Source organism: Ischnura elegans, chromosome 3 (assembly GCF_921293095.1).
Source record: "Ischnura elegans chromosome 3, ioIscEleg1.1, whole genome shotgun sequence".
NCBI classification, from domain to species: domain Eukaryota; kingdom Metazoa; phylum Arthropoda; class Insecta; order Odonata; family Coenagrionidae; genus Ischnura; species Ischnura elegans.
Window position 1 is genome coordinate 116999672 of NC_060248.1, and position 70387 is coordinate 117070058.

At 39.6% G+C, this 70387-nt stretch overlaps 1 protein-coding gene and 1 non-coding gene across 3 annotated transcripts; both read left to right on the forward strand.

Moving 5' to 3' along the window:
• Positions 1-4043: 4043 nt before the first annotated feature.
• Trnas-uga lies at positions 4044-4125 on the forward strand. Its single transcript has one exon. It is a non-coding gene; the product is annotated as a tRNA-Ser (tRNA).
• Positions 4126-23275: 19150 nt separating this feature from the next.
• On the forward strand, positions 23276-50566 carry LOC124155103 (glucose dehydrogenase [FAD, quinone]-like). 2 transcript variants are annotated; one of them, XM_046528841.1, is made up of 3 exons: positions 23276-24078; positions 42813-43342; positions 48343-50566. In XM_046528841.1, the coding sequence occupies exons 2-3, from the start codon at positions 42929-42931 to the stop codon at positions 49825-49827; spliced, it is 1899 nt and encodes a 632-aa protein (XP_046384797.1). In that variant the 5' UTR covers positions 23276-24078; positions 42813-42928; the 3' UTR covers positions 49828-50566. The 2 variants fall into 2 exon arrangements, with proteins under 2 accessions (XP_046384797.1, XP_046384798.1); XM_046528842.1 differs by lacking the exon at positions 23276-24078 and having other exon boundaries at positions 42655-43342.
• The last annotated feature ends 19821 nt before the right edge of the window (positions 50567-70387 follow it).

Genomic DNA, 70387 nt, shown 5'->3' on the forward strand with positions numbered 1-70387 from the left:
TAATAATGAGCATTCTATTAATGTGGATGTAAAACTAGAGCACGGAGACTTAAAACAAGGACATTGGCTAGAGCACTAATTTCATTTTAATTTAAAGTAACTCGACTACAGTAACAGTAAACAAAGAATAATTTATGATTTAATATGGAATGCTTGGTGCGATCGATATCATTGCTAAATGATAGTAACATCACTGAAAGGGAAGAATAGGAGGGATGAGAGATGGACAAGTATGATGACAGGAAATTGGAATAATCTCACGAGGATTAAGCAAGGCTAAAAAATTCCTCACAAATTTTATTTATTTATTTCCAACTTCCCCGTAAACAGCACTTCAAGGCCTTTACAACGGAGGATAAACAATGCACAACACAAACACCCATGCTCTGGATAGGGACCACTTACCCAGGTGGGATTCGAACCCACGGCATATGATTTGTCAGGCGAGGACTGTACCCTACCGCCACCCAGGCCGGCAAGTGACATTACGCCACCAAATGGTGGGCAAAAAGGGAAATTCAACGTAGAAAGTCCTCAAAAGGGTGGAAGGCTACACGGGGTTTCCACCGGGTCAGGTTCTCCAACTCCATCTCGGCCGACGTTTCGATGAGCGAGTTGTCCATCGTCTTCAGGGCATCATATGGATGTACCCTTCCTGTTCATGCCCTAAAGACGATGGACAACTCGCTCATCGAAACGTCGGCCGAGATGGAGTTGGAGAACCTGACCCAGTGGAAATCCCGTGTAGCCTTCCACAATTCAATCCGCCGGGAAAGCCTACGATCATTCTTCCTCAAAAGGGAATACCTATTCATGTGAAGGAATACCAATGGTAAGGATGATTGCAAGAAAGATCTCTCAAAAAATAAGATTTCTTATTTCCATGATATTGTTACCATTCATGAAGTGATGGGTGGAACACAATTCATTTTTAACTAGATAAATATATTTAGCACATTAGCTAGCCGCATTTTAGGAGAAGTATTGGAGCAATATTCTGCCCACAGGAGTACTTAGATATTTTCGCAATATCTCTTAATCTCCACTTATCTATGATTGACAGATGACAATGAAACCGTTCAAGTTTAAATTTCTGGAGCGCATACAGGTCTAGCGTGTAGTGCCCTCTACCGAAGTGTAATGCACTATAATATTGTTGAAGCCCCACGACCACAATACAGATACTATTTTAGCCAATATATTGATTGATAACTCACAGTTCCATGATTGTAAATAAGTGCGAACAGCAACAAACTCTAAAATCAAGTTCTGACAGAAAAATAATTTTTTCGGACCCTATTCCTCGTTACTGTCAATGAATATACCATTTACGGTCTCGTTTAGAACCATTACGAAATTAAATCAACACCACGAAACGACCACAAAATAATAATCTATCTAATATGTAAAAAAGGGTGGTTTCCTATTATTTTTTATTTCCTAAATAGAAAGATTACTACTCCTAGAGTACGCCTTTCACGCTTTTAGATTTTAAAATGACGATACCTATTATTCGCGATTAAATGAAAAGTGAAAAGTATGAATGCCGGGAAAAAGCCCGTGTGACGTCGTTCTGGTTCCCGCTGCCGCAAAGTGAGGTGACCTTGGGGCGAGGACATATGCGCCGCCAGGCGCAGGCTGCTGATGCAGGCTGCTAGCAGGTAGCGCTTGGCTTAATTATGGATTAATAATACCTTATCAAACGAAGGGAACTTTCCGACCATGGCCAGTTTTAATAGGTGATTATTAAGATATGTTTCCCTGAGCTCTATGCCTCATGCATTGGTAATCTCAGACGATGTAAAACTCCCTCCTACTCGTATAGAAACTAGGTCCCTGTGACGTCACGTGGAGTGGCATTGCATGGCCGCCGATCTGGCCTTTTTCAAATGAGGTTAAAATTGACCATTGCCATTTGTCTAAACTGGGATTTCAAAAACCAAATAATTTGTATATTATGAATACACTAATGGTGGGTAACTCGCAATCAATGCCTTTCGTTTTCTTTGATGAAGGAAACTACCCTATTCTCGTGTCACAGTTTCTTGTAACCACGATCCTCCGAAACGGCTGCACCGATTCCGATGAAATTGTGTGTGTATATTCAGTAGGTCTGAGAATAGGATGTAAACTATTTTTCATTATTTCACAGGGCCCATGAGGCCCCTACTTGGGCCCTAAATCATTTCCATAAGAAATACATGTACAGTTGGTTATTAATGCCTGCAGTCCTTTTTTCTTTCGCATATTTGAAATAGCGATAATGATCACATTAGTTGAAAAATATACCATTGAAAATAAAATAAAATGCACATTGTTATTCTTGCAATCAATTTTCATTTTCCACGTGATTTACGGTAAAATTTGAAAAACAATGCATAAAAATGCTGAAATTTTAGCGTATTTGGCTTACTTTCCCCCTGACGAACGTCAGTATTGTTAATGTAGTTTGACATCTCTTCCATTGATACAGTTTAAAATACGAACGAAGCTTTAAATTATCCACCTGAGTTTTTGAATTTACTGGATTTGCCAGACATATCATCGCACCGTTTCCAACAACGTTGGGTATCCAGTTAAATATGCTTTGTAACTTGAACCCACCACGGCTGTGCAATGGCACGCGATTAGTCATTAAAATAATGATGAAAAACCTCGTCGAATATTTTGAATGGAAATTTCTACGGAAATCATGTTTACCTGCCACGAATCCCTATTATTCCGACGGATGTGTCAATTTTTATTCAAATGGATTCATTTTCCAATTATTTTAGTATTCGCAATAACAGTAAATAAGTCTCAAGGCCAAACGATGTCTGTTTGCGGCTTAGATTTCGGTACACTATCACAAAAAAGGCGACACAGTAGCTAAACTTGCGAGCAACCTTATAACTTATCTTTAACAATTATTTTAAGATATGTCAAGAATATAAAATAAATGATCCAATAGTTAAGTATTTGCGAGGAATACCGATTAAACAAGAACAATTCAAAACCTAACGAAATAAATATTGGCGCCGCGCCGGTTTGAATAAATGACCGCGCTTCTGAAGAAGAATCTTTGCATTTCAACCAGTTACAGTTTCCCCACCAGATGGCAGTGGCATACGAGCCCTTTCTTGAAAATAGCCGAGAACAGCGCCAAGCGGAGATAAGGCCAAACGCTAAAAGATTCCTACAGCGGGAACAAAATTACTGACAATTACCGATGCATGTTTAAGTAACTATTATGGCAGACACCATTCTAAATCAATCAAAACAATCGACATTTAACTTTCTAAATTTCTATAACCATCATGAAATATTAATATATTTTCCGTTACCCACGGAAATGTCTGTAATTAATCATTTACATTCAGTTGTTCTCAAGGCTCCGGTATATCACTCACTTAGAAAGATATCAATAACTTAGCGGGGTAAGACACACGTACTGGACCATTTAAGGCCAAAAATTTTTATTAATAGCAAGGTCAATAATTTTCAAAGATTAACTAAGATGGAGCACAATTATTTTTTTCCACATGACCAATTCGGTCATCTACCCACGACAATAATGCCTAAAAATCGATCCAGTAGATATTTTCTCAGAAGATAATTAGAATAAATAGAATGATTCTCCATCCTTAGCTTTATCCATGTTGCAATGGGCGCATCGAGTTGATTCACCACCCTGACGTGGGATGATAGGTGCTCCTTACCTAAAAATGAAAAGAAAATTTATTAAATGAGGCGATAAATGAGATTAATAGATGTAAGGTTATTTATATGAGGCCAATTTCAACATATATAATAAAAAGAACGCGTTTTTCGAAAATGAAACATTAAAATGCCTGTGGAACGCTAAAATTCGAACGCAACGAGTCGCTCGCCCGGTCCTGCTTAAGATGCCATTATTGATTTCGAGGGACACGCTATGCACCCATTGCATATGAAAGGATTGCTAGGTGATTACCTATGGTTATATAGTAAACCACACACGACCATATTTACTAACATCAATCTACACAATTTATATACCACAATTTTCACCACCTCCTGCATCAGCTGTGGTGTCCGAGTGGTTAAGGAGTTGGACTTGAAATCCAATGGGCATTGCCCGCGCAGGTTCGAATCCTGTCCGCAGCGAATTTTTTTATTCCGTGAATTAGTTTCTTTAGTAGTAATTTGTCATTGACTGTATCGTTCATCTTTACAGGGGTCGATCTTTCATTTTTCTCTTGTGTTTATCGAAAATTTTGCTGGTTTCCGACGATTATATTTCAAGTTGACCCTAGTCGCTGAAAATATTCCGCTGACGTTCTAAAATTAAAAAAAAAAACTTATGAGAAATACGCAAAAGAAATGCCAAGTAATTCTCGTATTTATTTCACTACTCAAGGAAAATAAATACAACACTGCATATTAGTAATTTGGTAAGAGTTCTGGACAATCTCATTAATCTCTGGGACTTGAATAGATTTAAATTTAAATTGTAAACGATAAGAAATGATTAACTAACTGACAGCCGAAGTCTGCGATCAAACAAATTCTTGAACACGCGTATTAAAAACGAAATACATCATTAAGAAATCATAAAATATAATAAAATTTTATGACCACATATAGTTACATACCGCAAATCCATGGAGAGGACACATTTTGACAAAAAAACACATGATAAAATTAAAAATTAGGAATTTGTTTTGAACTTCGCGGTCACATTTGTATCCCATTGCTCGGAGGTAAACTGCGTGCATCCTTTACGTAAAGCAGGGGTGGCCGAGTGAGTCTCATTCAGTGCTCCGGTGGAAAGGAAGAAATTTTGAAACTCAGGTCAACCAGATCAGACCATGGGAGAAGGTCCTGCAAGGCGCTTGAAAATTTAATGCAGCTTATCATACAAATGACGGCAATTCTGCGCTGTCAGGGGCCGAAATATCGGTTACATAATTAATTTGATACAATACGACAGAATATATACAGAAAGGTTTGCTTCAGGTACGAAAATATAAACCAGTTTGTTTCTGAAAAGATATTAACTACATAGGAAAAATAATCAATAAAATAATGCCTATTTTACGGAAGCAAAAGTTTCCCGGTAGTAGTCCACTGCAAAATAAATGACAAAGTTCATTTACTTTCCTGCCACTTAAATAAAAATTCCGAGAGGAGTAACTGACGTTCCTCTCCGTAATTAGTAAAATTGCCCCTTATAAATTCGCCACTAATATTGCAGATCTTTCCTTTTCGCTGCAATATTAGCACTTTTGTAGTTTTTGACAATACTAAGGGAATTCTGGAGGAAACCGTTATCAAGTCTCAACAGTTAAAGGTCTCTCTCTTTAAGGATCGGTGAAATTCCATTCAAGGTTACAAAATTTATAGTTTTTTTTTGAGACAAAGAATTTCGCTTAATGTCATGTGTGCTGAGTGGACCATCGAAGGAGGGGAAAATAAACCGAGTTAGCATCGAAAAAAATTTTAAAAACCTCTAATCATCCTCTGTAACGCATAGCCGCATATCGAAAAAGGGTAAGAATCAGTACCTAAGATTTTCTCTTCGTTCATGGAGCTTCCCTCTTAAATTAGACCATTCTTTACAGATTCCTTTCTAAGAAATTTACTTTATTTATAATACAAAAATATATAGAAATATTCCTGGAAATATGCACTCCCTTTTAATGTCAGGGTATCTCCCGGAGGGTGGCTAATCCTAAAGAGGTCCAAAGAGGTCCTATTTACGCCCATGGTAACAGACAAGTATGTGTACCTATGTACCACTGTGGTCATGTGCATTAAAACGAGTCCACGAACGAAACTCAATGACGACCTAATTCTGTTTATCCCGCATTTTACAAAACTGGGTGAGAACGTTACTCTGTCGCTCTCTTTCTGTGCACTATACAACATTGAAACTTACTGCAACAATCTCTCTCTAACAAGTATTAAAAATTTAATAGTAATACAATAACACGCTTTAGGGTTATGAGTTCAAAAACGTTGGTGTTTCGCTGTTACACATTGTTAAGGAAAGATGTTAGTATTTCGTTATAGCCGTGGGGGGAGCTTTTTTTTAATGCGTTTCCTGTAAATTAAATTTTTTTGAAAAAAAAAACAAAGGGCACATGTAAAGAAAAAAATTTGATGTTACTAGTTTATTCGACGTCCGTTTTCTTGATTTAGCAATTAGTATCCAAATTGGAGCGTACATTTTTTCTGCGCAGACAGTAAACGTGACTTCATGCACGCGGTGCTCCACTAATAGGTGCTCTGTGCTGCGTGGGTATGGAGAGTGTGGGCGTACGAGAGTGAAAGCACTACGGGTGCCCATCCCCTAATTGCTCCACACATTTGCACCCTTGAAGGCGATGAACAACTACGTCCACGCTCCGAGAGAAAGGTCCCCTCGCTTCTCTACCCCTTCATATTCCTTAAAATTCCTGTGTTACACTTGAATCAATAATACTCTCATATCAATGATCTCAGTATTTATCTCTGTTTTTTTACGGGTCAGTTGGCTTGTGGACAACAGTTTGAACAACAGACGCTGGTAAGACAGCCAGCGAAACTGTGGTCCACAAGCCAACTGACGCGGATGAAAGCCCGAGAAAAATGCAGAGATCAAACCAACACCACGGAAACTTTCAGTTTAGTATTCTTATATGAATGTTTAATCCATAATTCAGAAATACAGTCTTGTGATAAAGGTCCTCCTTAAAACTGAATAAATTGTCACTCGGTCATCGCTTTCCTCGCATCGGTGCCCACTTCAAGATTCCTGAATGGTTGATAAATATCTAAATCTATTCCTTGCACGACTGAATTACTATTTCAATCATATTTAAATTGCAGGAAGTCCTCCCACGCCAATATAACGATGGTTTATTATAGATCACGCCTTTATTAATAAGGTTAAATCCATATAAATGATATAGGTGACACAAAAGCAGAATGATGCCGACGTATTCTCGAGCTTACCTAAGGATAAGGCATGCCTCAGAACTTAGCGACGATTTAACGACAATTTTCGCCTCGCACCATTCTCACGTTTAAACAAGCAATAGGCCACGAAAACACTCCGGTTTAGTAGGTGTGAACCATTCTCTTAAGGATCTTGATTAGTGAGAAATGATCAATATCTCAACGAGCGTCCCAACAAAACAATGACACAATAATTTCCGGGTAAGCGCCCCCGAACTTCTCCCAAACGAATCTTTTCTTCCGGCCGGAGATTTTTTCCTCGCCGGCTACTAGGCTCGGATGTTTTGGGAACACCTGCATGCAGAGCCATCCAGAGAAACTCAGCATAAAAAAGTTGAACAAAAGCATAAGGTACGTGGAAAGGGGTATACAACGAGGTAGGTACCCTCATTTTACGGCGGCATAACAGCCGCACACGAAAATCGGAAATAAAAGACGGGCCACTCCGAACTTTCACCGTCCACTCACTTGCCATATGCTCCAACCACCTCGATCAGGTGGTAACTCATTCCAATTCCATAATGCCCTCATTCACGCCATTGATTGGGGAAGGCTATTAAAATGACAACAGCAAAAATTTTAAATAGGATAAAATATGACCAGAGATCTAAATGTAAAAGTAGAGCAATACTTATAGAAAAATAATTGATGCATACCTCTGGCGAGAACAAGAACGAAAAAAAAACTGTTTGAACTACCGAATGGCTACTGCCCATCATAAGTCAAATGATGTGCACGATGCCCTAATATCACCGTCAATTAAGAAGGAAAGTAGGGCCTTAAAAATTCAACGTTTTTCTAGTACATTTCGTGTTGTAAGTTCCTATCACTTTCTCTCCCTTATGCTAATTTTTAATTGATATATTATTGCGTTTATGGCAAAGTTTGAATGAACGAATGAAAGCTCATTTATAAAAAAATATACATTCGCATTTTGACCGTCAACTTATTTACTAAAGTGCATACTGAATCACTGATACTGAAATTAATCAGAAAAGAATGTCACGATTCACAAAATGACACCGATTAACCAAACATGGGAGGCTTTCGCGCGCGCATCTCGTTCGAAACAGGTGATACTACTACACGCAACTCAGCATGTAATACACGATACGTAAGTCTAAGAGGTCACTTGAGTATTTCAGTTTCACATCATCACAATGATGCACCAACTTTGTATTTAAATGGAACAAAGGTTCATTGATTCATAATTTATGGAAGGCAATATAAGTCTCACCTCATTAAAATGCAATTATTAAAGGCGAACAGAGAAAAGGCTAGTAAGACATCTGAAGAAGGATTTTTTCGGAATCACAATATTTCTCGTCGCGATTCAATAAAATACTGTTTTTGCTACTTCATACGCAGGAATGATGTCAGGAGGAGAATTGCTTCAGCAAAGGAGGAGTCCATGAATAGAAAATAGGTAATGAGATGAGTGAGTCATGGATAAGTGTGCATAAAAGGAAAGTGGGGACTCTGATCTCGAGTGTAGCACTTAAATGGGCTGACACGAGAACGTTAAGGAAAAAAGACAGGAGGTTTAAAGACGTGGTTGTGGAGGAGAATAGACGGCTTAGACGTAGCGTGTATTGAAGAATTAACATTTCGATATTTAACTTACAAGGCAAAAATAAATATTTAAGAAGAGAATAATTTTAATGGATAGAATGAAAGGGAATTGACCTTCTAATGAATTGAAAAGGGAAGTGAACATTTTGAAGGTGAGACAGGCCGGGATAATACGCAAAATGCTCCGTGTAAACCTACATTAACCAACAATAATTATACTACCTATGAAAACAATACGAGAGCAAACGTCATAATCAAATAACATCCACATCGTAAGTAATGACAATGACTGAGGAGAGGTAACAGCCATCCGAGTGATACGTGAGGTAAGCCTCGGAGCCGAAGTGGCGGTCACCTCCCTAATGCCAGAAAAGTTTCACAAGCGAATCGAGAAAGTGGAGACCGAGCAAAGGTCAACAGGGATCTATTGGAACCTCTTCCGGAAAAGGGTGCGCGACGCGGAAAATAATGAGATTATTCAGCAACACCATGAAATGAGAAACATGAAGACGCTGAATCGTTATCTTGATGGTGTGCAAATTTAATCAAACTTCGCGAACGTGTTTATTTTTTGATATCCCGAGATAAAAACGAAGAAATAACACATCAACAAGTTAGTTTTACAGATATTCAATACAGCACACATCTTTTTAGGGAGATTGAAAACCTCCAAGCAGCTAGAAAATATATATTAACTTTGCAATATACAAAATATGGAAATAACATATTCAAAGTAGTAGTACCTAAGTATTTAATCAGATACCACGTAATTAAAGTAAAATTACAACAAAAAAACGCAACTAAGGTAAAAATTAAAGGATCGTTGACTGAAGAATAATATTATTCAAAATTAAAGAAAATTTTGTCGAGTCGGAATACGGATAAATTTTCAAATATATTCAACGAATAACAATTTTAATTTTATTATAACGGTGCATGGGTATTAATATTGTATATATCCTCATACATTGGGTATTTAAATCGTTTACTTTATTGTAAATTGAGTATTGGAATTGGGTACTGTAAATAAAAATTGGAAATAGTAGCTAAAAATTACACATTTTAAGGATTTCACCTGCTTATAAGTCCTTAACGACTTAGCGTTGAACTACAGATTCCTTTTACTTTATGTGTATGAATATTTCGTAAGTGTGTGCTAATGAAGACGTATAGTTAAGAAAAAATATTTTGCATTCAATTTCATAGATAATGATGATAAAAATGATATTAATTGCACAATTCATTAATAATGAACCCACAGTTCTAATAATGATGAATAAATGATACTTCAAGTATGATTATAAATTATGCTAGGAAAGATCCGATTAATTGCATCGATGAAGCAATTTTTAAAAATAAATAAGGCTTTGACGCTTTTCCTAGGGAACTGATGCGTTGAGTCTCTCGCGGTTTACTAACTGAGTCAGGCTCTGCATTTTCGCCGACGTTTTAATGGAATACTTTTCCACTTCCTAAGGGCAGATTGATGTCGGGAACTCAGGGACGGGCTTACATACTTGCAGGTCATTGGAGCCTGAACCCATCAGAAGCCCGAGCAAGATTTACGGCTTTATATACTTTTTAAATCATTTTTACAGGAGCCACGGACCAGTAGCAAGTCAAATCATGTTTATGGAAAACACATAAGTAAGACTAATTCTATCATGACTTACACGTCTAAGGCATCAATGAGCCCTACATTTTAATTATCCCTCCTTCAATGTATTTATGCGTGCACTTCTTAGCATTCGCCCTAGGAGACCAGCAACTACTGTTATCCAGCGACAACCTTAATCCAAGGTTGATGCCAGATAAATCATCCAATTATAACAGAATACTTGATATTTTATTAATTTTGGAGTGATACATAAGAATCCTCTTTCAAATACTGGACTGGAACCAGAATTCCTAATATAAGCACCATGAGATATAACCAATTCAGCCATCAAGGCTAACTAGTATTAAACACTTCCACCACATCGTACCGTATGTCATACAAAATATCTTTGACTATGAAGACGAATGGTTTCGACTACAAACACCAGCAGCTGCTAAGTGTTTATCGATATGAGGAAACGATAACGTGGAATTTCGGTATACTTTTTTTTTAATTGGAATTTAAGTATCCTGATGGGAATATAATGAAAAGTTATACATTTTTAGGAAATATAATGAAAATTTATACATTTTCAGGAAATATAATGACAATTTATACATTTTCAATCTAAAAATATGGATGTCAATCCGAAATGCAGGAAGACGGCAGCGTACAGAGATTAGGACTCCGCATACCAAAGATATGGTCTTGCTTAAAAGTAGACGATGTGGACACCTGAAAATGGCGTGGAAATTGATAGTGATGGCAGTAAATATAATTCAGGATTGCAAACTCCATATTCGTTAAATTTTTAAACGTTTTATATGACGTTTCATAGATAGGATTTAGAAATGAAAGTGAACATTTCAGCGCAAGCGCAACATTGAAAGCATAAAAAATAAAGCGTAGAAACAAAATATACCGAGGATAGAACGTAATTAAATCGTGAAACGTATCATTACTTCGTTACATTCGTTAGGACTCTACAACAGACTTTCTCAAAATCTTCTTTGAGAGACTAACGGTTGAAAATATGCGGAAAAGGCTGTATGGGAGACGGACTGCGCTGGAGAAGAAAGGCAAGCACCAAAGTGAGTCACTGACGGAATCCGTGTGGCGTGTCCCACTTAATAACTAACGTTTGAAGACCGTAGAACTTTTCGTGAGCGGACTCACGTAGGAAGCAGATATATATTTCGCCCACGCGGAACCAACACGAACGAAAAAAAAAACTAACTGGCGAGAGGGCACTAACAGTCCTCCAAAATGGTTTCATGAGCAATAAATTACCACACTAACATCATATTCCACGATACTAAGCGCCGCGGCGCCACGGCGCGCCGTTTGGATATTGCATTCAGCCGAGCACAGAGAACGAATATACAATAGAAGTAAAGTTTTACTCCTAAAGCAACTGCTTTTAATGTCTCCGACGGTTTCATCTAGTTCATGATGGAATAACCAAACTTTGTGATACCCTGAAACGTGAAACGTTATTTTAAACTCGCACAAGGCGTTTCAACACATCGTAGAATATTCATGAACATGTATGTAAAGAATAAAATTTTAGCGGATGTTACAAAGTTTGATTTGAGGTATACATAAAAAATTACTAAACTCAATATTTACTGATCGTGTACAAATAATATTTATCAAATCATTCCGCATAATAAATAAATAAAAGAACTTTTTAGTAGCGATACCTTTCAGAAGGGAATTTAACGATCAGGTAATAAAAAGCATTCGGCCACTCCCAGCATTTTAAACATTTGATAGCAATTCAGTACACTTGCAATCAACCATTAAATCACCACGAGATTAATCACTAATACATCACTGATTTTTAATAATAAACGGCCTTTTTCATATTTGAGATGATGGAAAATAAATAATTATTTTTAATTATAAATCGCAGGCAATTTCATTTTTTCGGACACAAGGTGCATTTACAATTAATTAGTGCAATCAATGCAATTAATGTGAGGTTAAATTTCCTTAGGGCAGGGTTTCTACGATGGGTTTTTAATAAATGGTTGCGTCATCCGAAGAGTTACTAATTGAGGGTTTCGTCATCTGAAGATTTTTCACACGCATGTCGTTATCCTCATCTTATATGGACCGAAATTTTCACGGCTTCTACAACAGCGACTCACCACCGTGGAAACAATTGGGCATTGTCACTATGGAAAGTGATTTACCCTTGAATATCGTGGGAATTCATCGCAAAAGCTTGTCTTCCTTAGCTGAGGATTCTCAGGCCTAGATACGGAAAAAGAGAAAAATTCGCATTTACGCCATGGTCTGCGATTTTTTTTGCGCAGTTCTGACAGGAGCATAAACCCAAAACTTACGTCATCCTACGGGAAGCGTATGCGAGTTGAGCACTTAAATTTGATTTGTGTCTTCCTCCTTCTAATTCAGCATCCCGCAATCTTTTATTTCATGACTCTGACACTACTTTAATTCATAGGATACCCTTGGCAAGAAATAAATACTACATTTTTTCCTTGTTTCTATATTTACTAGGTCTCGTTCAACTAAACAACGATTGAAGTTATTCAAAGCGCAACTAAACCGAAGAAAGCAAAATTATTTAAGAAACTGTCAGTCCACAAAATGTGGCTGTGGAAAGTACGAAGTTGGCCTACTATTAATGTCGAGAATAACTTCGACGAAGTTGTCGACAGGCAGAAATTTAATAAAAGAGATGAGTTTTTTCCATAGTTTCATCCTGTGTGCTGGTTATGGCAGCAACAACCACTCCTTACCTTACCTATGTGGCCACTCAAACCTCAGGAGGTTTTTGGCCTCACCAACAACATGTCGCCATCTATCTCTATCCGCCATCCATTCTGCATCTGCTCTCATCTTCCCCAAGTCCCTTTTCACTTGGTCCTGCCATCTTAGTCGGGGTCGCCCAAGCGGACGTTTTCCTCGGGGTTGAGTTTCAGATACCATTCTTAGCATGGACTCATCTTTTCTCCTCTTTACATGACCGGCCCATCTTAATCTCCTGCTTTTTATTTGCGCTATTATATCCGGATCTGTATATAATTCTCTGAGCTCTTTGTTGGTTCCGATCCTCCATACTTCATCTTCATTAATAGGACCATATATTGTTCTGAGGATCTTATTTTCAAAAACTATCAATTTCCTCTCCTGGTGTTTTGTTAAAGTCCAGGTTTCGGATCCGTAGAGTATTACTGGTTGTATTATTGTCTTGTACAGTTTTGATTTAGTTTTTCTTGACAGAAGTTTACATTTTAGCAATGATTTAAGAGCCCAATAACAGTTGTTCCCGAGAAGTAACCTTGCATTTATCTCTACCTCCTCTTTATTTTCCTGTTCTATGGTTACTCCTAAGTATTTAAAATTTGTTGTCCTTTCAAAGGTATAATTTTGGACTTTTAAAGCCTCTGCTTCTATATTTTCTGCGTGTCGACCAACAATTAAGTATTTTGTTTTTTCTTCGCTAATTTCTAATCCTACTTTTTTGGTTTCTTTTATCAGAGACTCTGCAAGAGTTTTTAACCCATTTGCATCCTCCGCCAATAAGGTCACGTCATCTGCAAAAGCTAGCAGATTTATCTTTTTGCCGACTTCTATCCCCGGTTGTTGCTCCTTTACGGCTTTAAGTGCATTTTCTAATGACAGGTTAAAAAGCAATGGTGAGAGTGCATCTCCTTGTCGTACCCCCGTGACTACATCAAAACCTTCTGAAAATTCATTATTTATCTGTACTTTGCAACTTGAGTTTTCTGTACATATCTGAGCCAGTTTGACTAGTTTGTTTGGGATTCCCATTCTCCTGAGATATTTCCACATTTGGTTTCTGTTGATACTGTCGTACGCCTTCTTAAAATCAATAAAGAGGAGGTGCGCATCTCTATTGAACTCCCAATACTTTGATAAGATTTGTGGCAACAACCACTCATTAAAAGTAATCGAATCAAGACAAAATCTCTTCATCAAACCATGTACTTTCGTCGTTAACCGCCATAATATCTCGCAGCAACAGGAGGACGACGTTGCGGACCCCTTAGACGAATCGCACCAGAATCCTCACAATGATACAAATTTTTAAGTGTATTCACCACTTGATGACATATTTATGATATGCTTTTGGCATCCTTCTGTGCATCGTTCTTCCGTTTTACTATAACCTTATTCAACAATGGCAACCGCTAGGCTCATTTTTAGATGAGTACTTTAGGAATTAAATAACCAAAGGATGAAAATTTTTACGGAGAACAGATCCATTTTGGATTAAAACAATCCGGCTAATCTGCCTTCTGCAGGCCAAAACATATCCTAAAAAATACTTAATCGACTCAATACCAAGTTAAAGCATTAAAATATTGATATCAAAAGAAGCTTGGGAAAATATTTTGAATCGCACAGCCACTGATAATATATGGCATGAAATAATAAACATTTCATATTTTGGTATAAAATATTCAGAGGGCAGACGCGTTTTTGGATGCGACAGGATGTTCTTTCGTGTGGGTTACATGAAAAGATCCACGGCTTCTTTCACCCTCAATCTTAAGACGACACACCATCCCCACTCAACCGGTCTTTATTGGTGACGCAAAACTCGCTTAAAACTTATGCTGTCGTAGCGAAGTTTTAGGGCACATAAAGTAGACTCTTATTACGACTTTTTCAAATTTGCCTACACCGCAAATTTGAAAAAGTCCTCTTGGAATTTTCGAAGATTTTTTTTTCACACGATAGATACAATCTAATGTTGACGAAGGTCTACTATATAATATACATCGTCAACATTGGATGAATAGGAGGAGCTACTCTGTTCCGAGCGACACAGAGAACACCATAATAGAACTCCACTACATTTCCAGGTCCGACAGCAGTGAAAAATTAAAAGAGATATTTTTCCGAACGGATAGATATGGGAATTCGTTTTTCCCCTAACAATAAAGGGCTAAAACAAATGCTGAGCGGCACTTCTTAAGAGCACTTCCTGTTTATTTGTTATCGGCTAGTGCCCTAATAACCCCCGCCACACACCTATTAAGGTATTGCAGTATAGTATGCAGGTGAAAATATAGGCACCTTGAAAATTTCAGGATTATAAAGTCAGTTATTAGCGAACCACCACGAAAGAGGTTATATCCACCGGAAAAGAGGAAATAAGACTGGTCGAGAGGGGATTACTTTTCTCGTTAAGTAATCGGTGGGAGTTTTCGGGAGTTCTGAATTCTATTTCCGGGGGAGTCCCCTTATTCTTTTCATTCTTTTTTTCCCACGAAATGTGCTCCGTATATTTTTGGGTACGTGTACACATACATACATTAAAGGGACCTGGGAAGACGAAGTTTCGCTCGAAGTGGTTTGCCAACGGTGCCAAAAAGAAAGAAGCACCTCTCGTCCCCCCTCTCCCCCCCTGCAGAACTTTCTCCCGTTTTGCGAAATTTCCCCGTCCTTGGGATGGACGGCCCGTGACTCGCCAAACGTTAACTCTTCGCTCCACATTCGGACGAAGACGGCATTTATGCAAGCGAGAAGGATATGGGGTCGTCGGAAGGAGTGCCCGTAACGGCCTTCAGGGGAGGACGAAAGAAAATTAAAACTGATGGAAGAGGGAGAAACCACAGTGAGCAGAAGGGATTAGATGGATGCATCCGCCCGTCCAAAAAGCAACGGCTTCTATTGTTTTAAACAAATGAAAGCGTAACCTAGGTTATTACACATTAAATTTATTCGCAACCGTCTTCGGTTTATTACACCATCCCCAGGTACATTCAAGAATTTCAAAGCACTGCAGGAACAAGTGACTTTGTACGCAATCACGCGCACGGGTGCAAAGTTAACTACACCAACGGATGAAGTTCCGTGAAAAAATAGGCTGTAATTGTTCGGTAAAACCCATCCCGAAGTTCGCTCTGAGAAAATGGCTTGTTGGTGTAACTGGCTAACGCACCTGACCAGCAATCGGGAGATCCGGGTTCGAATCTAAGTTAAATATTCAAATCGAAGAAATATTTTTTCATGGCGAGCTTCATCCGTATGTGTAGTTAACATTCAAGAATAATTATCACTAATATAAAAGCACAAAAGCTGATCGTGACGATTGATTGAAATATATTTCCATCGTCTTGAAAAAGGAAGTGGAGAGTTTGACTCCATTGGAAGGGAGAGAAAGATTCATCGGGTCACTTCACCGGGAAAACATCAGATTCTTCTTAAATAAGGCTGAAGATGATGAAATAAGTACAAACCGGTCGCAAAAAATATGTGAAATAAATAAGCTTTCACTTTTATACACCGAAATTTTTAAGCAAATTCCACAAAGATTTGCCTGATACAATCAATCCGATCTAGGGTTCAATATTATTTTCCTCTGTCTTTCAATCTCCTATACATTCGCAGACCTCAACGTAGCTTACCTCTAGCGAATCACCCCACGTTTCTCAACTACACAAGAATGAATATTACATAGCCGGCCACTAGGATACATTGTCATCCGGCCTGCATTAAATGATCCAAAAAAGTCGCCACTAGTGTCGCTGACGTCAGAGAGATCTAAATTTCACGGGGAACTAAACTATAATTAGTGCTCCAAACTGAAATTTGCATTCTTAAGTTTTCCTGGATATCACACAATTACTTATAACACTTCCTTTTTACACAGCGCGACCCGGGTTTCAATGAATTATCATCATCTTCAGGCGAAAATTATGATTTGTTTATCTTATAAATAAATAATAATATAAACAAATCATAATTTGCGTCTGGAGATCATGATAATTCATTGAAACCCGGCTCGCGCTGTGTAAAAAAGAAGTGGAATAAGTAATTGTGAGATATCCAGGAAAACTTATGATGGAATACCACAAAGTTAATCAAGAGTTAGTGTATTTCCATTCGTAATGATATGATCTATGAAATTCAGAACATTTTGTTGCTACTCATCGCGATAGCAAATACTTAACTGCATATACTGAGAAAAATCGCTGCAGTGTGGAAGTTTTTGGAATCCGAATGTGCTAACACGAATGGAGCTTCAACGGAACGAAATTGAGCCTTCTTAATGTCCTTAACTTGTACGCAAGACAGCAAATCACATTAAGCTCCTGAAACTAGTATTAAACTAGGGAAACAAAATCTTGAAGAGGTGAAAGAGTTTTGCTACCTAAGAAGACGGGGAGATATCCTCCACGCATTGGAGATGGATGCAGGGCGTACCCAGGATCAAAAATAGGGGGGGGGGGCAAGTCATGGTTGTTCAAGTTGTAGGTAAGATTTAAGCATGGAAAAGGTGAATGAAAACAACATTTTAAGGAAACTGTAACAGCTCTTTATTGGCTTTTAAATTTATTAAATAAAATATATAAAAATATTATTTTCCTAAAAGACATTTAGGATTTTTACTTCTAGGGGGGCAGCTGCCCCCTCCTGCCCCTCGCTGGGTACGCCCATGGATGGATGGAGGAAAAGAAAGCCCTTCACGGCCGCTAATAAAGTGCTGCGTAAGACATGCAACGATTCACGGGAGTCCTTGGGAGGGGGAGTGGTGTGGGGGGGTTGGATTATTTCACAGCTGCCGAATATGCATCACGATTCCTCCTTCCCCATCGCGACGAGGTCGCCTTTCACCCAAACCCTTTCTTCGCTCACTTCCTTCCTCGTCCACCAGGAGACGCCACCAGCGTTCACTTTCTACGAAGGCACGCAAGACTCCTCTCCTCTTTTTCTCCCCTCAAACCACTTCCCCATGCACTCGCTCCCCAGGCATGAAAAAATATCCCGACGAAAATGAGGTGCTTGCCTGAAACGTAAACATTTCCGCGGGTAGTGACTTTGAGGATGATTTTTTTCTCCGCGGAATGTAGAGAAGGTAAGTGGGCAAAGACCGACCTCCGACCAAAGAATATTCCATCCGTCGACGAAACCATCGCGACGGTAATTATGGTCGTTATCAATGCAATACTCGCTTTCAATTTCGATGGCTGGAAAAGACTGCTTTATTTTACGTTGTCAACGTCGATTGTTGATGATTTTCGACTGCAAAGCACGTCGACAGTTGGTGATTGTCATATATCGAATGGCATCAACTACTGATGACTGCGGATTTTTGCTCGTCCTCAATTGTAGGAGATTTCCGATTTAAATTGGCTTTTCAGACAGGTGATGTATTGATTTTCAATGGTTGACCGATTGCCGAACCGATTTTTCCTCTTAACGCAACGTTTATACGCGGATAGAAGTAATAGGTGCTCTAATACTCTGATTACTACGAAAAATAACATCAGTCAACAACCGGAAATTAATAGAAAATCAAAAAACTCAACGACCTTGGAGAATTAACGGCTATTGACAATGGACGATTTTAAAAAATCGAGAAATATCGACAAAGATCAACCAACTTTCAGATGTCGGCTATCGACAAGTTAATCTATTGATTTATTTCAGAAATTGAAATTTAAAAGTTTACTCTTTAAATGAAAGTCAAATATCGTCCACCAAGTAAGCCTACCCTAAAATTGTCATCCTTTCTATTGATTAGGGGAAGGGCGCAGAACGGAGGTAATCAAGAAAAGTCTTTAAACTTGCATTTGTCTCCAATGAACACATAAAGTACTGCTAACCACTGATATCCCTGGCTTTATATATTGGGAATGCAATGCATCAGTGGGAAATTTCTCCCAGGATCCAAAGATCTGTGGAGAATGGATCAGCTTCCACCGCGTTCACGCAATTTTTTCCGGCCAAAAAATGGAAACTCCTGTACCATGGTACACAGAGTCAAGTGCATCCAAAGAAAAGTAACCACATTCTCAAAAGAAACAGAGAGTTAGTGACTGACTTTTTACTTCCATACTGAGTTTTTTTTTCAAAAAACATGAAGTACCAAGGGTAAGGCAAGTTTTAGAGTGGTACAAAGATGATACCGAGTTATTCGGAGATGAGAAACAATTTGCCGCGGACCGAATCTTTCATATATTACGTAGGGAATGACTCTATCTTTAAAACATACTGCGGCAAAATTGCGAAATAAAGAAACTATTTCAGACATTAAATATATGATATCGGGCAATCCATTTTCTCAAGAGAAAAGTCGATCAATAAATTTTTAGCAAATGAACTTTATGGATTAAATATAATTTTTCAACCTCGATGTGATCGACAACATAGACGTAAAAGCCACAAAAGCAGCTACTAAACCGAGTAAAGCTAAATTAAGCGATTGTGATAGTATTGCCATTTTATGGTTGATTGGGAATTCACACCCAAATGCGTCATTTTTGAGGGCAAAAATATACATAATGCCTCAGGCTGTACCCTAAATTGCTCGATCATCATCCAGCCCATACAAAATTTAACTCTGTCATTAATTTAAAAAAATTACATCGATTTAAGCACAAATTTAAAGCAATTAATTCCTGAAGAATGAACCCGTGAGCAAACATTCACACGAAAGAGGATACTGTACTTAGCAGGCCGGAAATTGATTCTGAATCATTAGAACAACATGAGAACAAGGACGAGCAATTTCTCCCGACGTTCAACCAATGCCCTCGTAAATAACCCCTTGCTTCGCGTTGTCCTCTTCGGCCTACTTTGGCGCACCTTTCAACCGTCGGTGCGTCGGTGTCTCTCGCAGTCAACGTAGAAACACGGCGGTAAGCCCATCGTCGACCGAAGTGTATGTCGTCAAACAGGAGAGATGTATGCTAAGAGTGTGAGCCCGCCCGCGTCCACACACACCGACTCGAAATAAGAAGGTCGAGGAGGAGTTGTTGAGGAATAGGAGAAGGGGGTGGGGTTGAGGCGGCGTCGACAGGGAGCACTTTCACTGCGCCTAGTGAAAGGTGCCGTGGTGTGGGGAGCCGGGGAGGAGAGAGGGGAGGAGAGAGGGGAGGCCGAAGCAGCAGATGGATGGAGGAGGGAAGTGAAGAGGATAATAAGAATGCATCACCCCCTCCAAGGTCCAAGCACCGCACCAACCACCAAGACCAACCCCTCCTCTTAGTCACTCACACCACCGCCACTTCGCCACATTTCAGCTCATGGAGCGAGTTTTAACTCCGACAGGTGGACAGCGCCAACATGATGTGCGCTTTAGGAACTGTATTGCAGGAACCCATTACCGAAGCCAGTGGAAGACATACTTGGTTCGTTACGGCTACTTTCGTTCTTTCTCACACTTTACTACAATGGAAGCACACTAAAAAAGACCATTATGAATGATAAAATATTAATTATAAAATAAACAGCGCTATTGGTTGCAACGATAGATTATTTTTAGTATGTTCCTAAATATATTTTTAAAGAAAGGGGAGATTTAAAACCAAAATACCTTCCACTCGAGCCTACTGAGCCACATTTTGTAATGCATAGAAATCAGTGCATAAATAAAACATTTCTTTCCGCAAGATAAAATTCTCTGCAAAGAATTTTCGCTAAATCTTCTTCGTGATATTCTGACAGGTTTCTCATGTTTCATCCTCTCTACAGCTTGATGAAGCGTAACTTCTCCAAATTGTCAGTAACTTCCTTATTTCTTTGTACTCGCCTCTTCCATCACATTAAATTGAATGCCGCAAATGAATACCACAAGATTAGAATCATTTTCCAAAAGTTTACCAATGAAAATACATTCGATTGATACTTTCTATGAAAATACTACCTAACGTAGCAAACAGGATCTCAATGCAAGCAAAGATAAAAAAAGATTGCACTTGTTCTTAAACATCACACCAAGGTAGCATGTATACGTTTTCGGTGGACATAAATAAATTAAATATGGTTTACTGATGTGATCTTTGCAATTGTATGCGAAACTCTGTGGGAAGATACTCATGGCAACAATACAAAGAAGTAAAAAAAGATGCGAAACACCATCAACTATACAATTATTCACCACTATTACTTTGCTATCTTAAAATAATGTTCTTAATGTTTCAGAAGAAAATTATTTATCGTACAACATTGGAGATGGCATTCAAATATATCCACAAAGTTTCCCATGACACGGAAATGAAAAATTCACCGTAGTTTCCCTCCAAGGTTAAATGAACGAGCACAGTTCATTTACATGGCCCTTTGGAAAAGAGCTGTAACTCCATATTCTCGACAAAGATGATATAAATAACACGCATCATCCAAAAAATGAGAGGTTACTGACCAACACCAAAATGTAGTCCCACCTCGTTAAGAAAACGGTCCAACGAGATATCTGTCACAAAGTGCCGCCCCCTTAAACGGAGGGTCAGAGGGCCATAAATAACTCGCAGGACCGCCCACAATTCCCGAATCCCACAGCTAACGAGCAGCCGAAGTCCATCAGCCGCGGCGGACCCCTGCGGCGGAAGATGAGGAGGGTACGAGGGCCTAAAATAGATGCGTTGACGGCAGTTGAGTCTCGATAAGCCCTCATGGGAGGAGCACTTAAGAGATGTGGATATGGGAGGGGAGCAAACGGGAGTCGAGGACGAACGGAGGTCGTCTGGAAAACAGGCCGATGGATTAGACCTAGGCCATTCGAGGGAATAGAAAAGGGTAAAAAGTCAACGGATCTTATTTATACGAGATTTTAAAAAGTAGCTGTTTTTTATCAAGCTGACAACCCGAGTTGGAAATCAAATGTGGTAAAAAAAATAAGCAAACACTAGACGTAAATGATCATAAATTTCACTTTATTCCAAATTACTGTGAATGTATGCAGGTCTCCACTACAATAATTTAAAGACTAAGGAAGGAACTATGATTAGATTGTGAGAGAAATGAAGCTTCAATAAGCGTAACGTAATTCATAGAAAAAGGTGAAATAAGTGAGATCACTATAGAACCAAAAGTGACAAAATCTGCAATTTGTACTTGAACATTTTAGAAACATTATCTTCAGAGAATATAAGCCCATAGGGAACTCATCGCTTTTCTAACGGACTATGCGATTCGGCCAGTGATGTAGGTGAAAAATTGGAAAAAATTTAAGATCCAGCCTTTTTTAATCCACCATTGTTTATCACCATATTATAGTTTTCAGAAATACGTAAATGTGACCCCATCGGCATCTTACAAATTCTCACGAATATAAGCTCAGATCTGAGAATACGGTGATCGTTTAAGACAAGCCTAGCAATGGAAGAAAATTGCCGCAATAATAATAATGATAATAATCAATAAAATGAACAAGTTGTGTCAAATCGCAGATGCAACACACCCTCGACATGTAAGAAAAGATAATGTTAACTGTAATTCCTTACAATACAATGGAAAAGGAGAATAGGACGGCAGCTGATTTCAATTCTACGAAAAATTCAAAGCAGTTACCTACCTTCAGCTATCCAGCGACAAAGATTGTTGGATACTTTTAGAAAACCTCCATTGACTTTTTAAGGTAAACACTTTGTGGGAAGCATGTCACTTTATTTTGAGGAGGAACCGAAATAAAAAGGAAAGGAAAATGTGCTAAAATGAATCAACACACTTTAATGAATTGGATGAAAAAACTTAGAGTACCTAATTCTTCGAAGCTGTTCAACTATTCTTCGATATTTACGACTATAAGGATATTTGACAGTGTATTTTTACAGTTGCCACTTTCCTGCCATGTAATCACCAAGAAATGGTTTTTAAACTGAAAAGAAAAGCAAATTAGTACATACCGAGACATAAGGATCCCAGGAAGGTTTTCGTACTAAACTAATAAAGAAGAGCTTAAGCGTATACACACTATAATTTACAAATGGGATTAGGAAAACAGCCAAATAGAATAGTCACGCCTTAGTTATTGTTTACCCCGAGAAATTTAGAAAGCCGAAAGCAGCGCGCACGGTGAGAAATTCAGTGCGGGAACTCTTTACTTGGTCTCCCAAACCACAGTACATACAATCACCGACCACTCCGTACAAAAGAAAGGAGGGGAGAAAGAAAGGGAAAGGTGAGCGGGGAGGTTTGATTTTTGGTGCGGAAGGAGTGGAGTGGGGTGGGGTGGAAGAGTTGTGTAAGTGGCCGCCCCCGAGGGAGGGTGGGGGGAGAGAACGTTTTGGGGGAGGGGGTGGTGGCACCGGGTGGGGGCGCCACCTCCCCTCCTCCGTCCTGCCCACCCAACCTCCCACCGCCGCCACTTCCATCGCCATACACGCATTCTCTCGTCGACGGGGTACCGCGCCGGGAGCCACAACATCCCCGCACTAGAATCTCGTGAGTGCCAGCAGGAAAAGAGGATTAAACTTCACAGGGAAGAGCGTTCTAATCACCATTACTCGGGCGTTGAAGTTTCCGCATCTAAAGCCTGAACTGGGAGGGGTGCATTGTTACACCACCCAGCACCGAACGTTCAAGTCTCCAATCATCGGGCGTTGACGTCTCCAGGCCAATTACCAGTACCAGGGAGGTACCACATAGACAAGTGACATAGGAAGACAGTGCGTTTATACTTGCGCTCATTGGAGTTTTCGGGCGATTACGTCGTCCTCAGATAGAAAGCCGTCTAAGAGCACGGTGCCTGGGCCTTATGCACAATACCGGGTGCAGTAAGGAAGAGGAGCCACAGCCAAGTGGACCGGAGCAAAGAATCCCAAAGTTTATACCTGCTCCACGTGCAAGAGTATTCATAAAATCAAAAGATTCTCAGTTGCAAGATAGTGGAAAGACTGGTTACAAAAGAGGCTGTTGAGAATCATTTCCTTCGGTAGCGGATAAGGTGCTGGGTACTGAGCCACCAGAGGTGGACAAGGATAAGAAAGGAGTGGCCCGAGGCGCTGGGGTCTGCGAATTTAAAGAAAATAAAAATCCGCACGCCGTGAGCGAGTGAGTGGGTGGTAGAGGTGTGAGGGGAAAGCTGACTGCCGAGATACGCTGCGGCGGCGTCAAGAGCAGACAGCATTGTTGCCTGGTGCAGGCGGAAGAGCGGCGGCTGGCCTCTGGAGCCGAGGAGGAAGCTGAGTACGGGGCGAGGATTTCCCGGTGACGGCGAGGTATGTATGCACCGGTCGTAGAAACGCGTTTATGACCGACCCGCTAGAGAAAGTGCACAAACACAACCCCTTGCATTTCGCAGTTTACTCCTTTCCACCGCGGCTTTCTCACGATTTTGTCGACACTTCATTGTTTCATTCGATGAGCCAACCTAACGAAGGAGAATTCCACAAAACAATAGCCATTTGAACACATGAAGTGAATTTTTTCATTAAAAATGAGAGGAAAATTTTTTATATGCTTCACTTTCATTTTATACCTGCAAACTGAGCGAGGTGAGATAAACTCAAAAAGAATCCTACTTGCACTGGTACGATACAAATACGCCATTTTATTTATTCTAGCAAAAACTAGGCGAAGGTTATTAATTTTTCTGTCGCATAATTTAAACAGCAACTTCAGGAGAAATTAAACACCACATAGCCTTTTGCCACTATTTACTGGTAAAGACTAATTATCTAAAACGAAAAAGAGCCTAAATTACTAGGTAACTAACAAACGTAGGTTATCGGGAAGTTTAAAATTTCTTAACTGCAATAGAGAGAAGTTAAACCTGTACAGAAAAAGATACCATTGATAATGATGGAAATACAAACATCTGATCACAAATAAATATCCGAGTATGCCGACACACCCTGTAAGAATCACGTAAAAACTCCACGAAAAGAGTACGATGCCATCATATAAATGCCCGATTTCAATAGATACAAGGCAATTCATAAGGCTTAAGATGTAATTATAATTTTACAGTTACCACTCTCATTCATTTTATAAAATTACACATGTTATTTTCATTGGGTCAATAGAAATTGAAGGAATAGGATATTACAAAATTTTATCTATAGAATTACAGCAGCTCACCGGCAAGTAAAATTGAGAATGGACGAACTACTTGCACTTACCTACTATACCTACGGAAGAGATGATATATATGATACGATGGCGTCGCAGATAATGACGATGATTTAGAAGAAGATAGAAACAACATCAATATGCATAATTTGTGTGTTCTAGAGACCATGAATCTGATCTAGAGGTGTTAACCGACCGAAGATATCTCGACGTCTTCCTCAAAATTTATAATTACGATGCGGAGTGGGCACTTCATTTCATAGCCGGCAAGAGCCCGTAACACGGAAAAACAGTCGTAGGGAGACCGGAAGCTTGCGATTAGCTCAGTGGGAGCGGGGCGGGATACGGCATGAAAGCGGCGCTCGGTGTGGACTCCGTTTGCAGCGGAGAGGGTGATGCTCACATGGGGAGGAGAGCCTTTCTCCGGTTCCACTCCGCACCCCATCTCCCGAGGCGGCGCTCTCCCGTGACATTTGCGGAAGTGAGCGCAGGCGAAGGCGAGGCGGGGAAACAAGGAGAACGATGATGCGCGGGGGGCTTGATATGCGGACGAGGCTTGATCGATGGACGACATTATCGACGCCGTTCCATCTACATTCTACCACGAGAGGCGGGTACGAAAAGCAGCCTTATTTCGAAAGGTATCGATGTCGATGACATGCATCGATGACTCGAACACCAAATCGATTCTAAGTCATTGCCGATAAAATTCATGAAATTTTAGGTGATTTTTATCTCATGATAACATATTTTTGTAATGAAACCTTCTTACTGCTACAGTTGGTCAGTATTTTCTGTACAACAAGGAGGAAATTCACCATGGTAAAGTAATTAGGCTAAGCCGGGATACAAACCCGAACCTCCAAATTGCCGGCCAGGAAGACTACCAGTTACACCTAAAAGCAATCTTCTCTCAACAAGAATCTCAGAATAATTAGAGTAAAGAAGATGCTAATGTCTCAAGTCCACGTTGTGGCACAGGATACGGAGTTCGCGTTTAATAATAAGCACAACAAAAACCCTACTTTGTCGCTTTCCGGGACGGAAGTTTTTCAAAACACTGCATGAACCAAGTAACTTTTCGTACGCTTTGCCAAGCCAAAGGTTTTTTCATGGCGAATTTCATCTTTGGTGTACATAACTTTGCACTCATGCACGTGACTGCGTACAAAGTTACTAGTTTCATGCAGTTCTTCAGCATATTATGAATTAATAAATTATCTTCACACCAAAATTTCGAGACCTATCAAAACCACCATTCGGGATTCAAAAATATGAAAAAATGGGGTTTATACAGAAAAATTCTTCTTCCTCTCCATCTTAATTTGAATTTTTGATAATATTCATAAGCCATAATGGGAAAATATATATACGCACAAAATTCGTGAAAATAACTAAGATAAAATGCGATAGAGAGAAATAAATTTAAAATCCCTTGAACTAACGTGATTTCTTTATCGCCATCAAAGCTATTTTCAAGGTTTTGGTCTTGATAATGACCGAGATTTTACCGTGAGCTGGGTTGGTTACAGGAATCGTGGTAGCCTAAAGGGTAGAGCGCTTAGCTGGTGATCGGAGGGCCTGGGTTCAAAACCGGTGGAGCCTTCGGACACCCCCAAATAAAATCCTCGAGGTGGGACATAGCAAAGGGAAAGAAATGGTCCCGAACGTGTGAATTTCACACGCCTGTATCTTAGTCTCGTATGAACTCTATCCTTACCTATTTAAACCAACCTTCGGGTTGCTAAACAACGAGTTAATAAGACTGATTAAATACTATAAGAGAGGATTGCAAGCTTTTTTTTCACCGGAGACACAAAATTCTTTGAAAATATATACCATCAATTATCGTCGGTTTTCGACGGCTGTCGGCTAGAAAGCGTCATGAAGGATTTTTATAAAGAATCATTCAGTGATAATACCTTTTAACAGGTTGTGCTTGAAACACCACTCAATCACCATCATTTTAAACATGAAGGTTGGTTCGGATAGGTGAGGGTAGGGAAGACGCCGGAGTAGACAATGAAAGTACACATTACGGGCATTTAGGGTTTGGGGACAGATCCTTTCCAGGGACAGCCTGCGTTTCATATAAATATCTCCATTCAAACGTTCACATCAAAAATATATTTTCAGCATTCTTAGTTCTTAGTTCCGCATAATTGTAAAATGAAAGGAAAATTTTGATGCCTTGTACAGGTAGATCTAATTCTTCATTTTTCCGCAATGCCCCTAAGATAAAGCCAAAAGGCAACACATTCTTTCATACCAATAAATAGGTCATCAAACATTGAGTCAATATCGAAAATATATTGTCGCATTACAGGCGGGAATCAACCACTGAACCCCAATATACAGTCGACAATCAGGAAGACAATGCACATCAATGTCATTGACATTGACCTCTACGAACTGAGCTCTTTAAAAAGGAATGGAATTAGTAAATCCAATGATGAAGCAAGTAATTACAACCAGTTTATAGAAGCGAAAAAATAATTGAGGACAAGGTAAATTGAAACTCATTTGAGCATTAGTTTCTCGGGTATCATATTCGGTAAAAAACTAGCGTATTGTACTACATACTTGAAATTGTACTAGATACTTCATACCAAATATACACTTATGAATCAGCTAACCTTCAATATTTTCACATTTGTGATTTAAAATACAAGGACGCAGGTACTTTCTAAATAGCCTCCTTGACATATTACAATAAACAATTATCATATTCACATTAACTATGAGGGCTTATCCCTTCCGCTCAACCAGTTAATTTCGCTAACTCATCGACTGTTTTGTAACTTACTCCACCATAGGAAAATCCCAACGGTAAATACATAAAACGAAAATTTCGTCCCGAAAAAGACAAAATATGAGAGTAAGTGATGCGTTCCCGAGTGTTCACCGTCATCACATCGTTGGCGTTCAACACAATCGATGACGGTTACGACTCATCGAACCATTGAAAAAGCATACCAGTACACTTTCCTTCCATAAGCACGTCGTGCACAAATTTCTGAACTCGCGACTATCGATGGTGCGTTCTCGTGCTGGATAGGATGACGCATCCGTTTCGCTCAGTGAAGTGTGGTGCGCCGACGTGAGAATGGTACGCCGCAAACGGTCCGCTGATGAGCGATGAAGGCAATCGCACGCCGCACTTTCAAGGGTAAGGGTACGCACGAGCTCAAATCACGGTCCTTCGGCACGCCGAGGCCCTTCTCTACTCCCTCTTCCCATGAACTCGAGCGCGAGGGCAAGAATCTTTCATTTTCTCAAAGGAACAAACGGTGAAGCCTAGAAAACCAACGATCACAATGATGAGTATTGACGTAAATATTCGCTCTTTCAAGTTATACGAATCGACACAGATACTCAAACTGAGGTCATGAAAATTGACAATGAAAATAATGGATTTTCACGTCAGTTTTTTTTTTCAAAAATTATAAAAAGTGACGTTTGAATTAAGCACTTACATGTTTCGACCATAGAGCTACAATTATTGCAAATTATTCAAAATCGAATCGAAAATTATTGCAATAGACAAAGTCGGAAAAATAAATTTATTTACATTTCCTCATTATTAAACGTAATACTTATAGCACGAGCTAATTTTGTCCCGGAGATGATGGGTTAATTAAAAACAAGTAGTCGGTGCTAGGAAAGATATCCCATTTATTCCTTCTTTCATACTTTCCATGAAAACACATGAAGATATCAATATCTTGCTAGAGCAAGAGATACGACGTTAATTTTACAGAGAGTATAATATCTCTAAACTCACATGAGTCTGGGGGTATCATTCAAAGTGTCACCATAACAAACAAATGAAAAATTACCTAATTCAGGTTCAAAACACTTGGGTAAAAATGGAAAAGAGGATAAGATGGATGAGAGTATGACGTAGAAGATGGGTACAGAGAATGGGCTGGTTATAGGTAGGCATCTTTACTCAGATGGTTTAAGAGACTTCATCCTTCCTTTCAGCCACGATTACCACAAAGATGAATCTGAAAATTTACGTTAGGCAAGAAAGCATTACCTACCGCTCGATTACCACAAATATATCCCCTTTCCACGCCAGTATGACTACGAGTTTATTGCCCCTGATTGGTTTCCGTCGTCAAATCTCCACACATTCGTTTACCTTTCCTCTCCAGCGAGTCGAGATTCGAAAAATCGTTCCCCGTGGAAATTTTGGAGAGCAAACAAGGACTCTGAGCATGAACGAGAAAAAATGCTAGCCCTCCGCTTCATTTCTTCTTCACGAAATCGATGGTCGGCTTTCTACACCGATCGGCGATCACTGACTCGATACAAATCTCCGTCAATCACTGAGTTCCCAATAACATTTGTGACGGTGGCTTCAGAGAATGACTGGAAAAACACTTTTCTTTAAAAATAATTCGAGTGAGAAAATACCGCTTGTCCTGGAGGAAGGAATTTTCGTTCCCTTACACTACAGCACGATTTTCACAAAGACACGGCAAAAATAGACCCACTGTTAATGACGTGTTTCCAGCGCTAAGTATTTTAAAATGTTCTTCATTCAACGTCTACCACATTCATCGAAATTATATGCTTAGTATCATTGGAAATGGTCCGAAGAGAGTTTATTTTATTTTAGAATTCACTTCAATCACACTAAAATATCATTTCACCTTCAATTTCCCAAGGGTTTTTTTTCTATCTTCAACAGTTAATCATCATTTTCGCATATAAAATTCATCCAAAACATATCTTCAGGTCTACCAATCCAAACTATTTTAGTCATGTATTTACAAACCCCCATGTTCATGAGAATGACTTTGTCGTAAATATATTTACGTCTATTATAAAAAATGACAGAAATTACGTATATCTCCATGACAGTCGCTAAAATTTAAGATAGTTAAGTATACGTCCTAAATTACCAAGAAACCCGTAAAAAGACTTCACTTCATGTTAACTATCGGTATCTTAATTATATGCTGCATTTATTAATCGCACTTCGTATTTCCGCCCCTCAAATAATTTATCTGAAGTCAATGAGACACATCTAATTTCATTAATAATGATGAATGAACATTACATTTCATTCAGCATTTATTTGCAGAAATACTAATACGGTATTCTAATTATGAAATATCCCTTGAGGATACAGAGAATCCCGTAGGATACAAGAACAATCCCAAGGGGATATGATGTTTCTCTCAGGGGACATGGGAATGAACGGATTCGATGGTTAACGACAACACACTCCACCCCATTACAACCGGCAGCGGCGTATAATAACAAAGAAACTTTTCTTTCCTCCACTTTAGCTGAATGACGATTGATACAACAACTTATACTCATTTTCACTTCATGATCGACAGAATAGACACAAAGATTTTTTCAATAGAACCAAATTCCTTCAGAATTGGGAAAAAACCTATTTTTGAAATCAAATTATCGCCCAAATCTTGTGCTTCTCCAATATGATCTCCTGCTCTCCATGCGGACAGGCAGCGGAGACGACCCTAACAGTCACAATGAAGACTTGCATAGAAGCATGCGCGAATAAAATTTATTGAAGGAGAAAGAGAGAACATCCCCCTCCCAGAAACAATTGCACCACGCAGAATGGATACGGATACGCTTTGACGAGGGAAGGTCAAGGCGCGATCTTGGAAATCATGGGCAAAATCGTCGCCGAGGCAACCTTCGAATAGGCCAAGGAATGGCGCTGCCAGGCTCATCATATCGGTCACGGCGAAGGCTAGCACGAGCGGCAGACGGGAGGGCGCGGACGCAAGGGACCGTGGAAATATCCTCCCACTACGGATGGGCGAGCACAAGTGTGGAGAAATGCGGAAGCGACGGAGATATAGGCCGGAGCGATTCAGTCTCGCGGACGGAGACAAGCCGAGGATATCACAATTTCGCAAAAGTTCAAACTGCTACCGAGCAAAAATGTCATTTTCGCAACGACATCGGCACTACGAGTCAAATGAGTTTCCAAATAAATAAATTGGTACCACAATCGCTTACACTTAAAATTTAACTCGTCCTCTCGTGGCAAAATTTTCATAGGTCTCGTTGCGACGATGAATTGTGAACACAGTTTAGCGTCCGGAGATTACACGGTACAATCACACATTAATCGACCCTCCAAAACTCATGAAATATGAAAGAATTTGTTTGCCAAAATGCTCTCTACATGTTACTCTTGACCACTCAACGACGGGTTTTCGATAATTTTGATAACTTATTAGATAACGTAGTTGCAATTGTATATTTATCTTCGAATTTCAAGTATTGATGTCTCCTAATGATAATGTGTACTCAATTTAACACTTTTCTCATTTTATCACGCATGGTCGATAAATTGCGGTCTCATTTATTACCACTATCGTTTAAATTTCCTTCAATTTTTTACATTCACCAATTACCGCCATTATCCGCCTCCACAAAATATACATCATCGAGCACAACAAAATGAGTTCCCATTATATTCCAAACAAAATTGTCCAATAATGTTCATTCGAACTACTTCAAGTAATCTCATTGGATGACATTCGGCGCGTCCTTTTGACATCGATCCATAATAAAACGTGCTATTTGTGAAGGTCACATAGATTTCATTAAAGGATCATCGCTGGGCACAATTATCTAGAACGAAACAAAATTTTAGGGGTGTACACACTGAGTTAATTTTAATTCAATATCACAGGGATCTAAGAGTTAATGATGGTTTATAAATATCTCAATAATCATTTCACTTCTCAATTAATAACTACACTCATAAAATTATTCTTAGACCCGAACTAATCCGTGGTTCTCATCTTTCCACCGATAAAGAATTTCCTTCAACTCCTCTTCGTTTCATTGACTTACTTTCTATTTATAATGGACAATAGTTGGGCACCTTCTCCAGCCACGCACACTGCCTCCTTTATAATCTTTCAAAATTTATTCTCATAATTTACCCGGATTGGAATCAAAACATATTATAGAGCCTCAAGATCAGATACCCGCTGACGATAGGTACTCTAGATAATGACGGTGGCCGCTTCTGGAACTTGCTTCCGAAAAAAAAACATTTCGGGCGGAAGTATCCGGTCCGGTTTCAGGAAGCGCGCTTTTTTGCGGAAGGACGAAGTCAGCGATGCGCAAGGCTGGCCTCTCCCTTTACAATCTGTATAGGCGCCCGGGAGAAAGAGCGCCGAATTACGCCGGCGGGCAGTGGGGCGGGCGCTCTCGGGCGCCGCGGCCGATACGTGAGCGATATTACGTGCATCTGCCCCTCTCACTTTCTCCCGAGATGTATATCTCGGCCGCGTACGCACACCGAATCTTCTCCCGTCCCTACCCTCACCCACCCTGCACAACTAATGCCAGTCGAGAATCCAGACAAGCGAGAGTCCTACCAAGGGGACTGCATGGAGGAGCCCTAATTCGAACCAAAAGAAGGCTGACTTCTGTTGCCACTTTCGGTCGCATTTTAGTCTGTTTTCAAACACGTCCGTGGCGTGGTGATGAGTGCAATGCGATCCACTTTTTGCATTATAATGATTGTAATTGCGAGGAATAGCATCGAAAAGTAATGCATTTGATAGATAACAATCATCATGTATATATACATTTCGGTCAACACCCATAATTATACTACATTTTACCGTGCAACTCGGATCACTTAGTCCGACAGTGACGCGAGTGGCGACTTTTGTAAGCATATTTAAATGCATGGTGACGACACATTCGGAGGCACACATGAGGATCCTCTTTTGTAATATTCGTGACTCCAACTATCGGTCGAATTCAGAAGTAAGAGCTCCGAGGATACCAAGCAATCCCCTTATGAAACCATGCTCACAAATTATTGGTATTGTTGGGTATTTTCTGATTTCCCTTGTTATTCTGTTTGTAGTAAGTTATCATAACGTCGTCGGTATTATATTTTACTTATTATAATGCCTTCACGTTGCCATTCATTGCTACAATTCACCATTTACTGTGGTTTGTAGGTTGAAAGCATTTTAGGCAACCTACGTATTGCACTTTTACTTTTCTACCGTGCTAAGAATAGTGTTTTTTTTAACTGGAGCCACACATTTATGATCTTTAGGAACCCTTTAAATAATCAACGTGAACTAGTAGCCGATATTACACATATAATTTATTATGTCCTGAATCTTTATTGCTATTTGTCATTGCCCCTATGTATTGAAATACCTCCCTAAAACCAAGAAAAACCTCCCTTGCAGTTTCTATTTTATTTTTCGATTTTGCCACGACGTTTCATTCCATTACCACAAGGTTCTCATCACAACAATATCCTCTGAACGTCGGTCACATTGGCAAATTACGCCATCGGTGATTGGAGCCTCGAGTGGTTTGGATGCAAAAATGTCGGTAGCGCGGCAATGAGGCGAGAACGATCGATTAATATCAATATTTACTATAAAATATTTACAATGTCGAGGAATACCATTATCATCAAAAGTTATAAATTGGTAATTTTATATACGCTTCAATCAAAATGAGTACCTTATCAAAAACCAATTATTCTGGATCAACAAACTACATTGCAAGCCGCCCCTACATTAGCGGAGTGAAGGTAAACCCGACGTGTAATCAGATGTTAACGTGCACAAGAATTACACAAAATTAAGATGAGAGTAGTAAGAGATATGGCTGCCTGTGTTATACCTATCCTTTTTTAAAGTTCTTTATTTTTCGGGAAAGGGCTTAAGGGGGGTACCGAATTCCTATACCTATCCGTTTGGCAAAAATAGGAAACCGTTCATTCGAACCTGAAAATATTGCGGGCTTTATGCACTAAAAACTGTATATGAACTCATTCCTTCATAATTTTTTCCAATTCAAGATCAGAGCTGAGCCTCAACTCCAGCTAAAATCCCGGCGGTAGCAGAGACTTTATGAGGTGGCTTGATCTCTGCTTGAGTGTTGTAAAGTGGACACACCAAGTGCAGAACTCCGTCCGTAGGATAGGACGTTAAACCGTAGTCCCCTTGACGCTTTTGTTAAGCGTAAGCTAGTGCCAACGCCGGGTTTCTCTACATCTCGGGGGGTCCGGACCCCCCTCCCCCCGAAATATAAAATCACATTTATATTCCTTCATGAAAGAAAACAAAACACTGAATAATCATGAATTTACAAAATGTTTTTTTAACAAATGAAGTTTTTTTTATTATGAAAAGTGTTGAAATTAGTTGAAACCCCATTACTTAGTACCCTGTTTATTTCCCCTGGTTTTGGACTCCCCCCTCCCCCCGAACGAAATTCCAGGCTATGCCACTACTTACCACCCATTCCTCTTGGCGCAAATGAGCTCAGCTATCGGTCGCCTCCTCGAAATGCCATCGCATGCAGAGCATCAGGCATCATCGCATGCAGGCCGAGAACACGTTGAAGATGAACCTCGCTCAGGGAGACCTTCAACTTAACAAAAAACTAACGTAAACGTTGAACGTGTGAGGGCTCTTGTGAAATCAGACCGTCGTTTTATAATATGAATAATGAGCGAATAGTTCAATTTAAACACTTTCACCGTGAATCGAATTTTGACAATAGCGAATTACTGATTTGATTCCCTGCTTGAAATTTTTTTCGGTTTATCCGTTTGGCAAAATAGGAAACTTACGATCAGTCGAACCTGATAATATTGCGCGCTTCATGCACACAAAAATGTATATGAACTTATTCAATTTACCCTCACTCTATTACGAACCTCTTAAGTAGCGATATTGAAAATGATTGAACCACGCGATATTCCTGCGTGAACTTATGGGACGAGGCCAGTCAGCAGTCGAATTACACGCGAGTCGAAATACCAACTCGAGGCTGGCGGGGAGTGAAATAAAAACAGCTGAAAGGAATGGGAGACCACGCTCGGGCGAGGACGGCGAAAGAAGAAAGTGAGAGAGGGGTGAGGAGTTCTTGGAATGAAAACAACAGCGGTGGCTTGGTCGAAAGTGAGAGCTTTCGTAAGGGGAGGGGGGGTGCGGCTCGTAGATTTCGTCATATCAAAGCGGAGGAAGAAATTTTGAGGTGACGTCACGAGAACCTGTTTTATCGTAACCTGAAAGGTGCTCCGTTGACTGTTACGAGGGGAGGCGTGAAAAATAAAATCAAGAGTAACATGGTGCTGATTATGAATTCACAAGCAACATTTACAATTGAGGGATCTGATAGTGAAATTCTACCATAATCACGAGTATATTTATTATATTGCCATATTTATCTGCAATCCACGCACTCATTTTTTTTCTTCACGCACGATTTTTCCCATAAATTGATTTTATACAGTATTTATTCTGTCAATGAGTTTTTTGCTATCTAAGTTTTTCAAAATTTTACACAATTTTTTATCTTTTTCTTCGCACTCATGTAAATGTTTTTAAACTAATAATTAATTTATTTTTTATATATGTATTCATATATGTATTGATTCATTAATGCCCTTTATTCACATATGGCCAAAACGGGTTTTCCGGCGTCGGCAACAAACCGTTTTGCCCGAGAGGCTTGACTGCTATTCGCCGTATGATTCACATATGATCTGAAAATTTAATAATTGGGAAACCCAGACATATTACCGGTCTGCGTGCCACCCCTTTGTTTCTCCCTTTGCTTTGTTTCTGCAATGCCTTTGTATTGAGAGCCCTGGGTTGGGGGAATACATGGCCATCTGGCCTCACCCAACCCAGGTAAAATAAACTTCAGTCGGTCAGTCACTCACTTATGGAGGAGGGTAGCACTAAAAATATATTTTTTTCATACAAAAATCACAAAATTACAAAGATCTACCAAATTCCCACAAACAACGCATTAAAAATACATAAATTAAACGCCAAAGTCAAAGATTAATAATTTCCAAATAGTAACTAGGATTAGATAACACATGCCTTATTTCGAACTGAAGATGCCCATAACAACCAACTCTATTACGAACTTGTTAAGGAGTAATATTGAATACATTATTTCATTGCTTTAATTTATTTACGACGTCAACTGAAAACGCCAAGGTTACTCTGCCAATTTTAAAATTTAACCTGGGGTTAATTTTTTAGCATTAGGGAAATTTTACAGAAGCAAAAGCCATCTGAATACTTCACCGTAGCTGATTACGTTAACCATTATCAGAGCAACTACCTTTAATCTGTCAACAATGAGAGAGAATTTTTGAATGCGTTTTTTAGCATAACAGGTTTTTCTTTATTTTTTCAACAAAACGATTGCCCTTTGATATACCTTGAAAAAGACGCGATAAGGTTGTTAGGTACCAGCGAAAAGTATCGAGGAATACTTAAAAGAAAATTAGTTGGAAGTGATAGAACCCCGCGAAATCACGGAAGGATTAGTGGGGTATAAGAAGCGTTTTCATAGTCATAATGTCCCTTCAGTTCCTCATTGGAGAGCAAGGCATCAAGACCAACTTTTTCCGCTACTACACCGACATCTTCAACTCGCCCGTTGCGAAATGAATCAATCATATGTTACGACCTACTGCTGGCATCATCGGCTCAAGAAGTAATTCCGGTCGCCAAGGAAATTTCTCCCGCCAACTTAACTTCCATCCGTTTGCTGGACTGTGGTCAAGGAGTTTTGGGTCACTACGGCGAGAAAGCGGGAGGCGGAGGTTAGCTAACCGGCTGCGGGGATCTTCCTTTGGTCCACTGCGAGAACATGACCTCATCCAACGGCAATGCCTCCCTCTCTCAATGCCATCACTGTATCGTTCCTGTATCAGAAGTGCAAGAAAGCAGCCTCAAGGCTTATTTATACCGGCTACAAACCGCGCTAATTGTTTCAACTCCGTTCAAAAATGTTCATGATCAAAAATTTAACACAAACTCAAAACTGTTTAAAAGGTTAGTAAAAAATTTCCATATGAGACGTCTAAATTCAAAACTCGTTGTGTCCATTTTTATTCACAAAGCCACATCCTGTGTCAACTATTCTACTTACAAAGTCAGAATGAACGATTCCAGATTTGAAGGTATTTATTAATTTAACTCTATGCCAGAGAAATTCATGTATTTCCCTGATTTCTGAACATTCTGTCACCATGGAAGAAACTTGTTTTGGACCCCTCAATAATCCCAATCGCGATAATGGAAATAAAAGAAGTCAAACCGAATCGACTAGTTACCGCGGTTCACAAATATACGGTACTTCAACTTATAAGACATTGTCACAGGCAGTGGCGGATACAGAATAGGGACAAGGGGTGAGCTAAGAAGGGTTTAACCTACCAGCAGTAATGGAGGTCCGAAAAAATTACAACTCTAATCTAGTGTAAATTGTATACCTACCCAAGGGGGGGGCTATAGCCCCCTTAGCTCCCCCCATAGATCCGCCGCTGATCACACGTAAAACATTGGGAACATAGAGACTAACTTCTACTGTAGAGGAAGATGAGTGTCGATGATTGCTCTTAACTCAATAGCTATATTGGATGAATTTATCCCAGAAAAACAATTTACTGTGATGGATAATTTTATTGCAATTATAAGTTTTTCATAAGGTTGCGTATAGCTTCCCTGAGACAAAGAGAGTCCCTGAGCCCGCAAAGAGTCGAGAAATTTGGGTTAGAGCAGGAATATTAGGAGTATAATGAAACATTTAATAGTACCAAAGACACCAATTCATACTAATCATACTGAAAGCAACACTTGCAATTTTCCACTTTCAATGTGGATTAATTCCACTCCATCACGCAAAGTTCTTCTGATTTCATTCACACTAATCACATTTTAAACTATCATTGCGAACATAGAGAAGAACAGGCGGACGAAATACCGTCATCCTGTGATCTCAAAATAAGTAAAATCACGCTATTAAATAATAATATCTCCTTCCGTCCAGGAAGTAGGCCAACGGCTTTAATCTTGCCCGACGAGAATAAAAAAAAACGTAAGAACAGGATTCCTTCCTCACTGGATTTCCGCGAGGGCCAGTGCGTGCGGTTCGCTTCCGATGGGATATTCCTCTTCCGCCCCGTCGCCCCACATTCCGGACCGGACCGCTAAAGGTTTCGTGATCGGAAAGGGGAAATCAGCACGCCACATGGCGAGCCACACCACAACAGGTGCACCGAGCCAAGACGCAAGGGGCGCGCCCAAGGAGACCACGTACTTACGTTGAGGAGACCCCAGTCCGTCACGATGAAGCTCAATTTTTGCAACCTCTTTGGGCGCATTTTATTTTATTTTTAAAGAAAACGATACACATACAGTAAGAATGCCAGTTCAAAGTTCACTAATAACAATGAAAATTGAACAAGAATCTAATAAAATAACGGAACAAACAGTAACAAAACAAGACGAAAGATCGATACAGTGGCCACATCCTTTAGTCATGGGTAGCCCAATTTAAATATAAAGGCTTGGTTACACGAAAAATCAACACGTACGGGTTAATGTCTAAATGTATGAAACCGAGAATGAACTCGAAAATGCACCGTGTAACCACCCAGCTTGTGCGAATGCATGCACAGAAAATAGAACCTATTCTAATTTCGTTCATGCATTCGTACATGATCCCTTCCGGTCCACCAAAATCGTTCACGCAAACGTACATTAACTTGTACGTGTTAATGTACCGTGTAACCAGGCCTTAAGAACATACCGGGAATAGCCACGGCACCGTATAAAACCGCATGAAAAGGTAGGTATAGTCCACAAATTTCCATACGGGATAATGACGCCTCGGTAGCTTAACTGGCTAAAGCACGCGGCCGAAAATGGGGGGATCTGGGTTCGAATCCCGGTCGAGTCGAATGATATTTTCCCTATGATTTTTTCTCTATGGATTTTTCGCACAATCCGTAGTCCAAGTCGAACGCTCATGCTTTCGAGTCGATACAATATATTCGGAGGAATAGCGAAAGAGGAGACTAAGTGACAGTGAGGTGGAGATTTAATCAGATAGAATGGGTAAGGGTCTCGTAGAATGTGGTCGACATCAACAAACTACCCCGTAAGCCGCCTCAATAGGTGAGTGGCGGCAGTGGAGTGGGTGTTAGGACACCAGTCGTCAGCAAATGTAAAGAAAATTCTCCAACGATGTTTCACCTAGCATTTATCAAAGCCCTTTATTGTTTGGAGGAAAAACGAATTCTCATACCCATCTGCTCGGCAAAATATCTCTCGTAAATTATGCTTTCTTTCGGACCCGGGAATATAGCGTTCTAATATAGGATTCCTATATGATAAATACACCAACGGATGAAGTTCGCCATGAAAAAATATTTGACTTAGCCGGGTTTCGAAGCGAACTTCATCCGCTGGTGTATTTAACTTTGCACCCATACGCGTGACGGCGTACAAAGTCACTTGTTCCTGCAGTGCTTTCCTATATGATGTTCCCTTTGTTCTTTAAGATCCTCATGATTCCTTTGAATTTCACCTTCATGAACGGATAATGTTAGGATTTCACAAAAGGGCATAGAGATAGGAATCTCTACTACCGTCACAATATGAGAGACCCATCACTACGAAAAAAAAGCAGCCCCACAGAGCACAGTGAAAGAAGTACAGCCAGGCATTGAAAATGACGAGTGAAAATACCAAAACCTGTTACAGTGAGATGAAAAAGTGTGAGAAAGTACTGTGCCATGATTCATCACACAGCAATCATTGAAGTTATCCCTTCCGCATTCCAAGCGATTTTACATGCGTGGTAAATGATCGCATGATTCAGGCATTTATTTGTAAAGCCATTAATCATATATTGAGAGTGGCTATTGCTGTGAGTGTTGATGCTTCACCTTGATTTGAAACACGGAGCTTAACGAGGACACCCATGTCAATCAACAAATTAGAGTATTATTCATCCCGAAATCATGAGTTCCCCTCCAAATGCAAATCCCAATGTTGCTCGCAATACTCCGTCATCGCTAACTCGGCATATCGTCTTCCTTCTTGGGCGAATAATATAAGAAGGCGAAAGCCAAAGACCTACCCAAAGGCATTGCTTTAAGTGAATTATAAACGAATCTTTTTGAAGAGTGAAGGAATTTATACAAGAAAATAAAAAAATGTTGCACGAATTATAATGAATGAAATAAGAAAAAACTAGCCCGTCAACTTGTACACACAAATTCGCATACATATCAACGGAATTTGCCTGTTACGGATAAGGTAGGTTTTTCCTCATGCTAGCATAAACTTGAAGAGAATAAGCTAAAATATATGAGCGGCGATGAAAAGGACACCCTAGGGTTGTGGTAGGTTTGTGAGGACCTGGAATGGAAGAATCTCGCGCTACGAGGAAACGTGAGCTACCACAAGCGAATCCAGATTTGCTCTTTATAGCGAATTAGAAGAACACCCCATAGAAGAGATGGTCCACAGATTATTGTCTATGCCCTATATTCAAGCTCTTGCTCATTTGGTATCCAAAGCAGTATGGACGGAACTGAGATCTGAGATGAGAGGTAAATTCATCCTTTTGCATCGCCGAATGAGAAGCATCTAGCTCGACGAAAGGCAAAGAAATTAAGTTCACCATACCTTGGATTTAGACCGAAGAAAGTACTCATGGGAGAGGAAATGAAGTTCATCCACAAGCCAGCATTTGAATAGCTTTTATATATTAAGACGATCCACCTTCCTGCATGAAAGTGCTGCAGCACAAATAAAACTTGATTCGCCTTAAATTCACTTCCTCGGGGAATATTCTTACTCGTGCAATGCGATTAAAAGAAGTCTTAACGCACAGATGAGCGCGAACAATGGATCATTGCACGACGAGCACACGACCGCTATTCTTGGAGAGGGAGAAAAAAGATGACGAAGCAAATACCGCGGATGCGGGAAGCGTGGAACCCAAAAATTCAATTGACAATCGGGGAGATACACCAAGGCAAGCAGCGTGACGATCTCTTAAGAAGCAAACGTCCAAAATGATCTATGGCTAGTAGCTCAAACAAACTGGGAAAGACTAGAACACGTATAAAAAATATACAGTCAAAAGGAGGTGAGTAGCGGCAAAGTAACATTTTATTTTCAAAAGTTATAGGATAGCCGAATACAATATAATGAAGATTGTCTGCAATGATGATGGAAAATTAGGACGTTGAGGACTCTACAAGCTGCTTTAATCCAAAAAAATGCGTTACAACACCAACTCTAGTCTATTCCTTATAATTCTAACAATTCCTTATAAGTATTCCACCATAATTAACTCTTCCATTTTTACCATTGCTAAAAATTAATGTTAAAAACCATGACGAATAGCCATGAAAAGCAGAGCAATAATAATGAGAATTTAGGAAGCATGTGAGGTAGGAGTAGATTTTTGAGCAAACACGATTATATTTCACCCTAGTGAAAAGTACCGAAAGGGTGCAATAACATTGACGATACCAGGACACAAAAAACATGCTTAAATAAAATTAGTCTCTATCACTTGAAATCCAATCAGACAGCTTTTACAAACAACTATTAGTAACAAATCTCTCAAGGCATTGGTTGTAAGGATTTGGAATGGAAAAATTCCAAAACATTATATTACATTACTATCTTATTCCTCATTAATTTCTTAACGCTTAAAACTTCTCACAAAATTTAATGCTGATAAGCGATTTTGATTTTGTAAATATTTCAATACGTATCACCCATACGGCTATCAATGACGTGAAGCAAAAATTTAGAATTATTTCTTCCATAATGTCGAGTATCGACTGCATCTCGAGGTTTACCATCGCAAGGGAAAAATGTGTTTCCGCATTCAGCAAAGATTTCGCTTTAGACCTTTGAGAGAGAAATTTTCCCACAAAAGGACACGAATTAAAAATCATAAATATACATGAAATGTTAGCAATAAATTTCATGTTTCTTGATTTAACGTCAGAACCATTTTCTCGAGTTTATTATTAACCTCCATCCCTTACATTCTAAGCATGCCTCGATGCTTTCTATGAAATTCCGAGAGTCCAATGCACTCACAAAGCCAACAGGTATGAGTGTGGAATCTAGCGACGGATTACAATAAGAGAAATTTCTCCTTCAATGGAAAGGAATTGATATTTTCTTTATTATTTGGAGATGAAGTCTTGAATTTGCACCCTGAGTTTATGAAAATCAAAAAATCTACCTTCACACTCCCTTAATCCCCCTGCGTAAACACATGTACCTTAATTGATTTCATGTAGTAATTAAAAACCCTCCAACAAGGAACTCCGAGGGGTATTACTAAGGAGCAAAAGTAACCAGCATAATGCTGCTTAGTTCTTTTCCAGAGGCAAGAAATTTTAAAATTGGTCTTTCCTTGCAAACTATAAAACTTACTCTCTGATTTCATGCTAAGGCACAACGTGGTTGGAAAACCGATTTAGATGAGGATTATATTGATAAAATTGTAACTATAAATAGAGTTCACTCCTTCCTTTTGAGGAAAGACGTTGTTATCGGTAATAAAATTTATGCTAGGTATCCCATACTAATTTAGAATCCTCAGCCCTTAATAAATCACAAACTTAACTTATTCCTCAGTATTTGCCAATGCTGACTCCACATTTATTGACATTATCATATCTTCAATAATCAGTGATGCTCCATTGGAAACCTTTAATTTTTCCTCAAAAACTAGCAAGCCCCTGCTAATGCTAATCAGATGCTAAATAATGTATTTCAGGAGTATTTATTAAGAGAAGGCATACATCCTAAAATTTTGATACATTAGTTAATTATTTTACCTAACACCATATGACTCAAGAATACAATTGAAATCCCACAACTCGAATAAATGCACAAGACGTAAAGCTTATTTCTTAGTGAGCAAAAGCATGTAATACGGGTGTGCAAAGAGATTCGTGCGTATTTCAACGTCTTCCATTTCAGTGAATAAACTGTATGGTAACCCCTTGATTTCCTTTAAACCCTGACAGATTAAACTTCAGCACATCCCTCCAACCCCGGCGATCAAGGTCAACGTCGTCCCAATCTCGAGAGCGGCCGTCCTCCATGTTGGTCGTCTGATTGGCTTCGGCAGCCGCCCTCCGAGATGAGCACGGTGCTGGCGCTGGGTGCGGGGGCGCTTCAGGCGGCCGCGACGGCCGCGGTGGGCGCCAGCGCGTGGATCATCCCCGCGCTGCTCGTGGGCCTTGCCTTCTATCGCTACGACACCCTCGACCCGGAGTCGCACGTGAGGAACGCCCGCACCCTCATGCAGGAGTACGACTTCGTGGTGGTGGGCGGGGGGTCGGCGGGGGCCGTGGTGGCCGCGAGGCTCTCCGAGGTCCCCGAGTGGAACGTCTTGCTTCTGGAGGCGGGCGGGGACGAGAACGAGGTGACGGACGTGCCGTCGCTCGCGGGATACCTGCAGCTGACGGCCATCGACTGGCAGTACCAGACATCCCCGGCCGAAACCTACTGCCAGGCAATGCACGGGGCCCGCTGCAACTGGCCGAGGGGAAAGGTGAGAGGATAAAACATACCATCCACACTCCATGCACACAATCTACACTAAACTCCGCTATCAGTGGCGGCGGGACAACGGCCTCGCCTCACAACTTCAAGGTTGCGGGTTCGATACCCGCCTGGGTGAGTTTAAACCACCTAGGATATGAATGTGTGTGATTGTCCAAATTTTCACAACTAAAGGCCTTGTTACAAGATACACTAACACGTACGGGTTTATGTCGAAATGTATGAACGCGAGAATGAACATATAACTGATAACTTCGGGGTTGACTTTGCGAAACCTCTCCATATTGGAAATAAAGGAGTAAAACTTAGTCAATGCACTAATATATTAATATGGGCACGACCCGGGTATCGTAACGTAGTTATATCTTCAGGTGACTGATCTTACATGCATATTATATTTATGCATACATACTGAATACTCAATATGAATGTATAAATATAATATGCACGTAAGATCAGTCACCTGAAGATGTAACTACGTTGCGATACCCGGGTCGTGCCCATATTAATATAGTAGTGAGCCTGGCGAGAAGGAACGCCTAAACACACCGTGTAAGCACCCAACTTGTGCGAATGCATGCACAGAAAATAGAACCTGTTCTTATTTGGTTCATGCATTACATACATACGAGTTCATGTTCAGTTCGAGTACATGTTCCCTTCCGGCCCACCAAAATCATTCACACAAACGTATATTAACTTGTATTTGTTAATGTATCGTGTAACCAGACCTTAACAATGGACTGCACGGCCCTAATTTCTAAAATTAGGACTATACATTCCTGTGCTCAATTAGTTAGTCGATTGGTCAGGTTATGATTATTGTTTCGTAATCACCATCAACAGATAGAAATCCGAAAATAGTAACACGAAGATAGCCACTCAATTCACCGAACAACTAATCCATTCAATAAACATCTAGTCTTCGAAAATTAAATAATTCTCCCATTCTTACTCATCCTTCTGATTCATCCATCCTAACTATCCCCACATCACCTGAATCATTCATCCCATTCGAGGTCTTCCTCAGCCGTTCCTCCCTTCCGACCCCACTTTCACGATTGCTTTCATTAGACCACCAACTCTCATGATAATACCGATCTATTCTTTCCGTCTTAATTTTAAGATTTTTCAAAGAATTGTTTTCTCTTCCTCATTACTTATATTATCAATCAATTCGATCACCAAAAATTCGATGAATCAAAATAAACATGCGATTAATAGTAAAATTTCAGTAAGTCGAACAATTCCACTAATTAAAAGTCGCTGCTAACTCTTAACCTTCCCCCATTCAAGGCCAAGTCAAGACCTAAAAATCTCCATTCCATCCAAATTCTCGTTAAAATGGTTTAAGTTTAGCACTAAAAGAAAAGAATAAATGAAAAATTAAAGTAAAGGATAATCCTCTTAGAACGAGAAACATTTTTTACGTCCGTCATGCATGAATTCCCGATTAAATGATGTCCCTGTTTTCATAAACAACGACAATGATTTCTTCACACATATAGTTGTTTATTCCCAGACCGAAGAAGTATCAAGAAAAAGAAAATCTCCGTTGATATAATTTTACCGCGTTTTGAACCCGGTATTCTACACAAAAACACTCAACACTCACTATCGACATGAGAGTAGTAGGGGAGACCGGGGCACGTTGGCCCGATTTTTTTACATTTTTGAATATTTTTTATTTATGCATAGTTAACTTTACGAAATTATTGTTAAATTATAGAACAGTCTTTCTAAATATGGATGACAATAATTAAACTTGAATATATGAGTTTTAAACTTAAAAAAATTAATAAATACTGAGCATATGACAGGTGGGCCAATCTGCCCCTACATCGGGGTAAGTTGGCCCAGCGGCTGGGGCACGTTGGCCCATGTATTTTTTTATAAGCTGAACTAGTATGATTTTAGGAAATCAAAATAAAACTAATAGCTATCAAGAAATATATTTCAATATATGTAACCATTTTACTAAAACAACGGGAAAGCTTTAAATTATTAGGATTTCTGGCGTGCTAATACAAACCAGTTGACTTTTGTGACTGTCCAGATACAAATGATCAGCACAATTATTGCTCTTGTGAAATAGTACGCGGATTTCATTGTTCACACATGTCTAATGAGCACAACGCTTGCAATTTGTGCACTAAACACGTTGTGCTCCAGGCTCACCGTCGAAAAAGGCACACTTTAGGCACATTGAATAAGTTCATCTTCCTATATCGGACGCGCGTATTTTATTTTTTTGCTCCTGTTGAAATGCGTTACATTGTGATACTATGTTACGTTCAAATAGAAGTATGTCTTCACCACTGCGCTTATATTTTAGTAGCCTCTGAGAATTTAATTGAGTCTTTGTGTCAAATCAGTTCAGACGCATCCCAATGCTCCCAAAGACGACTAATCGCAGACCCAGCGGAACCTCTGGAGTTGACTATTGATGCAAGCTTGCCCTCAAATGTAATAGAAAATAATCCATGTAAGTGGGAAAGGTATAATCAAGTTTTCGTACTCAATTTGTAATCCGATTCTTCCTACTGAAGAGGCAATAAAATGCTTTAGTCCACCCGACTTTTTTTTTCATTTTTCTCGTTAGAACTGCTTAAGCACATTTGCATAAACAGTGACGTAAATTCTAACCAGAAAAAGTAAATATAGCTTTGGAGAATGAGGATCGTATGACATGCTGATGTCAGGCAATATGACTAGTAATGCTAATGTCATGCTACGATAAATACGCTAATAAACGTATGTGTTGGCCCAAAAAGGTAACAAACCTTAACAAAAGGTACATGCCCACACTCTTGTCGGGAAGCATGCATTGTAACCGATTGGAAACAATACAAGTCATTTACACCTAAATGACAGCTCATTTAATGGTGGAAGTGACCGTCTTTTCAAAATTAGGCCATTTTTGACGAAGGAATGCATAGGACGGGGCATGTTGGCCCGGGTGGCCAACGTGCCCCGTCGTCGCTGGGCCAACCTGCCCCATCACTATGTTTACAATAGAATCTATTCGTTACAAAACTCACTGAAGCAATTTAGATTGTATCCACACAGAAGTTATCCTTAAACTATGAGCTTTAATTATGGTACTCAACTATTGGGCCCAAATTGATCAAAACTTAAATAACACACATTTAACCTGGGAGTAGAATTTTACTGAAACACGCTCAAATACTATTAATCGCTACAACTTGTCAAAAACTGCTCCGCCAGTCATAATGGTGTTGTGGAGAAAGGGGAAGTGTGTCACCAACCTTCTGATAGATTTCTAGCACGATTCAGTGTCTATTGTATGAATTAACTCGACTGGGCCATCCTGCCCCTATGGCCAACGTGCCCCGGTCTCCCCTACTTTCCAAGAAAATTATCTTTATAGATGATCCAGGGGAAGTCTAAAATATCAAGTTTCAAAATTCGACTTCCCCATCACTGTCACCCAGCTTCCACCATCATGCGTGACGACGACACACACGCCCATGAAGGGAATGTGATCAGGCAAGCTCGTGACCACGTCGATTAGAGAATATGTCAACGTGACACACAATCGCAAAAGGAAAGGGACTCTGCACCAATCAGATGGGATCCAACACGCTGCCACACCCTCTCCGTCCCCATTCAGACATTTAAAAGTAACCCCCAGGAATCATTCGATTCCGCGAACCAACAAGAGGCATGTGAATTTAAGTACACATTGAGCCCTGACAAACACAGAATTAACAGATCACATAATTAAGAATATATGAGCTAAATTATAGATAAAAATTTGAAAATTACGTGTATTCATTATAAATAATAATTAAGGCGTTCTACTAGGACCTACTTCCTCTAAACCACCTTTCAGAAATGAAAGCCATTAATTTCTATTTAAAAAAAGAGTGCAAAGTAAAATATGCCCTCACTAAACTTGAACAATTATTGACTGAAGATTAATATTAAGGAAATTCTATCCCACTAACGGCTGACTATTTCTTCAATTAATTATCGATAGCAACCAAGTCTTAAAACCTTTTGACAAAAATATGATATCGCATTTTGACGCAAAAGGTGCCTAATATAATCGACTAGACATTACGCAGATTTAATAAAATATCATCTCACAAATTTCAAGCCTATTATTACTCCAGCATTATCAATCAATCTGTCCTTTTCCATCAGCATGTTAATGAAAAAGATAAAGGATCTAATCTCGACAGAATCAGCGAATAATTATTTGGCTGGCTAAAATTGAAATTAAAAGCTACAATCAGATATCAGGAGATAAACAGAAGCTCATATATTCTAAACGATAGTGAGGAATGAGGCTGTCACTAACTTAATGTCACTCTTTGAACCCCTTTCGAGGACCTCCGACTTTCAACCTTACTGTGCAATGCAATAAAACACATTGCATCACAATTACATTGAGTCTTGATTTCATTAAAGCATAAAAACAGCATATCCAAAGAATTTTTACATACTTAGATTTTAAAAAAGACAAAAATGTCTCATTTCAATTATTTCGATATAAAAGTGGTTTATCTTACCGTATAATGATTATTTCACTCTTCTTTTAATATCAGTTTACATAAAACCTCGACAACGACAAAGTGCTCCACAGGCAAATACTTCCCTCTGATACTGAATTAGAAATGAAATATTGAAAAGTTATGAGCGTATCTGAATAACAGGGTGGAAGGGACTCCAAATATTTGTTTTATTGAATTTATGGGGGTGAAGAGCCGTATGCCAAGCTAAAGACAGATATAAGAAGTGAGATTGAACACCCTTTCTGCATATTTCTAAACACATAAAATGTAAAATACCCTACTATAAAATGAAGGAAAGGTTTAACACAAAGAATTTTCTTACCAGATAGAGCAATTCATGGGAACACCGAGAAATTCCAGCAAAAATACTTTGTTTACAAATGAGGTCCTCTCGTGCGAGGCTCAAGTGTTATCAATTTAAGAGGTTAATTATTACTGATCCTTCCAGGTCCTCGGGGGATCATCAGTATTGAACGCAATGATCTACGTCAGAGGCAACGCGAGAGACTTCGACGAGTGGGAAGCTGCCGGGAACGACGGCTGGTCCTACCGGGACATCCTGCCCTACTTCCTCAAGTCGGAGGACAACCGCAACCCCTACCTGGTCAACACCCCTTACCACGCCAAAGGAGGATACCTTACCGTCCAAGAGTCACCATGGAGGACGCCACTATCCATTGCTTTCATCAGGGCGGGAGAGGAACTCGGCTACGAGAACAGGGACATCAACGGAGCGAGGCAGACGGGGTTCATGCTGGCGCAGGGGACCCTTCGCAGAGGCACGAGGTGCAGTACGGCCAAAGCCTTCTTGAGACCTGCCAGGCTGAGGAGGAACCTACACGTGGCCATGAAGTCGCACGCCACTAAACTCCTCATCGACCCAGTTGACAAGCGAGTCATGGGGGTGCAGTTCTTCCGCGGCAGCAGGAGGAAGATTGTGAGGGCGAAGAAGGAAGTCATCCTGTCGGCCGGAGCCATAGGATCTCCTCAGCTCCTCATGCTCTCAGGCATCGGGCCGAGGGAACACCTCCGGGAGGTGGGAATCCCACTCGTGACCGACCTCAAAGTCGGCCATAACCTCCAGGACCACATCGGCCTCGGAGGGCTAACGTTCATCGTTGACGAACCGGTGACCTTCACCAAGGCGAGGTTCCAGACGGCCCCCGTCGCCCTCGAATACGCTATAAACGGCAGGGGGCCAATGACGTCCCTCGGCGGAGTCGAGGGCCTAGCCTTCGTCAACACTAAGTACAACAACGCGAGTACAGACTGGCCGGATATACAGTTCCACTTCGCCCCCAGTTCCGTCAACTCCGATGGAGGTGAGCAGATCAGGAGAGTTCTGGGGCTGCGGGACAAGGTATGGGAGACGGTCTATCGCCCTTTGGTGGGCTCGGAAACCTGGACCATACTCCCATTGTTGCTGCGACCAAGATCGCGGGGATCGATAGAGTTACGTTCGCGTAACCCCTCCCATCATCCTAGAATAGCGCCGAACTACTTGTCGGAGCCCGAGGACGTCAACACCTTGATCGAGGGAATCAAGATAGCCGTGTCCATTTCCAACACAACGGCCTTCAGGAGATACGGTTCCAGGGTGCATCGGACACCACTGCCGGGCTGCCAGCACCTCGAGTTTGCCACGGACGAGTACTGGGAGTGCGCGCTAAGGCAGTTCACGTTCACCATCTATCATCCCGTGGGTACCTGCAAGATGGGACCAGCCACGGACCCCACCGCCGTGGTGGACCCAAGACTACGCGTATACGACGTCAAAGGATTGAGGGTGATCGATGCTTCAATCATGCCCACGATAGTGAGCGGTAATCCGAATGCAGCCATCATTATGATCGGTGAAAAAGGAGCAGACATGATCAAACAAGACTGGAATGTGGACATAACCTCCCGCAGAGCCAGGAGTCATGGTCGCTGAGTGAATGATGAAGATACTTAATTTAATCGTGCGAGGACCAAATGTTCTTGCCAGTGACAAGAATATAACGATGACTACATAAATAAATGTGACAGTGAAGTGAAAGTGCGCTGCTTCGTAGGATTGTTTTAGCCATTCCTCTACCGACGCATTTCAGTCGATAGACAAAATTTCGAACCACCTTAAAAGCATGATATAGTGTACTAGATAGGAAATCAATAGCATTTCCGGTGTTAAAAACGTTCTGCAGCAACAAAAGTTTTATTAACGAGTGCTTCGAAAATCATCGGGAATCGCTCAAAAATTAGAGACGGTTATTGTCTAGTCACTATGTTATGTACGATAACATTAACTCGACTGATATTTGCAAGTGATTCTGTGATACTGGCAAGATTAAGAGCACTCTCAAGTGAAATAAGAGGTGCGAAGATTAACTATATTTGATATCAAAGTATAACTGAAAGTGAAATTAGCATATTAGATAGTGATTTCAAGAGACTTAATGGCACCGGAAAAAAGGAGATAGATGAGACATAATTTATTTAAAAACCATACTCCTTACGCAAAAAGTGGTGTTATGATACGGGTTGCCAAGAGACGCTTTGGCCAAGTTGTATTATTTTATAAAAAAACCTAACGAAATCTATACTCAAATAACAGTTATGAAGTCTATTGTTGAACTCTTTTTCTGCTTGTTTTTATATTTTGTTCAAATAAATAACAAACTTATAAAACAGGATATTTCTAATGAATTGTTAAGAACCTCTCTCAGTCTCTTAAGAGTAAATCGGTTTTTATTTCTAACATATTAGGACAATTATACAAATACGTATGCATTCCTAAAATATTACTTTAACTCATCGGGAAATATGCAATTTTAGATCGTACATTGAGCAAAAACGTAAGATATAAAAATTCCTAATGTGAAATAATATCGCCAGCAATATTGTATCCTTTAATAAAGCAAAAAGAGCTAGGGGACACATCATTCCTTATTGACCAGTTATTTGCCTTTTTATCGCGACATATTACTCGCTTTTAACTTACGCCACCATGTCAACAACAATGAAGAACATACATAAATCATTATACGACGTTGAAATGGTGAATTAGATTAGGCTGGCTATACGTGTTTTATTTTATGAATTTTTGCCGGGACGAAGAGCCTTTGACCGGTTTATGACGCTAGTTTCTTGTTCGTGAGATGGCAATGGTAAATGATTTTGGAAAAGTTGTGGACCGATAGCGTGATACATGTAGATGGCTGGGCTCAGCTCCAGTAATTGCATCAGAAATATTGTTCTCTAGGGATAGAAGTTAATTATGTAGTGTGATTCATGCTTTTAAGCGAGGAATCTATAAAAACAGGCCAATTACAATTCTCTTTTTGCGTTGATTCCCATCAGGGGGGCTTGCATAAAATAAGGCGATATATGTTCGTCTTCCTGCAAGTTATAAATGAATCTTACGAAGCAATGCATCAGGCGTTGAGGCTGAATATTAAGGTATGTTGTAAGATCTTAAAATACCAAGCAGCAGGAGTCAAAGTATTGAAAAATGAAAGAGGAGACAAGTTGATTTCGAGGTTGGATAGACACTAGATTTTTACGGAGTTTCAATTGATAAAGAGTAGCATACATTGACCGATAGTCCAGATACCCAGGAAATTTCAAGATGATAGAAAAAGTTTGGAACGAGTAATAAGTCACGAATATAGGACCAATAGAGACGGAAATATGCGTTCTCTTAATTGGTGAGGAAATTTTGGCGGCGTGTGCCGCGCGCTGGCGTCCCCGCCGATGGTCTATGCGGCGACATTCGGTCTTTTACGATTAAACATTGAGTTCGAACAACTAAGTAATCGTAAATGAACTAAGATTAAATGTCGAGTATGCATCCTAGTACTGAGAACATTCTGGGAGATTCACGATCTTATCTTTAGCAGACACGGCTTCGGCGCCGCGGCTTAGGCTATTTTTCGATGTAGGCGGCTACTATCTCTGATCTCAACTGAAGGTTCCGGTAGTTTGGAGATTTAAAATATACTTTATTTTGCAAACTGAATGAAAAATATCTCCTCAACCTTCGAAGATGCAACCTACTGGTAATTTTCCTGCTTGCTTAAGCTCATCTCATCAGCAACTCTATAGCCCAGTGTAAGCCTTGGTTTCCTTCATCATATTCCTCCACTCAGAACTTCGTCTTGCTTTGTCCTTCCACCTTGCAACTCCCATTGCCTTCTCATCATCCTCAACATCCTGTGGTGTACCTCTTATTCTGTCCCCTTCCATCTTGCTACCAAATATTAGCTTGGGCATTCTGTCCTTTTCCATCCTTTCTACATTGCCCAACCATGCCAGCCGAAAAAAAACTTGGTAAATTCAACTGTATCCTCCCTTCTAGTATTTCACTTATCTCCATGTCCATTCTAATTCTCCATCCCTCTCCTTCTCTAACTGGGCCGCTATCTGTCCTCATGATCTTTCTTTCAAATTTTCTAAGATTTTCTCCATCCTGACTTGATAATGTCCAAGTTTCAGTTCCATCAGTTTCAACTGGTCTGGTCCGGCACTGAAGGTGCCTTCGAAAATGCGATGCCTTAGGCTTACTTAAGCCACCCAGCACATAATCCATTGAAGGCACTCCTACGCATGAAAGGAGTGACTTTCTTCCCTGGCAAAAACAATACGAGAGCGAAAGTCCCTTTCAGAGGATGGGAAAACCCGAGAGGAATCAAAAGAAATATTCAAGGAGCTACAACATTAAAATCCCATTAAGCGTTTAAGGGGAATCGCCACACCGAAAGTGAATCCATTGCTCCGGATCGCTAAGGAAGAAAGGGAGCTAACAAAGAGAAATTGAGAGATTGTCCAGCGTTGTTGGGATCATCAATGAAGCGAGAAGAGAATGCATACAACATGGTTTCCGGCCTCAATGCCATGGTCGCTAAAATGATGTGAGTATTGACATCAATGCAAATGGTAACTACATGCGGAATATACTTGATTCAGCCCCCTTCCCTTAAACAAAATAGCAAATAGTGAAATATCTCCATGAGGTTGAGTGTGGAAAGAATTTCTAACTCCATAATCGCAAAATTTTCTTTTGAACTGGAAGAAACAGCTGGAATTCATACAAAAGCAGTGCCAGTCATTTAAGTAGGGAATGCGTGAATTTCTAAACCAACAAAAAAAGGAAATGTCGAGGAATTCTGTTACTACGCCCTATTTATTGTACTATTTCTAAACTTTTGCCCTTTCGCTCCTCATTTATTTCTACTCCATCTAAAAATGTAAGTACTCCTCAAATGAAATAGCACGAAATTCACCTACAAAAAGGGGGTAAATACTGATTGACACCAACATTCAGTAGATTCTTAACAGTACACTCTATAGAATAGATTCATTAATTTAATTTGAACGCTAACCACATTCCTTAAGTTTTTAGCAGCTAAGGATATTATCTATGAAAGAATTTTTATTTAAAAGAATGCACAAAACACAAACAAAACATACAATTTAGTTTTACTTGGAGATATTCTAATCAAAATTTAAAAGACAAAAAATAACACAATTATAGAATTTATCCACATATTTAAACTGAACAGCACTCGATTTCGACGGTTAACCGTCATTATCAAGGTTAATTTTTTTAATTAATAAGTGTGGATCACCACTATATCAGTTTTTTGTTATATTAGCTAAACTCTAAAACTAAAAAAGAGCTAGTGCTGTAGCTGAGGTGGGGTGGGAGGGAGAGGATCTCCGCTCCATGGATACCGACCGGATACGAAGTCACGCGCTCTCGCGTGGCCCAAGGAATAGCTATACCCGCCGAGTGCGTCTCAACTGTTTAACAGGCACTTTAAGACTTTTGTCCTTCCCATTGAGCCGCAATGTGCATCGGGCAGGGAAGGGAGTAATTGTCCGCGACATTTACGAGCGCTCATCTGAGAGCGTAGGAACTTTCTAAGAGCAAAACTCATTCCTTTAATCTCCGGGTCCAAAACTTTCGCGACCGATAACGACGGCGGTCAACTGCCAAAACGGATTGAAAGCGAAGGGACGGAGTGTGCGAAATTCACTCCGCGGAAAAACCCTTTAGCGTAGAGAACGCCCAGCTGTTTCTTTTTACGATCGCGAGAGCTCCGTAAAGAGGAGGTAAAAAAATTGGTTCGAGTACTACGGACGAGAGGGCGGACATGAGCTGCATGGAAACAGCTGATTTCCCTACAATTTTTATGCCCGCAAAAAACTTTCGTTCCTCAACATTGGCGAGGCAAAATAGCTCCAGTCTCAACGAGGATTTCTCCCGCTTTGTTTCACCTATTATTCTAAAGGTTTCCTTCTACTCGTCATCCTGGTGGCCAGTTGCTGGCAACAAAAAGGTATATACTAGTACATAAGCTAAGTAGCAGTTTCGTACGACAGTAATTCATAACCAAAAGTGTATCGACGCACAAACTTATATTTGTCTCAAGTTAGCAATAGTACATTTTTTGCAAAAGCTGGTTGTTTTTTAACAGCAAATCTTTAAAGTGACTTTCCTGAGTACACTTAACGAAAAACGTACGTCATATGCAGTTTTCAAGGTTACTAAGGGATGATTACTTCCACAGATAAATTTTACGCACATTAAGAACTAGACTGAGAAACCTAATGCTTGTTGTTAGTTAGTTAGAAGACGTCACAAAAGAGCAGCTCGGGACTTCATTATCCAATATGATCAAATATGAGTTACGAGTCTATCACAACAACTAAGCTGAGAAGTATAATATTGGTGGCTACATCTTAAACTTTGTAATTCATTTAAATTTGGAGAAAACCAACTTCTGACGACTTCAAAACATCAAACGACAACTGACCCAATGTTTAGGTTGGACAATTCTCAAAAAAATATTTAAATAACCCCTCCGAAGGAGATCATACACACTTTCATTGGTTCTCAAAAATGTCCTCAGCGCGACGGCGGTGGGTGCAGAGTGATCCGTTTATCCCAATTTTCGCAATAGAATATTTGGACCATGGAAGAATAGCATTGAGAAGTTATGACTACGATGGATCATGTCATCACGAACATATATTTCGTTTACAGCTCGAAAGGCCGCTATACACGGTGAATGATTATGCGAATCATCCTTCTGAATAGTTACGTGATCATTCACAGGATCATTCGAGCAAAATGATCATGCGCGTGACGGTTCATTTGCGAATTTTTCCGTTATACATCGCGAATGATATCATTCGCATGATCATTCACCGTGTAAAACGGAACAATTCGCGAATGAACCTTCACGCGCATGATCATTCAGCGAAAATTGGAACATGTTCTATTTTGCTCGCATGATCCTGTGAATGATCACGTGACCATTCACATGATTATTCACCGTGTATAGCGGCCTTTATAAACGGTAATTTCCGCATGAAATTAGGATCACTCTTCCGTCAGCGACGCGAGTGGCGACTTTGGTAAACCAATTTAAATGCGCGGTGTGTGACAACATATCTAGTGGCCGACTGGTTATCCTTTATCGTAATTTTTGTGCAAACAGGTATCGGGTCGTCTCTGAAAAATATCTTTGCCATCGCCGGGATTAGAAATCGGGCCCAGGAAGTGTGAGAGGCCATCGTACTAGAAATAAAACCTTCCCGAACTCCATTTCGGAATAAGAGGAGGATGAACGGAAGAAGGAGGTTGGAAGGACATATATATAATATATATAAAATAATTTATTGTTCTCAGATTTATACGTCCGAGGGAACATTTTTATATAATAATTTTATAGCTCAGCAATCGGTTTAACAAATATAATAATCATTTGAACCAATTAACAAAAATGAGCATATACAAAATTTTCAAGATAATCAAATACAACAGAAGAAAATAATTTGAACCGATTAACAAAAATTAACAAATACAAAATTTAGGGATAATCTAATACAATAGAAGATAATAATTTGAAACAATTATCAGAAATGAACATTTACAAAATTTTCAAGTTAATAAAATACAACGGAAGAAAAATATACAAACGACAATGCAGGACATACAAACATGTTTATGTAGTGTATAAGTAGTCAATTAAGATGAGCTGGTTAATACTAAGTATAGTTTATTCCGGAATATTTGCATGGATGAAGATCCTTTGAGTGTTTTAGGGAGGCTATTCCATATTAGTGAAACGGCAACAGTAAATGATTTTTGAAAGGTTGTGGACCTATAATGGGATATATGGAGATAGTTGGGATCGGCTCTGGTAATAACATTAGGCAAAGTTGCTCTCTTAGGATAAAAATCAATAATGTATTGCTCATTATTTTTAACCAGGGAAAACATGAAATAAGCTAAGAGAAATGCGGAGAGGAAAGTAATGAAGACGAAGTTGACGGAGGGGGCGAGAAAGTGCGGCCGGAAGGGGTGCGGCTCGCATTCCCGTTCGAATATCCATCCCATCCCTTCGCTCACATACGAATGTCGCAGAGGAGGGGTCATGAGGAAGGGAGAGAGGGGATGGGGTGAATAATAGCCACGCCATGGCGTTTCACATCATGGTTGTTCAAAGCAATTAATATATCTATTTCTTCAAAGTTATACTGACGTAAGTTCTCTGTACTCCACAAGCAATCGCCAATCACTATGACTCCTACATCGACATTTTCTAAAAATTGTTAGAATTATAACAGCTCAAAAATGTTTAAATAAAAATATAGCGTAAAAATAAGCTCAAAATCTGATTTGAGCGATCAAAATCAATTGCGAACACTAATTTTGTTGATAATTTGGGTAAAATAACGACGTTATTTATTTTGGCCATTTTTTTTGCACTCGGGATCCCGGAGCGCCGGGGGCTCGTTCGCCAATTTTATTTCATCGCTGAATGCAAAATAAAGAGACAGGTATTTTCCCGTTTTTTTCGCTCCGTTGCATACTTCTCGAGCTATACGCCACGGAGAATTCAAGACTAATCCCTTTTGCAAATGAGTTGATGATGTCACGAACTCATATCAAACGTGCCACCGTTTCTCCTCAGACTCGCGCATCAGTCACCCATGGTGCGACTTCGTTTAAACTCTTACTAGCGATTACTTCTCTCAACGAATATTTCCCAGATAAATAGTAATGATTTAATGAGCCAAAACTCTAATGATGTCACCAACTGATGAAAATTGTGCAGCAACTGTCGCGTTACTTTTTTTTTTCTAGGATCACGGAAGACAACCAAAATACATCGAAATTCCAAATTAAGCAAACGCGTATCAACGCGGATGTGATTCTCATGAAGGGACAACGGTGTGTTTCTAATAAGTACAATTGACTAATTACTGTAAAATTATGAGCGTCTCTACAAAAAAAACTTGAAAATATTCGCGGAGACAGTTTCCCTAAGTCAATATTTCATGGTATAATCCAAGTCGAACGGGAAACATCATTTCTCATTCTTAGGGGCGCAGCCAAGAATTAAGGTTAGGGGGGTTTTAGGCGCAACTAATACTTTGGGGTGAGGGGTATTGCATACACACCAGGGTAAGAAGGAGTTGCGGGGGCCCTCCTCCAGAAAACTTTAAGATTAATGGTTCAAAATGGCGAGTTTTACGGCTTTCTGAGGGATATTTGATTAATCCTAACACTATTCTATAAGTAATACTGATCCAATGTAAGTAAAATGGATTAAACTCAAAAATTTCTCTTTCGGGGGAGGGGAGGGGGGTTATCCCCCCAAACCCCTCCTCGCTGCGCCACTGCTCCTTCTTACGATGAATACTATAAATACGTTGAGTCGATATTTAAATAGCAATGGAATGAGATTTATCTTATTACAAACAGTAATTTCGAGTAAAAATTGTAATGGGATTGTTTGCCTTCAGGATACATAATGTTTTAAGTTATTCTTATTACTATCAATCATTTTCTATCAGCGAAGTATTCCTAGAAAGGAGGAATGGCAAATGATATTGAATAAATGATTTTTTTAATATAAGCACAACTATGAAGTTTTTTTTCGAGTTGCGTGTAGCAATGAAAAAATTAGCACTACAGTTTACTACCAGTATTCAATGCACTATAGGAGGTTCATCTCATTCTCCAATAAAAAATTTCCAATGCCATAAGTTTTACAATCTGCCATATATTATTCATAATTCAAATACGATACAGGACCTCAGCTAGCTAATTGTAAAATAAAAGTTGCCCCACTTCTTACAATATTACCCAGGAAAGTGATGTCTGATTATACTAAAACGTCTTCTTATCAACTTATCCACATTTTTCTCAAAATATTACTTTCATCTCATGCTTGATAAAATAAACCTTTCTACCTTAGTTCGAAATGGAAACTTATTCCTCTGCAAGTAAAAAATACAATATTAAAACATACTCAATATTAGAATCTAATTACAATTTCCAGACCAATTCAAAAGTTTTGAAAGTTATTCTTTAGTGCGAAGAATAAATAATGCGATTTGAAAACCACTCCGAAACCGCGTTCTTCGTTGCAGTGCATGCATTTCACCGAGAGGTGGCAGCACGAACCTTAGAACGGCTTACGGTCGCTTGGAAGCCGTTGGAGATTTTATGTATCCTCAACGCAGCACACGACTTTCTACTCATCATCAACAAATGAAATTGAACGTGCACATTGAATATAGCGGAAAATATCAGTTTTTTTAGGCACGACTACACGGAAAGGCAAATGGAATTTCACACAATGACTAATTTTCCTAAAAAAGATTACCGTCTCCGTTCATAAGACTAAGACTCATATCTTTTCATAAAATCAAACGTTTACAAATTCAGATTTCGCGCTGGCTGGAGAGCAAAGTGCGGTCGTTATGGTACCTATGGCGGAATTTCTGAGTTTCTGCGCCTGCCTAATAAGCTGGGAAGAAAGTGCGCGAAATTTTCCCCGCGAACCTACGATGACATTCAATCAAGCGGTTGGCGGAGTCACAAGGGGGAGTGGCATGAAAAGCTGTCGAAATAGAGAAGGGCACTCTCTTATTCGGCACCCTCTCCACGTTCACATGCTACGCTTTGCCCCTTTTGATCGATAATTCACCCACTCATTGGTATTTGGTAAGCTGAGAAGGTTTCAGGTAAAACTTTTCCCTATCCACTCCTCATCTCACGAGACAATATTAAAAAATAGTTTGGAAATCTATGTAGAACAAGCCGGTTATGCTAAATCAATGGTTCGCGAGTTCATTTCGTGGAATGGTGACATTATAGAATCAAAAATAAACTCTATCATTATCCACACAGTATTTATTGCAAGTCCTGACGGTTTCGACCTTTTCAGGTCATTATCTGGCTATATTATGCAAGAAAAATAAACTATACGGTTGTCCGCCACATTGGTGAAACGCAGCATCACATAGATACAAAATCCTATGCGCAGGACGTTTTACGAACAGAGCTCATCCCTATAAGATTTAAAATGATCAGGATCCTTGTGTGACAAGTAAATAAAATGAACCTATAATCGATAAATTAGGTGGGGTTGAAAATTTTCGAGCATAATTTGCCAATCAGCCAGAGGACTGCAGGCACTAAGGCATGCGTTAAAATGGCGTTGCGAAGAATATTGCATGGGGGTTAATCAGAAGAAGACCTAATTTAAGCTGTTTTGTAAAGCATTGCGAAATAGGAACGTGGGCCTCAAGGTAACAGTAGGTGGGCAAATTCTTGAGCAGGTAGAGCAAATCAACTATTTGGAAAGTACACAAGAGAAAAACGGATACAACAGTAAAGACACGTGGATGAGAAATGCGTTAGGAAAGGAGGCGTTTATGAACAGTCAAGAGATTATGATAGGATATTTTTGCAAGTGTTTAAAGAAAAGACTAGGAGGAGTCTGAACTGTAGCGCTTTCCGGTGCGGAAACATGGACTATTAATTAAAAGACAGAGAAAAGACTGGAAGCTATGCTATGAAGAAAGCTAAATTCGATGCTATGAAAAAATGCTAAGTTGGAAATAAATCTTCGTAAATTAGTTTAACATTTGACTGCTCCATGAGATTGAGCAGAGCTCAAAGCATCAACAAACGAAAAGTCAATTTTGTTAAGGCTATTATCTCTAATCCCTACAAAGTCAGAAGCTTCCATACATCACGCACGCACAAGAACAAATTACAAATACATTAATACGTGCTTTCATTTTCATTTCTGTAATTCCATTTGATGAAAAAAAAATCTGCACTAACTACTTCATTCAAAGGCGCTCAGGAGTGATGATACTGATAATAATAAAGCTCATAAATTATTTATTACAGTTATTATAATAATTTGGCCATTTGAAAAATTAAGTAATAACACTATGAATGAACTCACACCGTGGGGGAAGGATACATGAATGCAAAACCGATACATTGGCAGAAATTAGAAGCTTTATTCTACAGAGGATACACTGAGAATGTATACATCTTTTTAATAGAAATTAAAGCTGCAATAACGCATGAACGTAGGCGCCGACTCCATGGGGCTTGAGGGGGCCCGGGCCCCCTCAAAAATCCGTTAATGGTGTGAGAAAAAAATGTGTCAGGCTTCTCGATTTTCCCCGGAGTGTCCTGATATCGAGATTCGATTAATCAGGGTTCTAATGTTTGTCATATGACTCTTATAAAATGCTTAAAAAACTTAAAACTCACTACTTAGAAAATTTCCCGTGGCCCCCCCAATATTTTTTGTAAGTCGGCGTCCCTGCGCATGAAACGAAGCTGGCTAATACGTAGACTTAACTAGGTTACTGTTTACCCCCAAAAAGCGAGTTATAGAGCGATTAATCATCATCACCATCAGCCTACAATCCTTATAAATGAAATAAATATATTCCCTACACGGCAGCTCATCAATAACAGAATGGCGTGATGCAATATGATAGGTGATCGTCATGCCTACACCTAACTCAGGCGATTGAATCATTCACCACAATAATTCAATATCAGCCAAATTAACCCTTCACGCTATGTGATAGAGCACTATAACTTCGATTCTGATTAATTTCAATGACTAAAGTTATGGAACAAGTTACATTTCATCACCACCCGACTTCCTACAGGGTTTCCCAGCTTTTAAGTCACATCGTACATTTTCAGATAAAATATGCATCGACTGTCTTCACTATGATGTTGCACGATTAGTCAACATCCACATCAAGATTGATACGATATGCGGTTGAATTTACATAACAAGGCAATAACACACAATGAATATAGGAAGGGAAGTCTTTAGATTCCACTGCTGTCAGTTACGTAAAGCAAGTAACTTTATTCTAGAAGGTAGTAATAAAAGCAGAAAATAAACTAAAAAACTGAATCTTAATTGCTCTTGTAAACATGCCTTTCTCAAGAGATTGACGAAAATATATATGAAGTGAGATAGAACCAGTTTTACAAAACTTGTTTTAAAAGAATTAAAGCAGTCAGGTATGAGACATTTTATGACAAAATACCCGCGGAAAATTGAAGGTGAATCGCAAGATAACTTTCAATTATTGTTAGCTAAAAAAACATTCTGTACATTGGAAAAAAATATATCGATCATTTATGATTTTCACATCACACTGCAGCTTCAACTTCTCAAGTACTTCCCCAAAATTCTCTCGAGGCTATAGCCGGAAGTGGTATAATTTGATGATCTTTACGTAAACCATGAGTCGGTGTTATGTGTAACTCATGCAAAAACCATGCATAAGCGTCAATGGCGGATTAAGGGAGGCGGACCATCTCTCCAAAGGTAATTCAAGGAAAAAATGGAAACATGGAAGTCATTTAGGTGGCTATCAAATTTAAGATTTTATTTCACCACCTCAACAAATGAAGTTAAAAGATAATCGGAGGATGTCTAAAAGCCACTTGTCTATAAGCACTCACATTTAAGCTGACAGATATTAGCTACCGCGAAGGCTCCGCGACAGTAGAAGAGAAACACTCCTTCCCCTCCAACCCGCTCCGAAGTACGACCTTAATCTGACTCTGTTAAGCGCAACTGTTTACCTGAAGCAGAACATAGGAGGCAAACAGAACGTAACATAGTTAGAGAGCCCACAATTAATTTCACATCTCCATTCTCCGCTAATTAATTAGCTTCCGCATTCATAAGCTCTTAAGGGTCCAGTAGTAAAAATTTACGATGAAAAGTTTTCCAAAAAATTACGCACTCATTGTCCGCAGCAGAGAGTGACGGACACGGTCCAAAGCATTTGAATTAATTACCACATATACTAGGGGTACAATGAGAAATATTTAAGATATCAAGAGTGAGACAATGTCAAAACAATAACTAGCCAAGTCTATTCCTAGGACAATACGCCACAACTTAGGTATGTTATCAAATTTTTATCTACAACGATATGAACTGGAATAATGCCCCTGTCATCACACAGCTGTCTTTGAAATACTTCCTATGTATTCCCATCGGCAGCAAAAACGTATAATTTATAACCTGATTAATGAAAAACAAATCGTTGAGTCCCCGGAAACTATAATGACGCTATCTACATGTCGAAAACCCTTATGGTATATCCCAAAGAGAACACCTGCACAACCTAAAAAAATTGAGAAAGCCTTTTTCTCAATATCATTCGTTAAAACCTTCCTAAGAATTTCATAACGGATCACAATTCGTAACCTATTTTTCTCAAAAATGAGCGCATTGTTTTAAGATATGAGACAAGAAAAAACAGCAGGTTTTATATCACGAATGCAAGGCGTAAAAGGAATAACTAATACATTATTTTGGAGTATTCATAAAAAATTTATACGGCAAATACAGACAGCAATAAGACCAACCACTGCTGTAACTATTCTCTCGCTAAGAAATTTAAGTGAGCATCAATTAATATAAGATTCGAAACATTCTTAAAATTATAATTTTTAAAATTTGTGGATATTGACTTCATACAGAATAACTTGTGCCTCTAAAATACACTGTTAATGTTAAATTTGAATTGGGTGGCAAGGAGCTTATACTACAATGTTCATGAAAATCAAAATTACTCAGGGCTGTCTCAAATCACTTTTCAAAAAATCAGTAAATACACTTAATTTTTTATATCGGTATTGAAGTAATAAATGTAAACTTTCATTCGATGGGTGTTCGGATCACAACTAAAATTTTGGAAAATATCGAAGCCAGTATCGTTCCACCACAACTGAGGAATGCAGGTAAAAAAAAGGCAAGATATCTCCCCCGCTGATGGGAAGAAACCGGTGCGGCTGACGTGATCCACAACACGAGTGGCGGCCAAGTAGGTAGGAAGGTACCTGTTCCTCTCCGGGCAGATTACCTCACGTCCAAACTTTCTTCTTCTTCGCGACCCGATTCGCACCCACTTCCTCGTAATTTCGCGCCTAACAGCCAAGAGAGAGAGCAAGGCCAGGAACCTGAAGGACCAACCATTACACGAAGGTATACAGTCAGGGAGAGAGAGAGAGTGATTGAGGAAGGGGGGGGGCATCATCTCCCGGCCGTCGCCGCCTCGGATGCGGCCAAACGTGAGCAAAGCCACGCGCGCCGCACGCCGATTTCATAATGGCCGTGATGCCTCCAAGCGCTGGCGAGTCGTGAGAGAAACTGCACGACGCTTCCTAACCAAATGATCAGACTACATGTGCTAAATGGCTGAGGTAACGTTTAAATTGTTTGCTCGTGGTCAGGGTATTTCATAGTCAGAAGATACTCGGTTGCCCTACCATATTTATTTGAAATCCACATTTTTTCTTGATTTCAAAGAAGTGAAAACATTTTTTTTTTACACATTTCATTACATTTTATTTCATTATTTATTTTTATAACCAATTCTTCTCTCATTGCGAAAAATTTACTGCGGTTTTTTACAGTGTTTTTTTTATGAAAACGCGATATTAGAGCCGTCTAACACTAAGAAGTGATATAAGCATGCGTTGAAAAACTATGTTACGTAATCATTATCACTTGAATTCATATCTTTTTCGGGAATCACGAATTTCGGAGGTGAGGGGCGCGGCCCCCCGGACCAGCTTTCAATCTGATCTGCATTGGCTCTCCTCAAAGCATAAGAGATTTTATAAAAAGAATTTAGGGTATCTCAACAAGAATTCCTGCGGCTCGGTAAAATGAATTTCCGAAACAGGAGCATATAAAATTCATTCATAAAACCCAGCCACGACGAAAATATGTTCATAAAAACAAAATACGAAATTTATCAAACTAGCTTTTCCTGGTCTCGTTATCCTTTAATATATTGGAGAAAATATACGTTCCCTACCGATTGTTTGGAGAGATTCCGAAAGTACATATGTGATTTTTTCTCCAAAATTCACTCCTCAGAATATCACATACACAATAATAAGAGGCACCCGACAATGATTGAGTCGTAGTCACAAGATAGGGCACATGGAAACGCGCCGGGTGCTAAAGAGTAAACGTAATATTTCGTACTTCAAGGTTTTTATTTTAACTCGGAATGATTGACGCAAGAATTCCTTGATTAACAACCACACAGAAATGAGACATACGGGCTGAATAAAACTGTAGATAAGTGGATAGTTAAATGAAAAGCGATATAAATTTATTCCGCAGTGTAAAACCTTCACGTGTTGAACTGGCATTCGTATAACCATGATACACTGGCAAAGTGACGTGCTCTGCAATCCCACTCGTATGCGCCAAGCGGAAAAATACACGAACATATAAGGAAGACAAAGTGAATGGAAAACAATTGCGCAGCACAATTCCCTTTATTTTAATTCTATTATCGTAAACATTTCGAGAGGCCTTTATAAAAAACTAATTGTAAGATACTTCCTTATATGGATCGATCGATACTTGACTAATCGCAAAGAAAAAGTCAAAAAGTTTCCTATATTTCATTATGGTATGTGTTACTTCGGTAATGAGAGTCAAATAAGGTTATCTGATAAAAATTACCTTTTTTTGGGATGCTAAATCGCCTCCGAGGGCAACACTGTGAAAGGAAATTCACACTACTGATACATGCATCCCTTTCAAGTTCCAATTAGGAAACATTTGTAGGTACAAAGGTTCAGATCAAATTTCGCTTAATGTATGCTCACGAAAAGCGAGGAACTTCTGCGAAGATTACGGTAGCATTTTTGAGCAAAATTTAATTTAAAAAACGAAAGAGGGACCTAACGACTTTCGCTCCTTCCTTTGCAGAAGAGAAAAATGAAAAATATTCCCCTTCTCTACTCTGAGCGACGCGTCACGACGTGTTTTTCGCTGCCTTCCTCTCCAACAAAAATATAATGAACCAAAAAAAATGTCGGAAAATTTTCCAGATTTTAGTTTATTCCACAATTTTAAACCCAACTGGTGTGATAAAAGGAAGTTTACATGATTACGAGAGGTCAAGGACAAACCATTCTGGGCTAGCAGCGATAATATCTTTTACTCCCCCCTTGTTCAGGAGTTGAACTTCCACAATAAGAGGCAATTGCAAGAAAGAGCGACCACGGACATTGCCCCAAGGTTACGAATTAAATATGAAAAGGTACTAACTGCAGGAAGCGGCTGAACACATAGTATCCGACGTACAGACGGAAAAGGTGGCGCATAAACGATGAGATGATCCTTGAACCCGGAATCTGAATGTGTGACCACTGCTGTAATTGATCTATAACTCATTCAGTCTTCTTCTCCTGCATCAATAATTAGCAATAAGTTAACCAAGTGCATATTTACCAATGGTTTGTGGCAGAGTCCACGCGTCGAAATGAAGGTGAACCAACTTAAAGGTGGAGGACTATTTACATATTATGATCTTTTCCACATTATAATCTTACTTTAACAAAAATATGTAAAATGCGTAGCACAATGACCTCGAGCAATGAATTGAAAGTGTGCATAAGAAAAGAATACCAAAAATCCTTAACGGAAATCAAGATTTAGAAATTAAATGGAATAAAATACATATTGCATATAATTTTTCAAAGAAATTACGCGATAATACTTTAAACATAAAAAGAAACGGTTTAATCCTTGATTGGAAAACAAAGTAATGTGGAACGCATTTAATGTGCATTTGAATTTATAAAGGCTACGATCTTCTACCGTCTAAAACACGAAATATTCCATTAAATATTTCTGTGATGACAATTTTCGTTCAGCCAAAATCACGAAAGATAATATAATAGCATGATTTTTTTTTTAATATTATGAAATCATAATATGATACAACATTCAGCAGCTAAAACATATTTGAGCTACTTATGCTTCAAGAGAAGTTTTGAGTAATTACATTAACCTCTCCTTCTATTGGTGCAGGATTTCATGTGACTTGATATTAAGTGAATGCGTTAAGAACTTTCCTGATTTTCCAGAATATGACGATTGCCATCCGGGCAGAGAGCTTCCGTTCGATAAAAGAATTTCTGTGAATAACTGCCTCATTATACCATTAAAATTAACTACCTAATTAGCGGTATTGCTGATTAAATCGCGATTCTTGAAAAGGGACTTATTAATAGCGGTCCAACATGACCAGTTTAAGTGCAAGGTAATCATCGACCAAATTGAGACAAAGAAAAAGAGGTAAATCACAACTTGCCAACCCTTAAAAACCCCAAAGCATGCGACATCACATAAGGCAAAGAGAATTTTTTACGGGTCCAGATGAAACTCACAATTTCATTTAAAAATTTCCACTTGAATTTATAAATTCTTTTACAAACTAATCGATACCTCCACTGCATAAACGCTCAACAATCGCCCACCGAATCAAATCCGCTCATCTAGATAACCCTTATATTACTAAATGAGCGGATTTGATTCGGTGGACGATTGATGAGCGTTTAAATGCAGTGGAGGTATCGTAATTTTAACTGCTGTTAGAAAGACAGCATAGCAATTTATGCTATAGTTTTCGCGATAATATATTCATAATAAATCCAATTGTTATTCCTTCGATAAAAGGGTCGCAACAGTGTTTTAAATATTATTCTTAATATCTTCCTTTCAGGGATCTTGATGCTTTGTACCATTAAAGGCAGGATATTCATTTCTTGGGAGCCTGAGTAACTGGGAATATTCTCTGATCAGAGAGAAAATTCCCACTTACTACTCGCAGGAACCACTTTTCCGGAGGGAAACGAAGGCCATCCCGAACAACCCCCCTGAAACCTTTCCCATGTCTTCCGGCGCCTACGTGCCCCCTACCACACTGGCGCCCTTTCTCTCTCTCTCCCCTCATTGTGAACCCCTCAACCGCCACCACTCATTCCCCCTAAGAAATACTCCCCCTTCCATTATCAAGCAAAATTCCTTTCTCTCTACCCCATATGTCTCCCCCTCCCTCCCATTCTTCCGCCCCTCAAACTTTCTTCGCACTCTCCCTTTCAAATTTCTCCCGCCCACTGACCTTTACAAACCTTCCTCTCATTCCTCCACAACCCCTCCAACATTCTTGCCTCCTCTATGCTTGGCTCTCCCGCGTGGCGCGCCTCCCCGCGGCTTACGCCTGAACCACGTCCACCAGGCGGTAATGCGAAAGCTCGTCAGAGGGAGCGCTCGAATTCGAAACACATCCACGGTAATTATTTGATAAATTGAACAGAAATAGTCATCTAAATCTCTATACGAATCAATGCACCACTTGATAAATTATATATTTGGCACCCGATGATGATACCGTAAGTAAAAACGCGAGGATTGGTTATCATAATCTGTTAAAAAGGGCTACAAGTATTAGAATGTTGGACACCTTCCACTCAAATATAATTGCACTAGATTCTTTACAACAATTTCGACTGACATCAATGTAGGGGTTCATAAAATGGAATATAGGTAAGCCATAGGGGGAAACATCTACGGCGGAGCCCATTTGCTGTATTCCCGAAAAATTATTCGAATGGTAACTCCAAAACAATACATGTACAGTATATACCTAGCAGAGATCTATAAATGCAAAAGAAAAGGCCCAAAATAAAGTTTCAAAAATATTTAACTTCTTTGCACTTGTAAATTAGTAAACGGCAAGAAACCAGAGAAGAATATAACGTAAAAAGCAGGCTATTAGTATTTCAAATCCCCGACTTCCCTACGAAGAGAAACATTTACTGCTTTAATTTAAGAAAAAAGTTACGCCACGTACTTGAATAAATGTTATTTCCATAAGACTACTCCATGCGGATCATTTTAAGGGATTCGTTCAAATTGAGCTAAAAGCAGCATGTAATTTGTAATTTGTGCCGCGTTAAATTGCGTATGTTGTGCGGAACCTTCCTGAGTGACGAAACAGTAAATACAGTCTGCCCTAATTAAAAAAATCAGATAAATTTGTACCCACAATAACTAGTACCGATGGGTCTCGGACTTGGTCCAGAGTAAAATTTAAAAATAGCTTTAGTGTAACACTGTGGAGCTAGACATACTCAGGACTAATAGTAGAAAAAGCTCATTCCAGAAATAAATGAAAAAGGCTATAGAGAATCAAAGGATTAGCACGGCGGAGGAAGTTGGAAGAAATTTAGAGAAGCATGCTTCCTAGTCCTCGTAAGAGGCCTCATTTGGAATTTCTTACAAAACTTAGGGTCTTTACGATGCATCAATGAGAATCAATTCCTGAGCCGAAACAAGCAGTAAAAGTGTCTATAAGGTCGCGCCCGCCTTTGTGACGGTGCGGGATTCCTCGTCCCTCCCTTCCTTCCCTATCCCCTCCCAGGAGGCGTCGTCGGGCTTCTATCGCGGCGGCGCCTCCTTCCCTTCCCCTTCCTGTCCTCCCCCTTCTGGGTGCAGAGGTAAAAAGCTCGCTCTTATAGACCCTGCCCCGGGAGTGTATCCTCGCGAGCCCGCCCTGGAATTTCGTTCCATTTGTCTCTAAGGTCGATGCGACTGTATGAAATGAGATTCGAGACTACAGCAACAGTTAGATTGGAATCCTCCGACAACGGCTATAACGTAGAAATATATTTCCAGGAATTATTTGCTTTCTTGAGGAAACCAAACAATCTTCCAAGATCCATCAAGGTACGTATAAGCATCGATTAAACACTGATTTAATGTTCACTGCACAGCGGTCACCGACGCTGCTATCCATTTACTATTAACCATGAGGATATTCACTTAAATGCAATATTGGAATTCCCTATCAACCAACTTCTACACAAACTTCTGAATTCCTAAGCCAGTTGATATCCCGACATAATAATAATTATCAAACTAAAATATCAACCTTCTGCCGATTCAATTATCGATTCGATCAAGAGTTTTCCCTAGAAGATAATCCCTTAATTATTACTAAATAAAGAATTAAAATAAAATGAATACGAGAATGGGAAAATGTCACTGACATATAAAAAATGAACTTTGAAAAGTGACAACTGACATGTAAATACCATGGTTTCCGAAAAAAAACTAAAGCGTTGAGATGAGACGAAATTAGGAACGAAAACCAGCCCTACTGTTTGGATATCATATTAAATTAGGACTCGTTTTTTTGCAATAGTCGTCACTTCCGAAGAAGAGCTCTCATGAAATACCCGAGGGAAAAGAAGGCACCGAGACAACACTCACTCTGATGCAACCAGCCTGATCGCATCTCAGAAGACGATGCACAATAGTCGCGAATCAGGTTGCCTAACGGGACCATCAATCACCTTAATGAGGCTTCATTAAAAGGCGAACCGCTTCCGTCTGGTGGGTACCCTAGCCTGGAAAAACATCGAGAAATACAAACTACAGAAGCTATAACGACTCGATCGCTGATTGAGCCGGGGAACACGTGATTCGCGAGGAGATGTTACACCTAATTGTTTTGGCCATATTATTACACCTAATTTTTTTGGCCCAAAATGGGAGGTTTATTTATTAAGCATTCCACCGATTACGGTAGGTTCCCATGGAGTATTGAAGACGTATTCCGGCAGTCTAAGCACCCTTCATGAATTTTCCTATTAAATTCACAAGATGACCTCCTTCATTTTATTCTATCTGATAATCCTATACTCTCTTCCTTCCTCTCCTTCCCTTTTCCAGCATTCTATCTTCTGGCACTGTTTTCAATATCCCCTCCCCCCTCAGTACTTGTCACATCAAACCCTTCTCTGTCCTCCATATCTCGATGGTGACTCTCCTCACCCACAATCACAAAAAATCACGTCGTCTACCCTTCTCCTCTACATTCACAACACCGCGAAATCGCGAAAAAAAACTCATACGGTTTTTTAATCAGCTCATTTCATTATTTTCCTACGACTCTGGAATTACAGCCAGCCACTACGAAATTTGTTCCAGATCCCAAAAACTGCGCTCCCAGAGGTTGGAATAAAAAAGAATTGAAAATTTTTAAAAGTATCGCAAGACTTCTATCCAAAGAGTTAAATTGCAGCAGACGTTAATTTTTTTATTCTTTTCAATTTTTTTCGATGAGCCTCTCCACTGATATGTTTACTTTTACTCACATACATTGTCTATTCGGAAGCAGAATATACTTTCAGCCAATATTGAAGGATCTTGGATTACATCTTACCTGAAAATAGAAAGAAAGACAATAAATTACCCAGGAATTCGTATGTAACAATAGAATATGGTTCATGCATATAAGCCACCAAGTTAATGGTTGAGATA

What these genes read in the sequence shown, in the direction of transcription:
- LOC124155103 (XM_046528841.1), top strand. Translation starts at nt 42,929, where the DNA reads ATGAGCACGGTGCTGGCGCTGGGTGCGGGGGCGCTTCAGGCGGCCGCG. An exon ending in GCAACTGGCCGAGGGGAAAG is followed by an intron (nt 43,343 to 48,342) that starts GTGAGAGGATAA and finishes TGATCCTTCCAG; the next exon opens with GTCCTCGGGGGATCATCAGT.